The sequence below is a fragment of the Prionailurus viverrinus genome, chromosome A3, assembly GCF_022837055.1.
Source record: "Prionailurus viverrinus isolate Anna chromosome A3, UM_Priviv_1.0, whole genome shotgun sequence".
NCBI lineage: Eukaryota > Metazoa > Chordata > Mammalia > Carnivora > Felidae > Prionailurus > Prionailurus viverrinus.
Window position 1 is genome coordinate 109,510,198 of NC_062563.1, and position 71,395 is coordinate 109,581,592.

At 44.8% G+C, this 71,395-nt stretch overlaps 1 protein-coding gene and 2 long non-coding RNA genes across 4 annotated transcripts; 2 read left to right on the forward strand and 1 right to left on the reverse strand.

Moving 5' to 3' along the window:
• Window positions 1-396: 396 nt before the first annotated feature.
• Window positions 397-53,731, reverse strand: GALM (galactose mutarotase). 2 transcript variants are annotated; one of them, XR_007150648.1, is made up of 8 exons: window positions 53,301-53,731; window positions 44,045-44,199; window positions 39,013-39,219; window positions 33,201-33,282; window positions 3,882-4,023; window positions 2,338-2,512; window positions 1,545-1,734; window positions 397-641 (listed from the first exon to the last, which is right to left on the reverse strand). XR_007150648.1 is itself a non-coding variant. In XM_047851161.1 (7 exons), the coding sequence occupies exons 1-7, from the start codon at window positions 53,488-53,490 to the stop codon at window positions 1,657-1,659; spliced, it is 1,029 nt and encodes a 342-aa protein (XP_047707117.1). In that variant the 5' UTR covers window positions 53,491-53,731; the 3' UTR covers window positions 397-1,656. The 2 variants fall into 2 exon arrangements, 1 of the variants encoding a protein (XP_047707117.1); XM_047851161.1 differs by having other exon boundaries at window positions 397-1,734.
• Window positions 5,390-10,019, forward strand: LOC125161509 (uncharacterized). Its single transcript, XR_007150650.1, has 3 exons — window positions 5,390-5,431; window positions 5,623-5,705; window positions 9,903-10,019. It is a non-coding gene; the product is annotated as an uncharacterized LOC125161509 (long non-coding RNA).
• Window positions 10,287-22,669, forward strand: LOC125161508 (uncharacterized). Its single transcript, XR_007150649.1, has 3 exons — window positions 10,287-10,408; window positions 13,066-13,175; window positions 22,599-22,669. It is a non-coding gene; the product is annotated as an uncharacterized LOC125161508 (long non-coding RNA).
• Window positions 53,732-71,395: the final 17,664 nt, after the last annotated feature.

Consider the following 71,395-nt stretch of genomic DNA (forward strand, 5'->3'; position numbering starts at 1 on the left):
TGTCATGGTGCAATTCTACATCATCTGTTGCTATCCGTCTTGTCTCCTGCAGAGAGACTGATTTCCCTGAGGGAATAAACTACATCTTTTTTTTTTTTTTTTAAACGTTTATTTTTGAGACAGAGAGACAGCATGAACGGGGGAGGGTCAGAGAGAGGGAGACACAGAATCTGAAACAGGCTCCAGGCTCTGAGCTGTCAGCACAGAGCCCGACGCAGGGCTCGAACTCACGGACCGCGAGATCATGACCCAAGCCAAAGTCGGTCACTTAACCGACTGAGCCACCCAGGCGCCCCGGGAATACACTACATCTTAGACATTACTTCTTGAATTCCTTAAGACTCAGCAGAAAACTGTATACACAGTAGGTATCCAGAAAATTCATGCTGAAATGCATTTAAGAAAATAAATGCTTCTTTTGGTTTATTGTTACTAAGGAAGTATGGGAAGCTCAGGAGGCGGCCAGTTAGGTGACTTTCTTCTAGGAAGGTGCTGGGGCTTACACTGGAGCACAGTGGAATCCGGAACATACCCAACACTTGGTCAATTTCCCAAAGGTCCGTGTCTGACAGATTTAAAGATGAGCGAAGGGCCTGAGAGTCTTCCGAAGGTGCAAGTTCTGGTTTTATTTCAACTGGTTGCTAGCATATAATAGAAGATAGATTTCTTTAAAACTCTAAACCAACCACCAACCCCAACCCATCACTGATGATTCAATTGTTCAGGAAATGGGGAAGCTCCAGGCTCAACTATGTAACACCAACGTCTTGTGCCAGGTGCACTCTACAGTCAGTCCTCAGGTAAGGCTCTCTTTCCACACTAACACAGCTCTTGTCTCCAGAGGCTTGCTTTCTTTCCCACCCCTTGCCTGGGCTGGGGCTTTCTCTACCCCAAAGGCAGAGATCAAAATTACAGGTTTCTTCCTGGATATTTTGACCTGGCCCTTTAAGTCATATCCTTAGAGACAGCTAAACTCAGACTCAGACTAATGCTTCCCATAAGCATGAATCTGGGAAGAAAGGCTGGCCCTAACAAAGGTCAGAACCCCCTGTGTCCACCAGCGATCCTGGGAATGCTCTGGCAGACTGAAATGGAAGCAAAGAGGGGGCTTGAATGTGGATACCTGATGTCACATCTTGGCTAAAACTTCTGGTTGTGTGCCTTTATGAGGGTCATTTGCCCTCCCTAAGCCCCAGCTCCTTCACCCTCAATCATCTACCACCTTATCAGAGGTCTGTCGGAGCTCTGAATTGCTGCGCAGGGACGCGGTGGCCTAGGGTAGGGGAGGAGGACAAAGAAATGGAATGAGAGTAGGATCAAAGAAAAGAGGGGCAAAAAGGAGAGAAGAAAGCAGATGGGTGGAGAGATGGGGCCAACACAGCAAGGGACTGGGTGTCCCTTCCAGGTTAGGGTCAGGGCTTAGGCGAGAACCTTGGCGGTTGGATCCCCTAAACCACACAGAGGACAGAGCTGGTCATAGACTGAACCTGTAGCCAGTCACTGGGAAAGGAAATCAAGATCCAGACTAATTATTGTGCAGCTACCCTTTATATGATTTTGATTCACAGGATCACTTGTAAAGCCTCTAAATCTCTCTGGACAGGAGACAGGCTGTTGAAGGGCCCCCAGCCTGGCCCTGGGAGTCTTTACACTTCCTTAAGCGACAGAAAACTTGAACCAAGTGGTGTGGTCATACTCCTCACCAGGCCTCAGCAGCACAGGAGGGAAGTGGGGCTGTGAAGGGAAAAACAATACAGGTTAACACCTTGCCGGCCTGGGTCGTGCCCTCAACCATTCAGGATGGCTTCTGGACTGGTCTCTAGGCCAGCTCTGAGAACCAGTTGCCAATGTAACTGGTTTGCAGTGAGATAAAGAACTTGAGCCAGAATGAAAATCAACTACATTGCTGAGCACATGGTGCTGTAGCAGGACCTTGCTGTGTGGATTCACGTTCTGGGGGAAGACTGCAAGACCGTCTTTTGAGCTGGTGCTTTGAAGAGCACTTTTCTAGGCAGTGGCTAGAAAAAGAAGCTACCAGTAAGCAAATAGGAAGAGAAGACAGAGCCATCTTAAAAGCGTGGTCGCAGAAGATAAGATTGAGAAGAGCAACGTTAAACTGAGTAAAGGCTTTGAAGGCACAAAATAGAGATTAAAAAAAAAAAAAAAGTAAATGCTATGTTAGTAGCTTGGCTCTGGGTTTCCTGTGTTTATCATGACTTGGAGAAGAGAACACATGTGGACTTTTGAGTCAGACAGACCTGACTTGAGGGTTGTGGCCTCTGTCATACAGTGTGACCTTGGACACAACACCACTGAGAAGCTGGCCTGTAGCTTTACCTGATTGACTGCATCAGGCCAGCTCTGGGTCTCCAGGCAGAAGCCGGAGTGCTTGGGATAGACCGCTCCACTCTTGCCCTTCAGCGTGCCATCCAGGAAGTTGCCCGTGTAAAACTGGACCCCGGGCTGGGTGGTGTACACTTCCAGAACCCGCCCGCTTCCAGCATGATGGACCCTGGGGACAAAGCAAATCATAGAGGTACAAGGGTGGAAAAACTAGCAGGGACAGGTAGGAGCTGGGAAGCAGCCTCGAGACAGTAATTAGACCCAGTGACAGAGCAGGGACAAGATACGTGGAGACAAAGATGGGAAGAGCATGATGGGAAATTCTCGCAGTCTCATGGGTGAGGCATGAGCAGGTGGTCCTAAGTAAGGATCTTCCAGTAGCAACTTCTCACTGTGATCTTGGCTCCTCTGAGGAAGGCTCACCCTGGCCAGACGTGTGTGTGTGTGTGTGTGTGTGTGTGTGTGTGTGTGTGTGTGTGTGCGCGCGCGCGCGCGCGCATGCAGGGGGTGGCCAGGCCGCAGAGACACAGTTGTCAGATTACGGAGGAGCTGAGATTCTTTCTCAGGAAGAGCTGATGCTCTCTGCTTGGCCTGGCAAAGCCACCAGCTGTGTCTTTTGAAAGAGAAGAGACGCTTGTCTAAACTGTCGCCCTTCCTTGGGGCTAGAGCAGGCTGGGCTTTTTAGTCAGATCTCCCCCCGAGAACAGAGGTGCTGTCAGTTTCTGCTGGATTCACGGTTTCCTTTTTTTAAAAAACGAGGTAAAACATCCCAACAATGTAGTCAATCAAGAGGTTCTGGGAAGAGGAGGGCCAGGACTTGAATAATGGAGAGTAGGCAAGAGAGTGTCCTCCAGACTAGAGAGAGAAATGGGCCAGAGGAGAAGAGTGGACTCCATCTGGAAGAACACAGGGACTGGGGCTCTAAGAGAGAGAAGGCTTTTGAAGTTTCCATTAGAGTTGGAATCATTTTCTCTGCCTTATTTAAAATTCATTTATTCTACAGACGTGCATTTGCTATTGCCATGCGTGGGGTGAGGTGCTCGGGCAGAGCTGGGGATGCACAGAGGTAGCAGGAGGAGCCGGGAGGTTAGCGGGGAGGAGAGAGTGCACACAAATGCCTGGCAGGCCAGGCTGCTGGCGGTGGGCGCCCTGGGAGAGGTTCAGCCTCTGACTTTCCACGCATCACAAACGGGGCTCTGGAAGGTCAAGGAAAGCAGAGCTGACTTCAGAGGAATTAGGGCTTCTAACAAGAGTGGGCCTGAAAGAACAGGCTCCGATGGGGAGAGAGGGAGCAAAGAGAGACAGGATGCCAGGTGGGAGCACAGGGTGGGTGGGGGAAGAGACATGGCAGTGGTGGGGGAGGGGGAGAGACATTCGGTGGTGCTGCTCTGCGGAACAGGAGCTTTGAAAAGACGGGGATGTGGTTATATGGTCCCTGCAGCATAGTAAATGCTATCGAGGTGGCCAGAGGAAAAACTCCTCACCTAGGAGGTGAGATCTCTTCCTCCCTACATAGGCAGTCAGGGAAAAGCACCTACCGTGCACAAAAGTGCTTGTCTTTAGATCCCTTCAGACAGAAATTGTGGTCAAAGCCGTGGGTACGGAACTCCTGCAGGTGTTTTCCAAGCTCCACCGGCTTCCTCAGGTCAAAGGCAGTTCCTTGTACTGGAGCAACTTCTCCTGGAGGGAAGGGGCAGGCAGAAGGGCAGGGGGCTGGAGTACTCTGGCCAGGCTTTCTTGAAAGAGGACAGGGACTCGGTTTCAGGGCCTCACACCATGATCCAGTTGTTTCTGCATTTACTTAATTTTTTTTTTTTTTACTTGCACAGTTGACACACAATATTGCCTTAGTTTCAGGTGTACAATGTAGCGATTGAACCCCTCAATACATTATACTGCGCTCCCCGTGAGTCTAGCTATCATCTGTCACCATCATACAGAGCTATTACAATACCACTGGCTCGATTCCTTAGGCTGTACCTTTTATTCCCGTGACTTATTCATTCCGTAGCTGGAAGCCCAATTTCCTTTCTCTAAAGGTTTTCTTTTGTCCTAGAGCTGTATCATGTATTTTAAAGGTGAATACAAATGCTCAGTTAGTTAACATAACTCTTTTTTTAGGGGTAGAATTACTTTTTCCTTTCATGTGGTCCGATGGGGAGGTTTTACGAACTTGGTTTCTACACTAGTTTCAGGGGAGAGAGGTAGCATGCAAAGTGGGTCTGAAATCTTAGGACGCTAAGAAAAAATAAGAACTTGTACCTTACCTTAAAAAGATTTAAACAAGTGAAAAGAGAACCAACTTTTAGCCACTCAAAGCATTTAGTTCTGCTTTCGTGTATTGCCAAATACTAAAAGAAACATTAATCTCCTATCTTTGGGTGAAAGTGGGCATCCTTTTTTTTTTTTTTAATGTTTTTTTATTTTGACACAGAGGGTGTGGGGGAAGGGCAAAGAGAGAGGGGGGAGAGACAGAGAGAGAGAGAGAGAGAGAGAGAGAGAGAGAGAGAGAACCCCAAGCAGGCTCCACACTGTCAATGCAGAGCCTGACAAGGGGCTCCATCTCACGACTGTGAGATCATGACCTGCGCCAAAATCAAGAGTTGGCTGCTTAACCGACTGAACCACCCAGTTGCCCCGAGGGCATCCTCTTAAATTCAGAGCTGCTGTTCAGAAACATAGTCTTCCTGGTACATGAGGACTGGAGTCTGTAAGTTCACACAGAGCTGTGAGGATGCCTGGGGTCCAAAACACCCAAGGGGAACACAGAGGCCTGGTCAATGCCATTCTAGCATCTGGTGTCCATTATTCAACTAAGGGAGTTTGGTTGAACAAAAGAATCCTTCTCTCACCAGTCAGTGTTAGGAAAAATTAAGTAGCATTCTTTTTTAAAATTTTTTAATGTTTATTTTTTTGAGAGAGACAGAGCACAAGCAGGGGAGGGGCAGAGAAAGAGAGAGACACAGAATCCGAAGCAGACTCCAGGCTCTGAGCTGTCAGCACAGAACCCGATGTGGGGCTCGAACCCACGAACCTCAAGATCACGGCCTGAGCCGAAATCGGACACTCAACCGACGGAGCCACCCAGGTACCCCAAGTAGCATTCTTTTTGAAGACATCCTTGAAAACCATCTCTTTCCTTTGCCTTGATTCTGCTTATATGAAAAAGAACTTTTGAATGGGGAATATTTGTACATGTAACCAATTTTAAAGGTAATGAAGTTAAAAGGTACAAAATATTATACAATGAAAAAAATCTCTTATCTTTGTTCCCTGAAGATCCGGTTTCCTCCAACAGAAGCAACCACCATTACTTGTTCCTCTCGCACCCTTCCAGAGAGAATACAAGGATATCCAAGCATGTAAGCGCACACCCATGCACACACACAGCAATATAGCCTGTTTCCACCTTAATCTTTCCACTCAATTTGTCTTCAAGGTTGTTACTAAATTTATTCCTGCGTACTTCATTAGACAATTCTATGTGCCAATTCCTATTTCTATTTTTCCTATGATAATCTACTTACTATTTGTTTTCTGGTGTCATAATTGCAAATTTATATTTTTCTAGAAACTTATGCATCCCATCTATATTATTTTCATTTATTGGTAGAGTCAAGGAAGACAGTAACTTATGATCCTTTCAATTTCATCTCTCTGTGGTTAGTTGCTTATGCTCATTTCTTTTCTTTCTTTCTTTTTTTTATTTTTTTAACATTTATTTAATTTTGGGAGACAGAGACAGAGCACGAGTGGAGGAGGGGCAGAGAGAGAGGGAGACACAGAATCCGAAGCAGGCTCCAGGCTCTGAGCTGTCGACACAGAGCCTGATGCGGGGCTCAAACCCACAAGCTGTGAGATCATGACCTGAGCCGAAGTCGGATGCTTAACTGACTGAGCCACCCAGGCACCCTGCTTATGCTCATTTCTAACTTTGTGCATTGAGTAGGTAGGCTGATGCTTTATCTATTTTTGTGGGTTTTTCCCCCTTCCAATGAAAGAGCTCTTGGATTTATGCATTAGTGCTACATTTTTCCTCCTCTTTTCAAAATTAGAATTTCTGCTTTTATTTGTATTAATTTTCATTTTGTTCTCTTGGGTTTATTTTGTTACTCTTTTTTTAATGTTTTATTTATTATTATTTTTTTTAAATTTAATGTTTATTTATTTTTCAGAGAGAAAGAGACAGCACAAGCAGGGGAAGGGAAGGGAGAGAGGGAGACACAGAATCCAAAGCAGGCTCCAGGCTCTGAGGTGTCAGCACAGAGCCTGACGCGAGGCTTGAACCCACAAGCCTTGAATTGTGAGATCATGTGAGATCATGACCTGAGTCAAAGTCAGAAGCTCAACCGACTGAGCCACCCAGGCACTCCTAATATTTTATTTATTTTTGAGAGAGAGAGAGAGAAGGGGAGGGGCAGAAAGAGGGAGACACAGAATCTGAAGCAGGCTCCAGGCTCTGAGCTGTCAGCACACAGCCTGACGCAGGGTTTGAACCCATGAACCATGAGATCATGATCTGAGTTGAAGTTGGACACCTAACTAACTGAGCCACCCAGGTGACCCTATTTTGTTATTCTTTTTCAAATATCTTGCATTAGATGCCTAATTCATTTATTTTCACATTTTTTGGATTAGTCAAAGTATTTAGTGCTTCAATGTTCTTCTGAGCAATAGGCTTGATATCACATGTAGGAGTTTCCGTTATATATAATGATAACACCATATTCCCATTTATTATATATTCTAATATGTATTAAGTAAATATTTCCATTATACTTAATTATGATACATTATTTACTTATTTTCTAGGTATTGCTAGTTTTAGGGTTTGAGTTCCCTTTTGATCCAAGAATTATTAAGAGTTAAAGCATTTCTAGGTCAAGCATTGGCTGTATTACTCGTATTTTGTGAAATTACCTGAGGTTTTCTTTACGGTCTCAGATATCGTGAATTTTTATTGTGAATTTCATCCTTTTTTTTTTTTTTAAGTTTATTTATTTATTTTGAGAGAGAGTGAGAGACAGAGCAGGGGAGGGGCAGAGAGAGAATATCCCAAGCAGGCTCTGCGCTGTCAGCGCACAGCCTGATGTGGAGTTCAAGGTGCAGTTCATGCGAGGTCATGAGTTGAGCCGAAATCAAGAGTCAGAGCCACCCAGGCACCTTGTGAATTCTGTCCTTTATCATTACAAAGTGTCTTGCTTTCTGTCCTGAGATCAGCCTTTACTGATGTTAAGACTGAGACCCCCTGCTTTCATTTGGCTTTTATTTGCTTGGTTTGCTTTTGAAATCTCATGTTTTCAACCTTTCTGTACGACTTGGTTAATACACAGCCTTCCCTTGGGGTTTCCTTTGTGATTCAATCTGAGAGACTATTGTTTAATAGAGGCGTTTTATGGCATTACTATGACATATACATGTTCTAAGTATCCTTAGTCTGTCATTACATTTTATGGTATGCTTTTTGTGTTCATGAATTCTAGTTGTTTACTTTTTGAAATCTTTTTACTATATGGTGTGTATATATGTGTCTTTCTGATAAGTGAGACAGTTTGTAATTTTGTTTTAGTGGTAACATCTTTATAGAAGAAACTTCAATATAATATACGTAACCCTCTGTTTCTTAGAATTTGCTAAGCTTCTTCCTCTCTCTCTCCTCTTTGCTACCTGACTTGGGTTTCTGCATCTTTCAACTAAGAATCCAAGTAAAGTCACTTTGTTTCCCACTAGATGGTGCTAGAGACACAATATAAAGAGCGTGCTTAAACCCTGATCAGTTTTGGGAGAATGAATAGTTGTTTTTTTGGGTCCCTCAGGCCATTAGGCCAAATCCTGGATGGTAGTTACTTACCTGTGTGCTACTGTCTTGTGAAGTTTGGGTGACCAACCACCTCTCACACCGATTTTTTTTTAATTTTTAATTTTTTTAATGTTTATTTTTGAGAAAGAGAGAGAGAAAGAGGGCCAGCAGGGGAGGGGCAGAGAGAGAAGGAGACACAGAATCTGAAACAGGCTCTAGGCTCTGAGCTGTCAGTACAGAGCCCAACAGGGGGCTTGAACCTATGAACTGTGAGACCATGACCTGAGCCAAAGTCGGAGGCCCAACAACTGAGCCATGCAAGTGCCCCTCACACTGATTTTTAAAAAGGCAAAATGTTTCCTTATGAAAAACTTAGTCCGGGAAAAAGCAGCAGCTGTTTTCATGGGCTCAAGAAGACTGTAGTCTTACCAACTCATATTCTGAGTATTAATTTCTGTTATGCTTTCCTCCCTAACTTTATATGGTATTCACAATATTTAGTTCCTTAAAGCCCTACTTGACTCAAAATCTGACCCTTATGACAGTCCCAATGTAATATTGCACAAGTCAGTCAAGATTACTTATTTCTCTTGACTTCAAGGTAAAAATAAAGTCATGGAATGTTCATGAATGAGGGTTCTAGGGTCTATTTCAGGTCTGTTTACCTGATACTGAGCAATCTACAAATCAATGTTAGCTTTTCTCTCTGTAAAATGAAGCTATTATTTGCTGCCTATACATGACATGGAAATACTCAACAAATGAAATACTTGAATGGTTTCAGGACAATGGCATAAATAAACAGGCCAAATTTGCGGATGCATCTATAACACAAAGGAGAGCCTAGAGAGGGGGTAAGACTTCGAGAATGGCAGAGAAGCCCTGACTTAAAACTGAGAAACTTCTAAATGAGATTTTTACTAAATGAGAAGAAACAAAGAGAAAAGGTTCCAATCTCTTTCCAGCCTCACGCCCTGACCTGTGGACCTCATGTATCTACTGATCAGGCACATGGAAAACTTTGGAATTTGTCCCCCAGATTCATGCCTTCTTTGGGACCTTTCTCACAGCTTCAATGTCCTCTGTGTCCCTGCTTCCCCCACATCCTGGCAAAGTTGTTTAAGAATACTTACTCTCCAATGCCACTTCCTCTGAAGGATTGTAGCCTCCACAGCTAGAACTAATCTTTTCTTTTCTTTTCTTCCCCCTTACCCCCCTGATCTCCTTTTCTACTTTGTTCCTATCACATTTTGAACATACTTTCTTCAAAACATTTGTTGTTGTTGTTTTTAAAAAATTTTTTTTTAATGTTTGTTTATTTTTGAGACAGAGAGAGACAGAGCATGAATGGGGGAGGGGCAGAGAGAGAGGGAGACACAGAATCGGAAGCAGGCTCCAGGCTCTGAGCCATCAGCTCAGAGCCTGACGCAGGGCTCGAACTCACGAACCGTGAGATCGTGACCTGAGCTGAAGTCGGACGCTCAACCGACTGAGCCACCCAGGCGCCCCAAACATTTGTTGTTTTAAGACATAACCATAGGATTATATCAAGCTCCAAGAGGGTATGAATTGTGTCCTTTTTATCTTTGTACCTTCTGAGCACGAAGCGAGCCTTCACTTGATTGAAAGATGGATGGATGAATGAAGTAGAGGCAGAAAAAACAGGGCCAACTGTGAATGTCATAGCATCCTGTGACAAAGTCAGAAAGATCTAGAAAAGGCCTTAGGAATTACCTCATCCAGTCCCCTCGCTTTGCAGATGAGAAGACTGGGACCCAGACAGCTAAAGGGACTTGCCCAAGGTGACACATCTCCATAGTGTCAAAGTCTCCAGGCCTCTCACCCCAGAGTGACTTGGTAACAGCCTTTTCCACCCCCAAGCCCTCAAGTGTTCGTGAGTTCTCAAAGAATTTGGAAAATCAATGTGCTGTTATTCTAATTTTGGTCTATCTGCATATGTGACTTTGTGCTTTGGTGCTAAGAATAGAAGACATCAAAATAGTGCTCTCAGCAACGCTGAGTGTACAGAAAATTGAAGCGGAAATGGAAAGGGTGCCCTCAGAGAGGATGTCACATCACCAGACTTTGGTTTTGAAGCCACCAGAAAGCAGGGAGAAGCTGTTTTTTTGAAGAGAATTTCTTCAGCTACTGAAGGTTGGCTGAGTGTGCATTAAGGCCTGAGCAGCAATGCCACATGCCTGGCAGATGATGGGCTCTGACCCAAAGATATGAGGTTACAGCTCTGGGGCAGACGAGCAGCCTGAGGTAGGTAGCATTTCTGCTTCCCCATTTCAAGGAAAGCCTGACTGCAGGCATCAGTGCAGACCCACCCGGGGTTACTGTCATGAATTTAGAGTGAGATCAGTCCCTGTAGGGTGGCAGCTATGGAGGGTGTGGTGGGGGGCAATGATCAGGGTTGGAAAAAAAACACACAAAAAAACAACCAAACAAACAAAAAATAATCAGGGTTGGGTTTGTTAGGAGAACAGACAGAAGAGGGAGACGGTGAGGGAATGGAGGACATATGCAAAGAGGTGATTCCAATGACAGACTTCTGATTTAAGTGGGTGGGGAAAGAGCTCATGAGCAGGTTAGGGGCAGTGAAAGGATGGTAGGATCAAGGGACTGCAGGTTCGTGTGGCATCAAAGAATTGTTGGGGCTGAAATAGACACCTTAGGCAGGGACTATAGACGGCTACAATAAGAGGTGGTGATAAAGTCAAGGGTATCACCCAATGACCATGGAAGTGAGTAACTGAGAAGGTTGGTGGACAAGATCATTGGAACAGAGGATGTCAAGAAGCTGAGAGATCAGAATATCAACAGCTTGGATAATGAAATAATTAGGGACTATGACAAGAGTGTGTTGGAGTGACAGCCAGGAATGAGGTGATGTCTGTAGATGACCTCAACAGATGTGTCACTCTGGCAACCACAGCTGCCCCATCCTTGCAAGAAGACGATGTAGACCTCATAATTGGAAACAGGACTCTCTAACATTCCAGATTTCCGTCACAGGTTGTTAAATCTTCCTCTCCCTATTGGCATTCCTGATAGAATTATAATTACCTGCCTTCTGGCAGCAAAGGAAAAACGCACTGCCTTCATGAACTCCATCTGCCTTGATTCACATCTCTTATCTCACATAAGGGGTTTTTATACATATTCTATTATATAGACTTTGGCCTTTTCCCCATGACTGCTTGTGGCAGGTTGCCCTTTTCAAAGATGGCCACACCAGTATGTATCCCATTCCACAGGCTCTACTTATAATGTGATGCTGACATTCCATCACTGAGAGATGGAGTCTTTGTTCCCTCCCTTAAATTGGGAAGGACCTTTGTAACTGCTGCAATGAATAGGATGTGGCACAAGTGATACGATGTGATTTCAGGGGTCAGGTAATAAATACAAAGTGGTTTTGGCCTGGCCCTTGCTCTCTCAGGATATTTGCCCTTGGAAGTCAACCACCATGTTATAAGGAAGCTCAAGTCACATTGAAAGGCCATCTGTGGGGTGTTTTGGCTGATAGCCCCAGCTAGGCCCCGAGGCAGGAGCCAGTATCAACTGTCAGACATGTGAGTGAATGAGCCCCAGACATCACATCTAGAGACAAGATATGGCCTGTCTAAATTCCTGACCACGGACACAATGAAAGAATATATATTAAGTGTAGAGTAATTTATTATATAGCAATAGACTGGTATACTGCCTTAGGATGTTCTCACCTCTTGGCACTTAACTAGTCTTGACAGAAGGTTAATGAGGCCCCCCCACCCCCGTGCTTTTATTACATAGTCATAAGTGACTTTAATTGGTTCTTCCTTAAGAACACTAGTCCATGTGGGGGCACCTGGATGGGTCAGTTGGTTAAACGTCTGACTCTTGATTTCAGCTCAGGGGATGATCTCACGGTTCGTGTTTTTTTTGTTTTTGTTTTTTTTTTTTTTTTTTTTTTAATTTTTTTTTTCAACGTTTTTTATTTATTTTTGGGACAGAGAGAGACAGAGCATGAACGGGGGAGGGGCAGAGAGAGAGAGAGACACAGAATCGGAAACAGGCTCCAGGCTCTGAGCCATCAGCCCAGAGCCCGACGCGGGGCTCGAACTCCCGGACCGCGAGATCGTGACCTGGCTGAAGTCGGACGCTTAACCGACTGCGCCACCCAGGCGCCCCACGGTTCGTGGTTTTGAGCCCACATCTGCTATCAGCACAGAGCCTGCTTGTGATCCTCTCTCTGCCTCTCTCTCTGCTCCTCCCCTGCTCATGCTCTCTCTCTCTTTCTCTGTCAAAATAAATAAATAAACATAAAAAAAAAACACACTAATCCTTGCAATTGCTTTTGAGTGGGGAAAAAACAAATACAAAGTTGTTAGTTCACGCATTTTTGAGCATCTTTTATGTACAGGCATGAACTTGATCTCAGGGAGCCTAGAATCTGGTGAAGGAGACAGATAAAAAAATTAATACGGACAGGAGAGTATGACAAATGTGATGAGACTGGCATCCAATGGGCACTGGCAGAGCAGGGAAAAGCAGTCCCCAGTGCAGCCATGGGGGGTCTGGAAAAGTTTTCCAAAGGTGGTGACAGGAGCCTAATCATGAAGGATTAAGTTGGGACTGGCCCACTGAACAAGGTGCAGGACAGAACAAGCATGGGAATGAAGTCCTCTCACCTGTGAAGTTAAGATCTAAAGTGTAGGCACAAGATGCATTTATATTACACATATCCTGTAGGCTCCCAGCTCTGACTTAAGAAACAGAGTGTAGAAGGTGAATTAGTCCTTTGAACTCCCGATCGGACAGAGTCCAGTGAAATGGTTTCTGTAACATCTGGGCATGAACACTCTCTCAGTGTCTGAGGAAATTCACCTGGGGTGAATTTTAATTCAATGCTTTCAATTTCTCATCATCACAAATAGCTCTTTTCTCTGCCTGATGGCCCCAGTGCCCAACTCTCTGAGGAAATGAACAGATGGTCACTGCAAGAGTCACTGAATCTCCACATTCATTCATTTTTTGGCGACCTTGGGTAAGTTTCTATGCCTCTGTAAGATTCAATTTCTTTATTTATAAAATGGAGCAAATAGTGGTATATACCTAAGACACGTATTGTGAGGTTAAATTGAGAGAAGGATATGAAGGAAGTCCTATCTCTAGGGCAGAACCTGCACATAGTGCTCTCTGTTATTTACTTGCTCTCTCTCTCCAGAAAGAGAAGAGAGAGAACAATGATTCATTATAGCATAAATCATTGATGCATAAGGAAGGTGCATATCTGCCTCCGGGGAGCATTGCAATTTTCATTAAAAAAGGATTCAGGGTTTTTTTGGTTTAGTTTTGTTTTTTGAAGCTTCCTCTCTCAGTGATTTTTAATCTAGAGTGGTACAGTCTTCAAAATGTTTTTTTTTAAAATTTTTTTAAATGTTTATTTATTTTTGAGAGAGAGAGGGAGAGACAGAGTACGAGCAGGGGAGGGGCAGAGAGAGAGGGAGACACAAAATCGGAAGCAGGCTCCAGGCTCAGCACCAAGCCTGACGCGGGGCTCTAACTCACTGACTGCAAGATCATGACCTGAGCCACAGTCGGACGCTCAACCGACTGAGCCACCCAGGCCCCCCTCAAACTGGTTTTTGAGTCACGTACTCCTTTGAGAATATCGTAAAAGTTATGGGCTCTCTCTCTCTCTAGGAAAATGCATACATACATAAAGAATGTTCTCAGAACCTCTGAAGACCAGTCATTCAGGACTGGTTAAGAATCCCCGATATACAGGCTGGTGAATATATTCTGCCCAGGCCCTACTCATCACCAAGCAAGTTGCCCTCTCATGATCTGATACTGAAATGCACATTTGGAATATCGTAGTCACATAACGTCAGGTGTTGGGTCAAGAAATGTAGTCTGGGAGTCTACTGTCAAACTCCTCCTATAGCAATGTGACAAAGGCTTTGCATAATCCATCGGGACCTCCTTCTGGACTATTTATGATTCCTCCATATTCCTGCAGGATGTGCAATAAACTAACATGTGAAATACACAGGAGCTTGTCTTAATCTGAGCACATCAACAGCTTTCAGAAAGTGCAGGAAAGTGAAGCATCAGAGAAAGTGGAAATTGCCCCTAACGGCAGCTCAGAAAATGGGGCTATAATTAGGCAAATAGTGTCGCCCTGGGTTATATTGGGTATCAGGCTTCACGATCACCAATTACTGTTATCAACCTCCCAGGGGCATCTTGCTCACTTGTTTGGCAGTCAAACTCAATAGATGTTAGAATGGATTTTAAGAGTCAGGCAGCCTGGATTTAACTTCTTTGCTGTAAAAATTTGTGGAGGTTTCTTAGCTTCTCTGAACCTTGCTTTCCTCATCTGTAAAATGGGTATAAGAAGATTCTGACAAACATGGGATTCTGATAAACAAAATAAAAGTGCCCTGCATCCTACCCAGTCTGCAGGAAGTACTCAGTAACATAGCTGTTTTTACGGACAGTGGCCAGCAGTGATAACAGACAGCATAGCCAAGGGAAATTTGGCTCCAAACCCTGAGTTCACCAATAACTTACCTGCTTAACTGTGTGCAGGTCAACTAACCTCTCCAAATGTCTGTTTCCTCAACTGAGGCATAACTGAAGCATTACACACCTATTTCAAAGGGCGGTTAAATGAGTGACGACGTGTACGTGCTTAACTCAGTGGCTGGTACATATTGAACACGCAGAAATGGTGGTGATGGTGATGATAATGCTAATAATAGTGGTTAATCCTTATGGAGCTCTTATGAAATGCCAGGACTTGATGCTCTACACACCTTACATGTATTACTGCATTTAATCTTCACCACCAACGAGGGAGGTCCAATTAGTACCTTTACACATGAAGTCTGCAGAGGCTGAATAAATTGTCTAATGTCACAGAGCTGGATTTAAACCTAAACAGTCAGGGTTTGAGTTCATGCCTTTAACTACTTTGTTTTCCTGATTATAACGTGTCAAAATCTGTCCGTCTGTCTGTTTGTTTGTTTATTTATTTATTTATATTTTTAAGAGCTATTTATTCATTTAAGTAATCTCTACACTCAATGTGGGGCCTGAACTCAGGACCCTGAGAGCAAGAGTTGCATGTTCTACTGACTGAGCCAGCTAGGCACCCCAAAACTGGTCCTTTTAAACAGCACTTGTGTGTTCAATGTCATACCAAGGACTCACTTCATCAAGGTCAGAGGCATTTTCTATTTCTGGCCGAAGCTTCCTCACCTGTACCCATCACTTTTCATGGCATCCGGGGGCGTCCATTGCCCAAGAGCAGGTGCATTGCCCAAGAGCAGGGCTGGATGTTGATCTATGAGAACTAAGGCTACTACCTTCCCCAAATCCTCCTGGATCCACCAGGCTCAGTCTGCCAATGATCCCTAACTCCTCTAGCCTGAGAGGACAGCCCATCTGCCTGACCACACAGAGAGTGTTCGGGGTTTGCTGGCTGATTTCAAAAGGGGAACATGTTGGAGCAGAAGAAGTTTCCTACATGTTGTTTTGCTGCTTCACAGTAGCTTGGGCAGGCCCCAGCGACAGCGGCGTGATTTGGCAGCCCAGGCTCATGGTAGACCCATGGCTTCCTGCTGTCCTCCACGAGCCATGAGGATCCCGCTGTCATGGTTCACAGGAAGCCAAGGAGAGTACCAGGGAAGGTGGCTGGCATCCTGACACCGAAAAAGGTGGCAACTGAAGACAGCCAAATTACGCTAACAGCCCAGGGTCAGAGAATAGAACCAGTAGGGAAGAGAGGAAAGAAATCAGTCCAGCCTTTCTGGTCAACTGGCAGAGTGGGAGGGCTAGGAAATGGCTTTATGTGAGGGATCTAGCCCCTGTGATCTCCATCAGTGCTCCCTTTCTTGCAAATCACTCCAAATAAACCTCCGATTTAAGTTTCAAGGCACGCCCCAATCTCCCTTCTAATGAGACCAGTGCCCCAGGCTCCCCCTGTGCAGAAATATTGACCACCACGACTGCTCAGCTTCCTGTGGTTTAGTCAGGACATAGAAGGCCTGCATTGGTACTAGTGGAGTCAGAAGGAAGGGAGCCTTGAAATGCAGGGCCAGCCTCCTAGGTCTCATTATCTGCAGGACGTGGTCATTATCCTCTCTGGGATGTGTATTCTGCAGACCCTGCATTCGACTGGGTCTGTGCATCTGGCACTGCCTGGAGGGTCAGTTTCATAAACTATCCATTTAGGAGCTGCCCTCTCTCTGTTCTGGGGAGAATCCTGGAATGGAGACCTGGAAGGCAAGATGAGGCATGCTCACTCAGAGCCAAATACAGATATATTCAAATACAAATCACTCCCAGGCTACCCCCTAGGCTTCTCTGACAGGGTTACAAGGCTGGTGGCTTGGGGAGCTTCGGGAGACGGAGACCTGCACTTCAGGGAACAGAAGCTGCAGGGAGTTGTCACGTGGTCTCTGATGTGTAGATGATCTAGATGAAGATATGGAAGGTATTCTCATTAGGACAGACAACACGAAGCTAGGGGGCAGACCCACTTGGGATAACAGAACCGGGAATCCAAAGTAGGGGTAAAGCACGCATTACAAGATGAAATTTGTGAATAACAGCAATAGATAGGGTTCTGCACTTGGGTCCGAAAAACCGAAAAACCAACAAAACAAAACAAAACAAAACACACCAAGAAACAAAAACAAAAACCAACTCTACCCTGGGCACAAAACATAATCTTCTGAGGTTCCATTTCCTTACTTGTAAAACTGGGACAACATAACCTTTATCTCGTGAAGTTGGCATGAGGATTAAAACAATTGCTGTGGGCAGGATGCCTGGATGGCTCAGTCATTAAGCATCTGACATCAGCTCAGATCATGATCACACAGCTCATGAGCTCGAGCCCCGCTTTGGGTAAAACACGAGCCTCACTTCTCTCCCTCTCTCTGCCCCTTGCTCACTTGCACCCTTTCTCTGTGTCTCTCTCTGTGTCTCTCTCTGTCTCTCTGTCTCTCTGTCTCTCTGTCTCTCTCTCTCTCTCTCTCACACACACACACACACACACACACACACACACACACATACCAGTTATTGTGACCAAAGCCCTTAGCACAGGGATGATGATGATACTCATGATGGTGATAACTACCAACGACATGACTCTTCATTAGTGCTTCACACCTAGGCAGTCTGGTTCCAGAGCATGTGTTCTTAGCTATCATATTATACTAACTCTCATAAATGTTAAGTCTGATTACTACAATTATTACTGACTAGGGAGATGCAGCTGAGCCACAACATGTATGCAAATGACTTTGAGGATGTGGTTGGCAATAAGTTCGACAGGAGTCACATAAAGAGTGTAATGAGGTGGTGACAGTTTTTGATTGCTGTTTGCAGTGTGGGCATCACAGGTGGAGAGGCCCTGGACGTGCAGAGGCAGAGGAGAAGGGCCAGAATGGCCAACTCACGGCATAAAAAGAACAGCTGTGCCTGAAGAAGAAATGACTTGGGGGCAACATGATGGCTACCTTCTAAGGCCTTGAGCCTGATCTATAGGAACCCAAGAAGTAGGCAAAGTGGGGTCAGATCTAGGTAGACGGATGCCAGCTCGATTTCAGGAAGGCCTTTCTGATGTGCTGGCGCAGGATGGACAGTGAACACCCTGACCCGGGCGCACCTGAGTGCCCGTGGGTACCACAGTCTGGGATCCAACTACCGGACAGAATGTCTTTTCCAACTGTGACCTTCTGAGGCTGTAGGTCCATTGGCCCATGTGACAACCATAAGGAAGCAGGTTGTTTCCTTTAGGGACACACTGTGATCTCTGGTTATTTCCCTCCTCTTTTATTTTTATTTTTTATTTTTTTTAATTTTTTTAAATGTTTTTATTTATTTTTGGGACAGAGAGAGACAGAGCATGAACGGGGGAGGGGCAGAGAGAGAGGGAGACACAGAATCGGAAACAGGCTCCAGGCTCTGAGCCATCAGCCCAGAGCCCGACGCGGGGCTCGAACTCCCGGACCGCGAGATCGTGACCTGGCTGAAGTCGGACGCTTAACCGACTGCGCCACCCAGGCGCCCCCCCTCCTCTTTTAAATCAAACTGCCAGCTTGTCTCTTCCAGGGAGGCCATTGGCTGAGAGCAGCGCTTTGCAGAATGACCCGTAGAAAGGTCTGGAGGTGGGAGGATAAAGTGGGGAAGGAGGACGGGGAGTGAAGGTAGCTCAGGGGCAGCAGGAGGACAGGAGGGTTGTTGGGGCAGGAGAGGAGAAACGGGGGCCAAAAAAGGAAAAAGTAACTTGAGGCTATACAGATCTCTTTAGAGTCTTTTTTCTTTTAAAGTTCGTTTTATTTATTTTGAGAGAGACAGAGACAGAGACAGTGTGAGTGGAGAGGGACAGAGGGAGAGAGAGAGGGAGAGAGAGAGAAAATCCTAAGCGGGCTCTGCACTGCCAGCACAGAGCCCGATGCATGCCCCAGTCCTACGAACAGTGAGATCATGACCTGAGCCCTAACCAAGAGTCAGACACCTAACGGACTGAGCCACCCAGGTGCCTCTAAAGCCTTTTAAACAGCTATAGAAAGTGGACCCAGGACCATCACGTGGGGCTTGTTAGAAACAGGACCCAGAGGTCCCACCTCAGACCCACTGAGTCAGAATCTGCCTAGCGACAAGCTTCCCAGGAGATCTCTGCATGCATTAAAGGTGAAAGGCGCTGATGTGGAGAGCGTCTAAGGGAGACCTTAGATGTGCTTACATTCATCTCAGTTAAAAAAAAAAAAAAAAGGTGGAGAGGAACTCGGGGGCCATGGGATGAGCGGGAGCCTGGTCTCCATGGGGACGGCCCAGCTGTGCTTGCAGCCCAGCTGCTCCAATTATGTCTGTTTCTTTATCTAGCCAGCCTCGGAACAGTCAGTCAAATCTGCATAAGGAAGCCGGCGGTAATGGGGCTCGTGGGCACAGGTACTCATCTGACACCTAATTAAGCCATCTTGGTATATCATCTCTACAATGCCTGTTATTATTTTAAGAAACAACATAAAGAGAATGATAATTAAAAGTAACACCCCGGGTGGGAATTTTGTCTCCATTCCAGTGGTTGGCAAGTAAAGCACCCTGGGTTTTTTTTTTGTTTTGTTTTTTTTCGGGTTTTTTTTGAGGTAACATTTCTATAAATTTTCACAGAGCACACAACCTCAAAGCTTGTCTCTGCTGCAGTTTCCCCCGATTTCTCTGCCAATGCTTTGGGTTTCTGGCTTCGTTCCACTGCTGTTTCCTTTCTTTTTTTCTTCTTTTCACTGAGCGTTTTCTGATTTTACTTGAACTTGCAATGGGGGAGGGGAGGGTGTATTGCTTCTGGATATTACATGTCATCTGAAGCATAAAATGCTAAACCCAGCTACATGTTGTTTTCAGGTGAGAAGGCAATTTTACACTTCACGGTTGGGCCCACACGAGGCATTTTCATGCAGGGAAATTTTCCATCCTAGACTCACATCAAGATGGCGCCCAGGGATTTGCTACCAGTGGAAGGTTTGCCCACTGTCTGTCTGCAGCCTTCCCGCATGGGCATTCTTGATAGACCTGTTCTCCAGAGTGCCGCTATCTACCCCTGGTCTTCAGGTTCCCCTGACATAGCGTCCATCAGGTCCCTGTGTCCTTTGCTACCTGCCTGGGTCCCATGTCTACCACTTGAGCCACTTTGGTTAGTAACACTCTTACTGACCTGCCATACACCCTGTCCTCTTGTCCCTTGTACCAGACCAAACCCCACCTTTGGATCATCCCACAATCCACCTTCTCTGCTCCTGACGTGAATCTGGAGAAAACTCCCAGTAGCACCAACTGAGGCCACCACCGATTCCTGATCACAATCCTCACCTGGCATCCTTTGACAAACACTTTACTTGCCCTCAATCGTCTCCTTTGCCCCTAAAAACCCTCTTCCTTGACCCTGTATCTCCACCTCATGGAAACACCCCGTCTTCTTCCTTTCACAGATTTCTGAAAGTGTATCCAACACCAGTGGCTCCCATGAGCTCAGTAGGTAGCTTATACAGATTCCCAGGCCCCACACTAACAAATCTCTGAGGTGGGGCCTGAGATTTGTATTCAAGAACGCTGTCTTCATTGGGAACTACTCATCGGCCTATACTCCCTGACTTTCCTTCCTCACTTTCAGTGGCTTCTCCAGCTGCCACAGCCTGGCTTCTACCCTCACCACTCTGTGAAATGAGGTCAGCAGGAACAGCCACGACAGCCTGCACACTCCCAGGTCTCCCCAGAGAGACTACTCTCTGGAGTACTGATGTTCTTGGTCACTCCAAGACTTCCGGCCACCTCCTCTCTTCCTTTGCCTTCTACCTCTGACCATCTCCCTCAGCGCCTTTTGTGTAAGCTTTTCTTGCACCTTAAATACTGGCGGTGTTTTCACAAGTGCATCTCGCACTCCTTGTTGCTAGATCCTCAGAGACACTAAGAAACTTCTCGAAGCTCAAGGTGATCTTGAGAAAGCCTCCTCCTACCGTTGCCTCTTTCACTGTCCTAACTACCTCAGATTCTTCACTGCCTGTGAGCTTCTCAAGGGCAGAGACTGTTCAGTCATCTTTCCATGGTCAGTGCCTCAGGAAGCATGTAGCAATTAGGAGGCACTCCATAAATGTTAGCTGAACTAAGTACAAGTCTGCTCCGAGTACTCGCGTGAATCAGCCTTGGGCCCATGGTGTGAAGCTCAAAGTTACCTCTCAGCCCCTTCAGAATGGGGTGACCTTGGAGGTGTGAATTAGAGCCAGCCCCTGTCCAGACCTGGGGTGGGGAGGGGTGGGTGTTAAACAGCGGTTCTCCAAAGGTGGTAGTCAGAGCTCTAGCAAATAACATCTCTTCTGGCAAATTTACTTGTTGTTAGTCTCAAATGTTCATAGGAATGACATCATGCCTGGCCAAGTGCTAATTTCTAAGCTTTCTTCCTGCCAAATTTCCACCATGCTGGCTCATGCTTGCCAATCTCGTAGCAGTGATGTGTTTTCTAGCAGGGAACACAAGTATTGCTTTGGGAGTTATTCTGGAGCCTCATAAAACTGTTCTTGGGGCCCCTTTATAGGGAAGGATTCCATAATGCACCCGGTTGGAGAGTGTTATTGCTATCAGGAGAGGTCCTTACAGTTTCTGTAGTGAACATCCTTGAATACTGTCTAGGATGGACCTGTCACTGAAGAAACATCTCTAACTAACACCCCATAAGTTCCAATATCATGTTTCGGGTTTTTAGCGTCATTCAAACCCTTTCCTGAATAACACCAGTCTTATTTCTTTGAGCACAGGACCTGTACTATATTCATGGCTGTAGGTTCTCCACACAAGCAGGGCTTGTTCAGGTTCAACACTGCTTCCCTGGGGCTGGCATAGCACCCAGCATATAGCAAGTACTTGGTGTCAGTTGGTGATGGAGAACGGAAAAAGAAGAAACTTGGGGAGCAGACTCACAGCTGGAGGTGCTTGTCTCCAGAACTGTGGAGCTGAAGGTGACAACCAGGACACCATGCTCTGGCTTCCCACTTACAGTGAGGCCCCAGGGTTCCTGCCTGCTCCTACCCTCCATGGACTGATGGCCAGGCCTGGAGTCTTGACGGCACCAAGGGCTGGTGGATATTGAAAGGCAAGTTCATTCATCTGGTCAGGCAGGAACTGGAAAGCTGCCCATCCAACCCTCACCCCTGGCTGCTGTTTCTCCTCCAGACGGAAACTTGGGGAAGTTTCTTTCCTTCTGGGTGTGCCATCTCCTTCCTCTAGCTAATCTTCTAGCTTCCTTCCAAAACTGTATTGGTGATGAATTAGCAAAATAAAAAAATTTAAAGCCACCCTGAAGATTACAAAAAGAAAAACATACTACTGCTAAATCTCTAAAACAATGGCTGTCTTTATATACAATGATACATAGTAGGATAACCATAAACTATCATTACCTTAAGAGAGGAGAGAAGATCAGACCCTCTGTGGACCAAGGTGATGTGATCAACTCACACAGGGTTTTACACAGAATTTCAGGGGCCCGTGAATCCCCTGAAGATCTCTCATCATCTTCCCAGACATACACGTATGGACCCTGGTTATGAATATCTAGGTTAGAGATTCCACGGGGTCAGTAGAAACTGACAGGACCTCAGAGTTCAAGTGATGTGACCCTCATCTGATGAGAGTTAGCAGATTAGGTATGAGGCCCAGAGAGTGTTCCTGGCTGACTCAAAAGAGCTCACAGCTGGTGGACAGCAGAAGGGAGACCTTCACCTAGGTTTTCTGAATCCTGGTCACCCTGCAATATTGTGTTAATATGCTCTGTGGAAAACAAATGTCAAGAAGGGAGAAGAATGGAGAGAGACTGAGTATAGGGAAAGGAAGGAATATCTGTTCCTAGAATGTACAGACTGGCTACTACTGGGTTTCATTTTTGTGTTTGGCAGAGTTTTCCAGCTTCAAGCCAAAGAGACCAAGCCTGAAGCTCCCTTCCAGCCCCCTACTTCAGACCTGTAACTGAATCCTGATAGGTCATCTCAGGCAGACCAGTGAAGGGGAAGATAAGAAAGGTGAGCTCTGGGCATGTGGTCAGCTCTACACCGTGTCTGTCACTGCAAAAACCCTGGAATAAAAAGAAGCTATTGTTTCCAGGAAATGGGGAAAAGATTTCTAAGGAGAAAAGTGTAGCCTTGAGGAAAGAGTAGGGGTTTATGCAGCAGAGAAGGGGGAGTTGGGTGGTCCCTGTGGGTGGGGGGGTATGAGTGAGGCATGCTGGGAGATGGGTCTGGAAAGCAGCTGGCATGTGGTCCTGGAGCCACCTAAAAGGTTTTTAAGCTGTGGAGTATCAAAATAAGATTTGCATTTTAGATAGATAACTTTAGTAACCAGATGGAGGATAGATCTAAAGAGATTCACTCCCCACCCCCCCCCCACCCCCAGTTAGAGAGCTATTTTCCAGATTCATTTGTTCAGTCATCGATCCCAATTTGGTGAAACTCATAATATAAGCCAGGCACTGCTCCAGACAAGAAAAGTCAGTATAGTCAGGATAGTGACAATGGAAATAGAACCATATCATCAACAATACATATTGAAGAGACAGATTCCAGAAATAGATAGAGGAGTTAAAAATCAGCAGGACCTGATGAGTAACAATGTTGGGGGGTAGAGGGGGGAGACTGTAAAGGAAAGAGGAAGCATACTGATGGATGGTTGAAAGCAATATTATGGATTTTTAGGGCAGTGAATACTCTGTGTGCTATCATAATGATGGAGAGATGTCATTATACATTTGTCCAAGAGTGAACCCCACTCTTCAAAGTTCAAACTATGAACTTTGGGTGATGATGATGTGTCAGGGTAGGGTCATCAGTTGTCACAAATGCTCCACTCTAGTGGGGGATGTTGAAAAAGGGGGGGTGCTGTGCATTTGTGGGGGCATGGAGATATATGGGAACTCTCTGTACCTTCTACTCAATTTTTCTGTGAACCTAAAAGTTCTCTAAAAAAACAAAAAGGTTTTATTTTAACAAATCGGCAGCACCCGATGAGTAATGATACTTGGGTGTGGGGAAGTAGCAGGAAAAGAAAGAAGACACATTCTGATTCAGGTTTGAAACTAATATCACGTCCAACATTTTAGAGTCATATCAAATCTAAAGGAATTTTCTGTAAGAAGTCCAGAATGATTAAAACATGTAGATAAAAACAGTCTCCATTTGCACCATCTCTGAACCAGGAGGCTACTTTAGAATTCGTTATTTCTCCAGGGCAGCGGCTTAGCCCCGCCCTAGGGAAGTGATTATAAAATTGGCTGAATTGTCAGTTGAACCCCGAGGGTGAAATAAAACACAAAGGTTTTGCGGGGCCTTTCTCCACAGCCTCATGGTAAGCCTTTCCTACCAGCATTCTAATTTTGTCAAAACGGGGTTGCTTTCATGTAATTTTAGAAGGCGCTTTCAAAAACCGAGAGCTGCAAGAACAGCAAGTGAACACAGATGGGCTGGGGGAGAGAATGGGTTGGGTGAGTTTCTATAAAAATAAAAGGTATCTTCTCGAGAGAAAGAATAAGACAGAATTTTACTAATGTTACTTTAGAGGCAAAAGACCTAGTCAAAGCATTCTTTTTTTTTTTTTTTTTGCTTTCTTAATTCCTTATCTACTACTGCAAATAAAGAACAGCAAAATTAAAAGGGGGGAAAAAAAAAGCTCCGTGCTGCAAATGCCTATACAGACACATGCTTGGTTCTGCACAATGTTGTGTACATGATAATATCTTGCTGGGCAGGCTGTGCCCACACTGCCTCCAAGTCTCACGGTTCTGAAGACAAAAAGAGGCTGTGTAATATTTACAACCCTGGGAGTGAATTAATCCCTTGAGAAACAGAAGGCCTGAATTTTCTCACCTGCTCATATTTAGGGGGCTTAGTACCCAAGCAGGGCTCTGGGGACCAATTTCCTCTTGTCGCCACAGGACAGGACACTAGACTCAGGCCCCAAAGCTAAATGCCTGACGTGGCAGCCCAGAGATCTGGCACTGGAATGTTCTCTCTGTGGACATCGATCATACACTGGTCCTTCCTGGTAAATGTCTTCTAGAATTTCCACTTTTGGGAAACGACAGGGACAGTCCTGATAACAACAAACATAAACATACACTCAGGAGGACCTGGAGATGTCCCAGGAACAGAGTGTGAGCCTATCCTAAGTAGTGCCAAATGCTTTACAGGGTGCAATTTTTAAAAAATTCTTTTTGTAATGTTTATTTATTTTTGAGAGAGAGAGAGACAGAGCATAAGCAGGGTTGGGGCAGAGAGAGAGCAAGACACCGAATCAGACCCCAGGCTCTGGGCTTTCAGCACAGAGCTCGACAGGGGGCTTGAACGCATGAACCGTGAGACTATGACCTGAGCCGAAGTCGGAGGCTCTACCGACTGAGCCACCCAGGCAGGCGCCCCCTTTTTTTTAAGTAGGGAAGAAAAACTGCTCGGAAGAAGCAAAGCTAAATTAACTGCTGACATGCAAACCCGGCCCGACAGCTTAGCTGCAGACTTTGCTCTTGGTCTATAGGTGAACCATCTCTGCAGAAGCCTTTCTGTTGGTGCAGCTGTGGCGTAAGAGAGGCACCTGTGCGGAAGGACGCCGTGCCCCAACCCCCACTGCCGACTCCAAAGTGCCCAGAACTACATCCAGAGCAGTAGCTTCAGAAGTTAGGTGTGGATTCCACTCTTTCATTCAAAATATTTTCTTCTTCTTTTTTTCTCCCCCAGAAGAAAAGCAAAGATGCTGGAGTCTTGCAGCCTAACAACACACGAGGGATATTGTTTGCCTGGAAGCCTCCAGGGATGGCAAAATGGCAGAAATTTTCAGTGGGGAAAATGTGGGGTGGGGGCGTGGGGGTGCTAAATTATTTGAATGGGACCCTTTGAAGGCTTCTGCTACCCCTACACCTGCTGAGGCTTTCCACTGAGCTTTGGGAAAAGGCTAGCTTTTCATAGCAGAGCAGAGAAAGGGGGAGAATGAAGGAGGCACGTAATGCAGGCTGTTGTCTTCTGTGTTTTACTGACTGAAAGGGCTGAAGACATTTTATATGCTCCAAGTTGCCAACAGGAAGAAAGGGAGCTCGAGATTCTCAGAGGTCTGAGGGCCCTGCCTGAGGTAGAGGTCTAAATGGAGGCTATATGTTTAAGACAAGGGGATTTCATGATATGTGCTTGCTTTGGCTCCCTAAAAGTGTATGCCAAGGTATCCCTTTCCTTTCTGTGTGACAACACCAGATCAGTAACAAACAAAATGGAGGATAAGACTCCACCCCTCCCCCAAACACACACAGGGGAAGGTCCCCTTTTACTGAGTACCTCAGCCACAGTATTACAACTGCTGTAAAAGGAGAGGTGCTACTTTCTCATGACAATGGGTTTTCCCTTCACCTGAAAAATTATTTACCGAATATCTATAACCAAGGTGGAAAATCACCTGAAAAGTTTAGACCTACATCAGCATTTCCCTCAAAAGTAGTTTTTATAAAGGGCAAACAAAAAGAAAGAGTTGAAAGACAAACACAAGTATAAATTAATAGTCACAAAAGGAGGGGCTTGGGACTATCAAACACCCTTGTATCACAGAAAGACTCAAGCTTAGAAGCAAACCTGGGGGACTTGGCAGAAAGTCCAGAGGAGGCTGGATAAATGAAGCTCAGAAATTACAATTTGTCAGATGAAGCATTTGGGACAAACCTGCACAGAATTCAAAGAATGATCTGATAAAAAACCTCATGGTTAAAATGTTGCTTCCTGAGCTTCCTCCTAATCCACCACCCTAAATTGGTCATGACAAGATTTTGCAGATGAGAAAACCAAGAACCAGCAGGACAAGAGACGTGTCACCAAACAAGGTACTATGTTGCAACAGAGCAATGACCTCCGAGATTACTGAGGGGCACAGGAAATAATTCTGAGCTTTTTTTTTTTAATTTTTTTAAAATGTTTTATTTATTTTTGAGACAGGGAGAGACAGAGCATGAACAGGGGAGGGTCAGAGAGAGGGAGACACAGAATCTGAGACAGGCTCCTGGCTCTGAGATGTCAGCACAGAGCCCGACGCGGGGCTCGAACTCACAGACCGCGAGATCACGACCTGAGCTGAAGTCGGCCGCTTAACCGACTGAGCCACCCAGGCGCCCCAATAATTCTGAGCTTTAAAATGGACTGTTCCTTTCCTACATTCCCTTCCTGGTCAGTCTAACATGGCCAGGCACTTCTACTCAGGCTCTTTTGTCTCAGGAAAGCCTCTTATGCAGGCATCTTTGTCTTCCCTCTGTCCCCCATTTTTCAATATAATTTGTTTTCTGTTTTCTATGCAGAAAAATCAAAATAAATTTAAGAGAAGGAGAAACAGGGAGGAAAAGAGAGAAGCTGTGAGACTACCTATATGAAAGGTAGACAGGAAATGAGAACACTCAACTGTCAGAACTTCTTTTTTTTTCTTTTTGGCTTACTTCCCATTTCTTGACTACATGGTTATCTTGGCTATCTATATAGTCAAGAAATTACTTTTCTTTCTTTCCTCTCCCCCCACCCCCCAAAACCTTCTTGACATCTAACCACACTGTAGGGTCTGTAGAGTACAGGTCTAGTTATAAGCAGGAATTTCAATACCAGTCTACCTAGGTTTGAATCCCAGCTTTCCACCACTTGTTAACTGCGTGATTCCCAGTTAAGTTACTTAAACTCCTTGTGCCACAGGGTCCATATCTGTTAAATAAAAATTAACAGAACCTACCTTTTAGTATTCTGGCATGGATTATCATTTATAAAGTCTTCTCTGAAATACTAGCTATTATTATCATAAACCTTCACCTCATCTCACAGATAGACAAACAGTATCTTCCCTTTTCTCAATTCAGCACAACCACCATCTCTAGATACTGTATATCAATTACCCAGAACTCGTAACAGAGCATGGCTGGTCTAACGGGTTTCTTGTAGCACGTCTCAAGGAAGTGGCCTTGTGGTTCAAGTCCACTTCTGGCTGAACATCCGGAAGTTTGAGACTGGACTCAGGTACACCTGTGAGTCTGCCCTGCGTGGAGCGGCCTTGAACTCCAGGCCAGCCGAGGGTCATCCAGAGCCACCCCAGGGATTGTAGCTGCACCAGAGCCTGGTGCAGATCCGACATGGCTCCAGCCAACCTCTCCAGGCCCATCGGTTTTCTGCTACCAAACACGTGCCCCGAATGCTCCAGAAGCCCAGTGCTGGCCTGGGGGTATTCCTGCTGTTTCCTGCTCTCCTTATTCTTATTCATCTCTATCCAGAACACCTTTCTTCTGGTTGCCTGGCAAATTTCCACTTGCCCTTTTGGGTTTTATTTAACTCTCATCTCCTCTATCCAGGGGTCCCCAGACAGTGCTTTCCCTCTATAACAAGTGTCCGAGTTCTATCTATCCTGATATTTTCCAGGTTAATGGATACTATTCTGGCTGACTCTCCACTAGGCTGTTGATTCCTGGCAAGCCCAGCAACATAGGGGAGGTACTTCCAAATGACCAGATGACTTTGGACTGGTCTCAGAATGAAGCCACATGCTCATGCACTTTTGGTCCGTGTTAAGAGTCCAATGAAATCTGGGCTCCTGGAGATTTGCTCTTGGCTGAAAGAGGGCCAGACATGTGAATTCTTCCATCGTGGCAGTGCAGAGTGGGAGTTGCCACCCATTTTGGAAGGCAGTTCCTAAGGAAACATATACTTTGCTTATTTCTTATGGCATTTCTGAGGAAGGGGAAGAAGAAACACCCTGTAATTTCAGTCGAAGTGTTTCTGGGAAAACAGACATAACCTATGTTGGGACTGGCTAGTGTATGGATAGGTAAAAGACTTACGGATTTTTTATGTGCTCTGAAGTTGTCGCAACTTACTAACTTTCATGATAGAGTTCTAATGGATTTGAAGGGTGGTAGAACTAGCAGTAAAATGTTATATTGAGAGCCTTGCAGAATCACAGAATGTAAGAGCTACTAGTGACCTTTCAGACTAATCGTTGGTTCTCAATCATGAGTCCATGGTAAAATTTTTACTGGTTCACAGAAAACTGAGACATATTTAGATAATCTACTATCACATTTCTTTTAAAAGCAAGACGAATGTAAAGTGTTGTTCTTTGTTCTGAGATTAAAATCTCCCCCCTTTTGTGGTGTTAAAATATTTTCTTTAATGGGACGCTTAAGTGGCTCAGCAGATTGAGGGTCTGACTCTTGATCTCTGATCTCGGCTCAGGTAATGATCCCAGGGTCGTGGGATCAAGCCCCATGTTGGGTTCCACACTGGAGCATGGAGCCTGCTTAAGATTCTCTCTCTCTCTCTCTCTCTCTCTCTCTCTCTCTCCCTCTCCCTCTCCCTCTCCCTCTCCCTCTCCCTCTCCCTCTCCCTCTCTCTCCCCCCCACCTATCTCCCCTGCTCAAGCTAGTTCTCTCTCCAAAATAAATAATTAAATAGTTAAAGTATTTTTCTTTATGAAAAGATGGTGATTATAAATGGCAACTTGGGTTTTAAAAAAATGAATTCAGTCTATTTATTTTTTTTAAAGTAGGCTCCACACCCAACATGGGGCTCAAACTCATGACCCCAGGATTGAAGAGTCACGTGCTCTACCGACTCAGCCAGCCAGGCTCCCCTAGTCTATTTATTTCTGTTCCTCATTATTACCCTGGTTAGTTTAATTTTTTTTAATTGAAATATAATATACATACATTCCCATTAGTTTTAATAGCCCTATATTTATGATTGCTTTCTAACTTGGCAAAACGAAAAGTTAGGCAACTCTACGTAAGTCTGTCAAATTATTTTCTAAAGAAAATTTACTGGTCCATAAAATTGGATTGAGTTCAATATCCCTCCTATTTGCAGAAAAGGAAATGAGGGTCTAAGGAAGTTAAATGTTAAAATGTTATGCATACATTGAAGGTCACCTAGCTAGTTAACAGCAGATTCAAGACTACAGCCATGGTTTTTGCCTCCCAGAGCCCAGAGGGCCTGCAGCCGACCCAGCTTCACAGGTGTTCAAAATTAGTACAAAGTACAAAATTTGATCCTAAAACCACTCACAGTGCAGAACTGAGATGGACATGAGTTTTACGCGTTTCATTAGATTACACGTTAAGTTCTACTGGGCTTTGCCACAATGATCACTTACAATCACAACAAATAATCTTCCCACAGCATGAATTATGCATTTTTGTGATTTTCATCTGATCAAAACTCAATAGGACAATGTGAGGTTTTATAAATATACACAAATAAATATGCACTTATGTCATCAGCTCCACCTGTAAGCTACTTAACTCATTTTCTTCTTTATCAGTCACAACAGAGTAGCCGCCATTTTCCCCTTACAGTTCACAACACACAGTTCCAATGTAATCAGGCTGCATCTAGGACAAGATGGACCAGTTTACTCAGCCTCACACTGAGTCATGTAAATATCAGAAGATGACACATGTTACCAACACAAACAAAAGAGCCTTTAAAACCAGCCCCAGAGCTAGGAAAACCTTCAAAACTGCAATGCAGAAAAAAAATTTTTAATGCATTTATCTTGATTTCTCATTATTATTCTAATTAATTTTATGGCCCCTGTATTTATGGGTTTCTAATTCCTGCTGTTAACTGAAGTTACCGTTTAGCATGCAGGCTCACATTCTTATTATTTTCCTCATAATAATTTTGAACTAGAGGCCATAAACACAGCCTCATTGTTTTAAAGAGAACAAAATAAAACAAAAGCCCTTACCTGTAAAGTAAGGCAGGTGTCCAGGAAAATTAAAGTCATATCTTACTTGGATCCCTGGACTATTTTTTTTTTTAAACTTTGAAATAATCTTAGACTTCAGCAAGGTCACAAAAATAGTACATCTCTGGGGGTGACTGGCTGGCTTAGTAAGTCAACAGAGTATGCAACTCAATCTCAGGGTTGTGAGTTCAAGCACCACATTGGGCATGGAGACTACTTAAAAAAAAAAGTACATCTCTGTATAACCGTCCTTTCCCTAATGTTAACATCATACACGACCATGGTATAATGATCACAACTAAGAAATTGACATTAGTACAATACTACTAACTGAACTACACATTTCACTAGAATTTCACCAGCGTTCCCACTAATGTCCTTTTTCTGACTCAGGGTCTAGTCTAGGATTCTCACATTGCACTTAGTTGTCCTATCTCCTTGGTCTATTCTGTGGCCAATCTTCAGCCTTGCTTTGTCTTTCATGACCTTGACACTATTGAAGAATACAGATTAATTATTTTGCAGACTGTCCCTCAAGTGGGTTCGTGTGATGCCTTCTGCTGAATGGAATGAGGTTAGGCATTTTTGACAGAATATCACACAATGTACTTTTTCAGTACATAATATGAGGAGGACACAATACATCTTATTACTGGTGATTTAAACTTGATTATTTGGTTAAGATGGTGCCCTTGGCTTCAAACTGCTCATATTCTATCATTCTACGTTATTAGCAGAGATGACAACCAAAATAGTAGCACACTTACATGGGGTGGGAACAGAGAGAAAGGCCTTCCTGACCTTCCACACGGAGCTGCCAGCAGATGGGCTTATGGAGGGCTGGAGCTCTGAACAGACGCTCCAGAGGATGGTACACAGGACGTTAATGCTCTGGCAAAGGGGTCTGAGGCAACACCTCCAAGCTGCCATCAAGCAGGAGACCTTGGCCAGCCCAAGGCCAAGGCGGGCAGGCTTTCTTCCCAGGGGAATAAGGGCTGATGAGCAAGTGTTTGTGTGTTTCTGGATTTCTGCTCTTCTTTTCTTTCATCCTCTACTTTTGTTTTCTTTCTTTCTTTTTAAAAATTTTTACTGTTTGTTTTATTTTTGAGAGAGAGAGAGAGAGACAGAGCACAAGCAAGGAAGGGGCAGAGAGAGAAGGAGACACAGAATCCGAAGCAGGTTCCAGGCTCCGAGCTGTCAGCACAGAGCCCAAGGTGAGGCTCGAACTCACAAACCATGAGATCATGATCTGAGCTGAAGTCGGACGCTTAACCGACTGAGCCACCCAGGCGCCCCACTTTGGTTTTCTTTGACTAAGACTTCTACACTTACCTCATCTCTGATTTTAATGAAATCCCAATAAGAATATTTATCTACTGCTCTGGTGGTTAATTACTTCAAGTGAATTTCCATAAGCTGACATGAATAGCAGCACCCCTGCCGGCCATCTTGCCATCATCCACCTGTCCCCTGGAGGCAGATGGCAGTGCACCTACAGTCTAGTACAAATCCACACCACTTAATCCTGGAGACTCCACAGGAACCAAGGTTCGTTCGTTTTCTTTCTTTCTTTCTTTCTTTCTTTCTTTCTTTCTTTCTTTCCTTTCTTTCTTGTCTTTCTGTCTTTCTGTCTTTCTTTCTGTCTTTCTTGTTTTTAATTGAGATATAATCCACATACCACAAAATTCACCCTTTTCACAAGTGCACAATTCAGTAGTGTTTAGTATATTTACAATATTATCCCACCATCACCACTATCTAATTCCAGAATCTCTTCATCACCCCAAAAAGAAATCTTGTACCCACTGGCACTCCCCATACCCCTCTGTCCCCAGCCCCTGGCAACCCCTAATCTACTTTCTATCTCTATGGATTTGCCTATTTGAACCAAGGCAGTTTTGATCCCAAATAATAATAACCAAGATGATCTCAATCCAGTTAACCTAAGAGATGCACACATACACCCATAAACTTTGATTCTGGCAACACCTCACCTTCCCTTTTGATACTTTAGACTCCCTATGCTACCCCATTCCCCCAACTGTGTCTCAGAGGTGACATATGCATTTGTCTTTCTCGGGGTAGAACATTTCATCCTCCATCAGAAACCACGTTGTGTTCTATCAGTGTCCTGCAGTGGTGAGGTAATGTTTAGGTAAATTTATCTCTGCTAAGGTGCTAAGAAGTACCAGATTTACATTTTAGCGGAGAACTTTTGCTGTCTAAGGCTCAGCCAGGATGGCCATATGACCCAGCTTGTTTAGAACTGTTCCAGGTGAGGGGAGCCTGGGTGGCTCAGTCGGTTAAGCGTCCAACTTCGGCTCAGGTCGTGATCTCACGGTTCGTGAGTTGGAGCCCCGTGTCAGGCTCTGTGCTGACAGCTCAGAGCCTGGAGCCTGCTTCGGATTCTGTGTCTCCCTCTCTCTCTGCCCAGCCCCTGCTTGTGCTCTGTCTCTCTCTCTCTCTCTCTCTCTCACTCAAGAATAAATAAAACACTAAAAAACAACAACAACAACAAAACTTCCGGTTGATACCTGTTGCCCTGGCTTAATGATTAGTAGCATCTCCTTTTCTTCTCAACAGCGTCCTGGTTTGTTTGTTTAATTATATGGTCCCCCAGCCACAACCAACATAAATGTCTAATCATGGTAATTATAGGCAATTTGGCAGGCCAACAGAGAAAATACATTTAGGTAAATGTAGTTTCGATGTTCCTCCAATCACACCCCAGCTCTGCATTCCCATAAAGAAGTTTAAATTCACCAACCTGTAGGAATCAGGGTTTCATCTACCGGCAAAAAGGCATCAGCTTCTATAGTGACTTCATGGTCATAGATGTTTGGGGAACCCTGGGAAGGAAAGGTAGAGAAAGAAAAGAAGATTTAATGCTTAGTCTTATTTTACTTTTTTTTAAAGACAGAGAGAGAGTGAGAGTGTGTGCGCAAGCAGGGGATGGGCAGAGAGAAAGCGAGAGACAATCCTAAACAGACTCCATGCTCAGAGCAGAAGGAGGCCAACGTGGGGCTCAATCCCATGACCCCGGGATCATGACCTGAGCCGAAATCAAGTGTCAGACACTCAACCAACTGAGCCACCCAGGCGTGCCTATATTTTTTGCTTTTTAACTTCTCTTGCAGAACGGTTTGCAGGCATTGACAAGAATTTTAGAAATCCCATTTGACCTATGGTGATCATTAATACGTTCATTTAAGCATCGGCAGATAGGTCCTCAACAGAGCAATGGATACATTTGAAAGAAGTTTTCAAGCGTGACCCGAGCATGCATCTTCTTTTCTAAATGGAATTATGAACGTGAAAAGTCAGAGAGACATCACTGGTTTGAAAGACTTTTGGACTTTGGCTTATTAGCAGAGGGGTTTCTCCCACTCTCCTCACACATGACAGGCAAATAGAAGAGCAAGAGCTGTTGGCCTGGAACACACAAGTACTGGATGGCCTGGTATCACCTCCAGGCTTGCTAGAGGTGGGGTATCTGTCACCCTTCTCTGGCCCAGCTCCCACCCGGAGGACCCATCCTCTACCACATGACAGAAGCCTGGGAGTCAGAACTGGAGTTCCTGCTTTTGAGAGCTTGCCCATCTCTTCCATTAAAGATGCAGCTTGCCCTTGGGGCGCCTGGGTGGCTCAGTCAGTTAAGTGCCCGACTTGGGCTCAGGTGATCTCACGGTTCGTGGGTTCGAGCCCCGTGTCAGGTTCTGCGCTGACAGCTCAGAGCCTGCAGCCTGCTTCAGATTCTGTGTCCCCCTCTCTCTCTGCCCCTCCCCTGCTCTCACTCTGTCTCTTTCAAAAATAAATAAATGTTAAAAAAAAAATTTTTTTTTTAAAGATGCAGCTTGCCCTCTCCAATGGGGTCAAAGATAGAGGGTCAGTAGTCAGAAGGCCTGTGGTCTATCTCCAGCTGTATTGAATGGCCCCAGGTAGAATCTCTCTCTCTCTTTTTCTTTCTTTCTTTCATCCTTCCTTCCTTTTCCTTCTTTCTTTACAGAGCACAAGCAAGGGAGGAACAGAGAGGGAGAGAGAGAGAGAGAGAGAGAGAGAGAATCTCAAGCAGACTCCACACTGTCAGCATAGAGCTCAGTGTGGGGCTCAAACTTACAAACTGTGAGATCCTGACCTGTGCCAGAGTCAAGAGCCAGATGCTTAACCGACTGAGCCACCCAGGTGCTCCTAGAATCGCTTTTCCTTCAGGGTAAAACTGGGCCAGTAATGCCTCCACCTTTTCCAGGATTCTTGTGAAGAAGTTTAGTAAAGCCATGTTGTGCTCCTTGCAAATTGGAAAATACACGTATGTTTCTGCTAAAAAGGATTATATTCTAATAGGAGTAAATTTTCAAGCTTCATAGCAGAAGACATGGAAGGAGAACCAGGAGAGGGCTTTTGCTAAGTGAATGCTCAAAAATAAGCTAACCTAGTGGCTCCCAACTGGGATGATTTTGCCATAGGGCAAAATCTGACGATGTCTGGAGACAGTTTTGATTGTCATAATTGGGGGTGGTAATGCTCCTGGCATCTAGTGGGAAGAGGCCAGCAATTCTGCTAAACACCCTACAATGCCCATCCCTGCAACAAAGAAATTATCTGACCCAACGTGTCCACATGCTCAGGTTGAGAAACCTCGAGCTAAGTCACACTGAAAGCCCTGCTGGGTTCCTGAGAAGCAAGCAGAGGGAGGCGGAGCCCTGGGGGTTAACTGAAACCGATCCTCTAATCAGAAAGACTCAGGCCTCCACAATCAAATGGAGTCATCCTGAGGAGAAATGCCAGGATCTTAGAGACCGTAAGAATCGATGTCTAAACAGGCCAGAAATTGCTTTAATTGCACTCCGAGGAGAATCTGGTTCTGAAGAACTGCCGTGGTCTTGTGTTCTCTCGGTGGGTACAGGCGGGCAGGGGTAGGAGTGGACGGTGGGGGGAGACAAGGCCAGGCCTCTGCCCACAGTCTCTTCCTTAGCCACTTGTTTGGTCCTGTTCTGACCTGAGAAGGCGGGTCCAGAATGGGAAGGGTCTGCACCACCACCTAGAGCAGCTCTGGACTAGAGGGGTCCCTCTCTTGCCCGGCTCCCCCTGCCGCCATCCCCTCACGCCTCGGTGGTACCGCCAGCACCGAAGAGGCCTGGGGGTCTGAGGGGAGCGGAGATGAGGGAAGAGAACTGGGGACTGTTTCCTTGGTTCTATCTGTTCAGTGCTCCAGCGAAGGCTGAGGAATATTCCATTGTACGAATGTATCACAATCTGTTTATCCCTTCTCCTGTTGACAGACTTTTGCTTGTTTCCAGCTTTTTATTATGATGAATAATGCTGCTCAGGACTTTCCTTCTCTTTGTGTTTTTTAGCATTAGGGCAGGAAGCAAATGATTCCATCACATACCAAAATAAATTGCTAAGTCTAAGAGGCTAGGAAGAAGCCTGGCGGGGGGGGGGGGGGGGGAGAAGGAAAGGAACATTTATTAGAGAGCCACTCTCTTAACGGGCACTGGGTCACAAAGCGGCACCTACATTCCTTTATTAAAGCAAAGCATGCTTCATTTTATGATTCTTCTGACCTGGAATAATGCAATGACCCACTTCAGTGGAATATTACTGCTGGATTCATTTCCTTTCCAGGCTGATGAAAACCTGGCAAGAAATGCTGATCCACCAACAGATCCTGAGGCCCATCTTTGGGTTCAGTGTTGTTTTGGTTAACTTTGCTCAGCTGCTGCTAGCTCAGAACATTAACCATTTATAGAGCTCATTATGGCCTGCAGGGTTTTCTTTTTTTTTCGTGCATTACCACTACCACTGCCTTAATTCAGCTGTCATCACCTTTAGCAGGATATCCTGGACACTATCATACCACCCAAAAGTCATAGCAGCTCCTTTATGGACGCCCTCCTTTTTCTCTGGCAGAACCCTGCCTTGTTGATTCATCCTATGGTAGGCTGTATACTCAGGGAAAGGGCTCCCTCCCCAATCCCACCGGGTGAATATTGATTGGCCTAAGCCAATCATGGTGGCCTAATTCCCTTGCTGGTGATTAGGTTAGGCAGGACATGGGACACACTTCTGGCCCATGAAATGTGAAGGAAAGTCTGCTGGGGAGCTTCTGGGGGAAGTTTTTTGTCTATTCTTTAAAATGGAACATTAGAGATATGAAGAAAGGAAAAGGTCCTTTTTTGTCTCTGGTTGTGACTATATGTAGAGGTGATTCTTGGGGCTATGGCAGCCATCTTGTGACCATAAAAGGATATGCCTGAAGGCAAAAGCCAAAAACACTGAAGGAACAGAGTGGAAAGGCGGAAGGTCCTTGCTGACATACCTACCCAGTCATACTGGAACCACCACTATTCTCATCTCAAATTCCCCGAGGCTGCTTTCATACCTCTTTGGGTAAAGTTTCAATTAAAAAAAAAAAAAAAAAACCAAAAAACAAAACAAAAAACATGTTTGCTCAGTTTTGGGTTAGATAAGGAAGGAACAACAACAACAACAAAAGCCCAACCAACCTGCAACCTATATACCTTTTCCACTCTTCAAGAACCAGTTCTCTCTTGCCTCCAGGTCTCCAACACTCAAACTTAGAAGTGATGAGTCAAAATTTGGCCCCAAGTAGCACAAACATACTGCTTATTAAATAACAAATAAACAAAACAAAAAGAAAATATATAAGATGAGCTGACCACTTTAAATGATCAAGTTTTGAGCTATTTCCCTGGGGACAGTTTAAGACATACAGTAGTGCTGGGGTGCCTGGGTGGCTCTGTCCATTGAGCGTCTGACTTCAGCTCAGGTCATGATCTCACGGTTCATGGGTTCTAGCTGACAGCTCTGAACCTGGAGCCTGCTTTAGATTTTGTGTGTGTCTCTCTCTCTGTTCCTTCCCCACTTGTGCTCTCTCTCTCTCAAAAATAAATTAAAAAATGCTTTCCTGGGTAGGGTAAGAGATGATTTGAAGATGCAGAAGCCCTTTGACCCCAGGCCTCGTAAACAACTACCCACTCTTGTTGTGATGCTTCCCAAAAGGCTGATGGCTCCCTCCTATCCTCAACCCTGAAGTTAGTGGCTATGGGTTCGAGCTGCACTAAGACAGTATACAGAAGGGGACTAACACTGAACACCCTTTTGGGTGGGGTCTGTGATCTCTGAGAGTCCTCCTGCCAAGTAAATGGAAAGAGTTTTAGTGAATGTTACATTCCCATTTTGTCTCCTTGATTGGAATACATTGGCAGGTGTAATATTTCATGCATAATTTCTTTCCTATCTATGAATCTCTTTCTTTAGGCCACCTCCCACCCATTACAGAATAGGATGTTCTCAGTATACAAAAATGTGGAAAAGAGTAAAAAATCACCATGATCTACTACCTATACAAACCCACTAATATTTTATTCTATTTCTGCCAGGTTCCTTTTGAGCTTATTATAAAAAGTTGGGTGTATAAGGGGCGCCTGGGTGGCTCGGTTGGTTAAGAGTCTGACTCCTGATCTCAGCTCAGGTCTTGATCTCAGGGTCATGAGTTCAAGCCTCAAATTGGCCTATTTAAAAAAAAAAAAAATTAGGGTCTTTATGCACATGATTACAGAGGCGCATGGCTGGGCAGCTTTGGTTTTTGGTTTGTTTTTAAGATCTCAAGGAGCATGGCAGAAGTTTCTGAGGGTAAGGGATAGACAAGTTTATAATCCTCTTTATTTTTCAAGGGAGAACTTTGGAAATTACATAAGAACCAATTAATTTGTGCTATTTGAAAAGATCCTAGAAAAAAAAAAATCAGCACATCGTGCTATTTGAAAAGATCCTAGAAAAAAAAAAATCAGCACATTGTCAGCAGACTCCTAAAAGAGTGTAAAAATGCTAGATATTACTAGTTGGCTGTGAACATCATCTTGTGGTAGGAAATCATGCCAAAGTGATTCAAGTAGAGTAGACAACAATGAGTTTTTCAGATGAAGAGGAAGCAATAGATATAGTCTACAGAGTTTAGCTAAACTTTTCCCTCTGCCTCATGTAACAGCCTCCTCAACAAACTAAAATACTACCATTAGTTGGGAATAAGGTAGTGCAGAGGGGATTACCTAAGAGGGGTGAGAGCGTCTCTATACCCCTCTTAGGGTGGGAAGTACAGCAGAGACATACGAATGTTGGTGGCATACCTAAAGGGGCTGAGCCAGGCACATTTTTAAAGTTCCAAGGGTGGAAAGTGGAACTTAACTGGAAGTAATTTTTGGGGAGTAGGAGTGGAATGAGGAAGCAAATGTAAACTCATGTTACAGTTAGAAGAGAGGGAGTTCTTGAAATAGCTGGGTGCTTGTCTGAACCTGTGGGAAAGAGAGAGTTCTCTTAGTAACACAATGTACTCATTCCATCTTTCTCTGTAACTTCCATTTATTGAGCACCTACTACGAGTCAGCTGTTTTGCTAGGCATTTTTCCTCATCACCAGGTGACTCCATTGCCAGGCTAAGTCCATTCTGGGTGGGTCTATCCAGCTACTCCCCAGGTCATTCCACAAAGCACATGGCAGGAGAGGAGAGGTAAGTCACATTTTATACTAAGCAGGAGAGCAGAGGTAAGTTCTCTTACCTGGCCTGCCAGGTTGAAATAAGAATGGTTGGTCAGATTGACCGGTGTGGTCTGACTGGCCTGAGCTCGGTAGTTGACCATAAGCTCCCCACCATCCAGTGTGTATGTCACCCAGACTTTCAACTCTCCAGGGTAACCTTCCTCACCATCTGGACTGATCCTCGAGAACTGGACACCATTTGACAGCACCTGAGGGGTCCAGACGACCTAGAAAAAAGTGTTTTCAAAGCTGTTAAGTCATTGCAATCTCCAGCTAAACACCACATTTCAATATTTAAAGACAGTGATTCTAGGAAGAGAAATGGTTATATGATCTTTAAGATATTGGAATAATAGCTTGGATTCTATTTTATTTTATTTTATTTTATTTTATTTTATTTTATTTTATTTTATTTTATTTATTTAGCTTGGATTTTAGTTGTTCTAAAATTCTGTTTTATACAGAAAAGTAGATTTTGAAAGAAAAAATTTTTTCTTTCTCTTTACCTACTCCCCTTCCCCATTCTCTTCCTCCTTAAATTGATATGTATGTGCCTATGTTTTCTTCTTCCCCTTCTTTAAAAAGTTTTTTTTTTTAATTTTTTTTTTTAACGTTTATTTATTTTTGAGACAGAGAGAGACAGAGCATGAACGGGGGAGGGGCAGAGAGAGGGAGACACAGAATCTGAAACAGGCTCCAGGCTCTGAGCTGTCAGCACAGAGCCCGACGCGGGGCTCGAACTCACAGACTGCAAGATCATGACTTGAGCCGAAGTCGGACGCTTAACCGACTGAGCCACCCAGGTGCCCCTAAAAGGTTATTTTTTATCTTGGTGACCCATTCTGATAAATGTCATATAGCAATATCTGCTAATAGTATTAAAAAATGACCTAAATAAGTCAGCTCCTCTGTCCCAGGGAAGTACTGTTTATGAATATTTATTAAAAAAAAAAAAAGGGGGGTGCACCTGGGTGGCTCAGTTGGGTGAGTGTCCAACTTCAGCTCAGGTCATGATCCCACAGTTCATGGGTTTGAGCCCCATGTTGGGCTCTGTGCTGACAGCTCGGAGCCTGGGGCCTGCTTTGGATTCCGTGTCTCCCTCTCTCTCTGCCCCTCCCCTGCTTGCGCGCTCTCTCTCTCTCTCTCTCTCAAAAATAAATAAACATTAAAAAAAAAAAGAAAAATATGAAGAAAAGTTTTCCAGGAGTTTTTTGCTTTCGGAAATAGAAATCTGGCATTGACACAGTGATTCCCCTCTCCCTTGCCCTAGAAGCCTCAATATTACCTTTATGGAGGAGGGACAACCAGGATTTACTGAGTGCCCATGATGGGCCAAGACATTTTGCTAGAAACTTCACAGACACTATCTTATCCGTCTCAGAGCTGACTTAGGGTAGGCACCATGATCCTCACTTAGACTGAGAGAGCTGGGACTCAGAATACACTGCTTTCCCTAGCTTCTTTCGGCTAGGAAGACAGTGGATTTGAACTAAGTGGTCTGATCCTGAGCTTATTTCCTTATTCTCTATTATCCAAGGACACAGTGTGCAGAGACCCCAGTCCCTTCATGGAGCCCTGGGTCACTAGCCAAAAGGCCTTTTGCTGACGTGAGATCTCCCTTTGTTCGGTGCTCACCAGCCACTGGTGCTTACACAAATCATTTTGTTTTGTTTTAAATTTTATTTACTTAGAGAGAGAGAGAGAGAGAGAGGGAATTCCAAGCAGGCTCCTGAACTCATGAATCACGAGATCACGACCTGAGCTGAAACCCAGAGTCGGACGCTCAACTGACTGAGCCACCCAGGCGCCCCTACATAAAGCATTGTGTAAGGTGAGGATTTGGTTGAATCAAACGAAATGACTGTCTTTGTAGGTCAAAACAGTTGAATACTGGCAATTTCAAATGGCTCCAACTGATACTATGACCCCATTTTACAGATGAGCAAATTGAGTTCAGTGGCGTTACCTTGTCCACTCCTACCTCCCACATTCCAGGAGAGTTGAGTAGAATCCTTTCATACTTCATGTCCATTGTTTAGAGGGGGGATAAAAAAACCACCTTGTTTAAAGTCATATGTGTCATTAGTGACATGACTAGGATTCTAACTCAGGCTTGGCAGTCTACCCCATTCCACATCTTCATTTCAAAGTTTTGTTTGAATCTCCTTTTTTCAACAGAAGAGTTGAGGCCAAACACTGTCATTCCAAATAGACCTGAAAGATAATAATTCCTGAGGGCCACAGGAATGGCTCTGCCCACCCCCTCCTGGTGTGGCCGGCATTGCTCACTGCCGTTGAGTGAACCCACATTTACCAGGAAGGGGAGTCCAGCAGGAGTGGAGGTCTCTGCCTTCACCTACGGTGAAAGCAGCTGGGATCTGAAACAAATTCACTGACCTTAGTAAAAAATAAATGTTACACCCTAGTTATCTCCCAGAAATGTTGAACTTTCAAGACACTTATAATATAAAGCTGGTTATATGCATGATTCAAAAAAGAAAAAAGAATCCCCCAAATGGAAAATTGTAGGAATAAAATATTTGAAATAAAATGTTCTTAATTTGCTACCTAGTTTTTGTCCTTCAGAGAAAGAACGCAGTGGAAAGTTTTTTTCGTGGAAACCAGTATTATCAGATGAGTATAATTCTGTGGAAAATAAAATTCCTATTCATGGGAGAATATCCCAGAGCCTGAGGTTTCCACATTTCCTGAAAACTTCCATGTTTGCATATTTAGGCCTACTTATATACCATTTCTAATCCTGTTAGGTTATTCAAATTTCATCTTTTTTTAAAAAAATGTTTATTCATTTTTGAAAGAGAGAGAGAGAGCGAGCATGAGTGGGAGAGGGGCAGAGAGAGAGGAGGACAGAGGATCCGAAGCAGGCTCTGCACTGACAGCAAGGAGCCCTATGTGGGGCTCGAACATATGAACCATGACCTGAGCCAAGTTGGACACTCGACTGACTGAGCCACCCAGGCAGTTGTCAAATTTCACCTTTAAAAAAAGTGTTGGGGCACCGGGGTGGCTCAGTCAGTTAAGCGTCCGACTTCAGCTCAGGTCATGATCTCGCGGTTTGTGAGTTCGAGCCCCGCGTTGGGCTCTGTGCTGACAGCTCAGAGCCTGGAGCCTGCTTCAGATTCTGTGTCTCTCCATCTCTCAGCCCCTCCCCTGCTCATGCTCTGTGTGTCTGTCTCTTAATAATAAATAAATGTTAAAAAAAATTTAAAAATAAGTAAAAAATTTAAAAAATGTGTTGAAATAAGTACAAGAAGGCTTACCTATAAGCCAACAACTATTCAGTAATTGCTGAGATGAACTACAACCTGAAACAAAGCTCCCCTCATATTGTTCATGTTACTGTATGGAAGCTTACAGCTCAATGGCTTTCAGCATCTCCACGATAACATTCCAAGTCTTTCCCTACCTCTGTCTGGGCTTCGGCATCAACACAGCCATTATCTCCAGTATCTACTTACCAAACGAAATGCTATTCTTTCTTCAAGGGTGATTCAAATCCTGCCTCCCCAGTTACTATGTGTTTGTCCACACCCAGATCCTTTAGCGCACCACTGGCATCCATATTATGGGGCTTGTTGCCTGTAACAGCTATTCATGTAAGGGTCTGGCTCCCTCACTCTACTGGAGACTCAGGAACGCCCACCATATTATGTTCCCCACTTCACCGAAGGGGCTCAGTAGGCCCAGTGCACTGAAGGCTATGTATACTCACTATCTTGCTATGTTCTCATGGGGCACACATGTTAAACAACCCCACAGAAAATACTACAGTGAAATAGAAGGGACAGGAACAAGCTAGAACAGGTGCTGTTCTGAGGCTCCTCTGAAGATCCCTGTTAGAACAGAGCTGGGCCCAACTTCCTCTGGAGGAAGCTCCATATGCCTTGTACCTGGCACATTCCAGAGACCCTCTGCCCTAGTATTGCAGGACAGAGGCTCTCTCTTGCCTTCATGCCTTCCTGGTGTGAGTGGTTCAATCATGGAGGAAAGGGGAACAGATGAGGCAATGTGGTTCTAGGCCACAAACAGGAAATTGGTGAAACAGGGGAAAGACAGTAACCAACTTCCTTCAGTGGGACAGGTGGCAGTAAGAGGCAGAAAAGGAGAAACTGTGACCTTTAACTGCCGTACACGTTCCTGTGTTTTCTGGCTCTTCCCTGGGAAATAAACTGGGTGGTATAATTTAAAGGAGAGTTAGCTACCAAAATTACCTCCCTGAAATTAGACTAGTTAGAGAGTCACTGGGGGGTAATCAGCAGACTCCCACACAGCTAGGAAGCAGGCCAGGCATTTCTACCTCAGGGAGAAGGTGTTTGACCAATTTGCTTTCCCAGCCTTATTTTTCCAGGGGTTCACTTAGGGAATAAGACTCTTAGTGTGGAAAGAGGTAACTGGGGAGAATCTGAGGTAATTTTGAGGCATGAGGCACTTTGGTGGAAGGGTAGGCCTGGATGTGGTGCCATGCTGCCCAGGGAGGGGGTTGAGCGACAGTCTCAGGGGTGTGTGTGGGCCTGGGGGCACCTACAGCAGCTGTGGAGGACACCAGCGGGTTTGGTCTGGAAATGAGGGCTTCGGGTCAGGCAGCCCAACTCAGGAGTTCTATGGCCTTTCATAGCCTCAGATTTCTCATTTGGTGAGAATACAGGGTTCTAGAAAGCATGGGAGAGAATAGGTGCAAAATGCCTTGTACAGTAAATGGTAGGTATTATGTTTAAGCCACTTTTCTGTTGTGCCTAATGTCAATGGACTTCCTGATCCAGACGCTGTGAGAAAGTCATTCTCCCTTTTTCCCAGGTCAAGGGCTGCCGCCCTTTCACTCGGGGACCCCTGCCCGTTACGGTCAGATGAGCTACAGAAGGACGGGTCCTGGAACAGGGCCAGTGCCTTGACTGCCCTCGATCACTGGACCAGCCTCTTTCCCGTATCACCCATTTGCTGTAGGGCCGAGGGTCGAGCCTGGCAAATAGAAGGTATGTTTGAAGGGGCTTGTGAAGTTGCCAGGTGAGGACTGCGTCCATGCCCCTGACTCACCTTATCAAAGCCCCTGACTCCTCCATGCAGACTGTTGGGCCCATTGTTAACGGCCAGCTTATACTCCTTCCCGTCCACTGTGAATGTTCCTTTGGCAATTCGGTTGGCCACCCTGCCAACCACTGCTCCAAAGTAGGGCTGCTTTTGGAGGTACCCTGCAGGGACATGGGATGAGGGACATGGGATGAAAGTGTTTTTTAAAACTTCAAACCAAAGGTGAGGCTCACGGTGCTGCCCACCACTCTATTCATTTTCTTTCTTTCTTTCTCTTTCCTCCTTCCTTCCTTCCTTCCTTCCTTCCTTCCTTCCTTCCTTCCTTCTTTCTTTCTTTTCTTTTCTTTTCATTTCTTTTCTTTTCTTTTTTCTTTTCTTTTCTTTTCTTTCCTTCCTTCCTTCCTTCCTTCCTTCCTTCCTTCCTTCCTTCCTTCCGTGAGCACACAAGTAAGCAAGGGGCAGACAGAAAAAGAGAATCCCAGGAGAGGCAGAGAGAGAGAAGTAGGGCTTGATCCAAGCAGGGCTCATGCTCACCCGATGTGGGACTTGAACTCATGAACCGTGAGATCATGACCTGAGCAGAGGTCAGATGCCTAACGACTGAGCCACCCAGGTACTCCCCCCACCCCTCACTTTCTTCTGAGAGAACCTGAAAGTGTAATAATTTAGGCATATCCAAGCCCTCAGGGAAACACAGAAAAATGGCTGGCTTTACACACAAACTGTCCCCTTCCAAAAGTAATGCATGCTCCTTACAAACATTTTGAAAGAACTTTATAAAGCACAAAGAAATTAAAAAAAATTTTTTTAATGTTTATTTATTTATTTTGAGAGAGAGAGAGACAGTGCAAGGAGGAGTGGGACAGAGAGAGATTATCTCAGGCTGGTTCCATGCTGACAGCACAGAGCCTGATGCAAGGCCTGAACCCACAGCCTGTGAGATCATGACCTGAGCTGAAGTCAAAAGTTAGACACTTGACCAACTGAGCCACCCAGGCACCCCAAAACACAAAGAAATTTAAATCATCCCAGTCTCATCACTAGAGAGTACTACTGTTAATATTCTTATGTATGTATCGCCATCTTTTATGGATATATGTGCTTTTCTTCTTCTCTTTATAAAAATGGAGTCTTAGTATACATGCTGCTTTGTAATCTGCTCTTTTCTAGGCCAACTTTTTAAAAAAGTTTAAAGAAAGCAAAAAAACCTCCCATTTGTTTTTCACTCAGAATTCACCCTCGGAATTCTATCCCCCTTTCTTATGGTTCTTTGCATCCATCCCATCTGTGTTGATAGAAGAATATGCAATTCGAGCCTATGAACTATTTCTACCATGCCTGGAAGGGCTCTCAGGATATAGACTCTTAAGCATTCACCCAGGCTCCCGTTACTCAACTGGCTGGGCATGAGTGAAATATTAATCATTCTCTTCCAGGTCTTTCCTGGTTCACTCCCTTGCTAACCTGTAGGTCCTCAGAGTCCTACCCATGGACTATCAAAACATCTCACACCACGTTCTTCCTAAGACTCAGCCACTTTCTAACTACATCTAACTCATTTCATCTTCAGGATACTTCTATGAGGTAGACACTATTATTACCCTCATTTTACAGATGTGGAAACTGAGGACAGAAAAGTTGAGAAACTTGCCCCAAACACACAGATCGTTATCAAAAGAACCTGGATTTGAACATAGTCTGGCTCCTAAGTTTTTGTTCTTAATATTTATTTACCTTTGAGAGAGAGACAGAGAGACAGAGAGACAGAGAGAGAGAGAGAGAGTGAGAGAAGAGCAGAGAGAGAGGGAGACACAGAATCCAAAGCAGGCTCCAGGCTCTGAGCTGCCAGCACAGAGCCTGACGCAGGGCTCGAACTCATGGACTCTGAGATCATGACCTGAGCCAAAAGTTGGGCGCTTAACCAACTGAGTCACCTGGCGCCCCAAGGCAGGGTTTTATGTGTGTGTGCGTGCGTGTGTGTGTGTGTGTGTGTGTGTGTGTGTGTAATTAGACAAGATGATTCTAACCTTGCTGTGAAAAAGCAAAGGGCCAACATAGTTATACAATTTTGAAGAAAACAAGATGAGTGACTTGCCTTATAAGATCCTAAGACTCACTAAGTTAAGGCAGTGTGGTGCTGGCCCAGAAAGACGAACAGACCAATGGAACAAAAGAGACAACCCCAGACATGTCCTGTACCTATGAAGACCGATATGTGACAGAAGTGACACACAGATCCGTGGAGAAAAAATGAAACCAAGAGTCAGACTCTTAACCGACTGAGCCACCCAGGCGCCCTGTGGGTTCTTGTTCTTAAGCATCACCTTATTTGAAAAGCACAAGGCTTTCTGGTGAATTGAGCTTACTACCATCTCTTAGAATAGGCCAGACTGACCTCTCTACCTGCTTCCCCCTCCCTCCCCTCCCTCCTCTCTTTCTGAAGCTACAGCTTTAAAACTCCTTATACCAGGTAACCAAAAGGAGTTCCAAAGGGCCAAACAACCTTCTTTGGTTTTGCTTCATCTACTTTTATTTTTATTTTTTAAAGATTTTATTTTTAAGTAATCTCTACACCTAACAGGGGTCTTGAACTTACAACCCCGAGATCAAGAGTCACACGCTTTACCAGCTGAGCCAACCAGGAGCCTCTTGTTTCATTTTTAGTAGACTTTATTTTTTAGATCAGTTTTAGGTTTACAGTAAAATTAAGCAGAAGGTACAGATTTCCCAGATACCCTCTATCCTAATACGTGCATAGCCTCTCCCATTATCAATACCACCCCCCATCTGAGAGACACATTTCTTTTTTTTTTTTTTTAATTTTTTTTTCAACGTTTATTTATTTTTGGGAGAGAGACAGAGCATGAACGGGGGAGGGGCAGAGAGAGAGGGAGACACAGAATCGGAAACAGGCTCCAGGCTCTGAGCCATCAGCCCAGAGCCTGACGCGGGGCTCGAACTCACGGACCACGAGATCGTGACCTGGCTGAAGTCGGACGCTTAACCGACTGTGCCACCCAGGCGCCCCGAGAGACACATTTCTTTAAAAAAATTTTTTTTTGGTAATGTTTATTTATTTTGGGGAGACAGAGACAGAGAATGAGCAGGGAAGGCACAGAGAGAGGCAGAGACACAGAATCCGAGGCAGGCTCCAGGCTCTGAGCTGTCAGCACAGAGCCCGACATGGGGCTTGAACCCACGAACCATAAGATCATGACCTGCTCAGTCAGTCGCTCAACTGACTGAGCCACCCAGGCGCCCCGAGACACATTTCTAATAACTGATGAACTCACATTGACATATCATTATCACCGAAAGTCCACAGTTCAACAGGAAGGTTCACTCTTAGTGCACATTCTGAAGGTTTGGACAAATGAATAATGATATGTATCCATCATTATAATATCATTTTTTTACTGCCCTAAAAATCTTCTCTGCTCTGCCTATTCATCCCTCCCATCCCCTCAGCCCCTGGCAACCACAGATCTTTTTAGTGTCCCCATAAATGTGGCTTTTTCAGAATGTCATAGTCGGCATTGTATACTTTGTAGCCCTTTCCGATGGGCTTTCTTCACTGAGTAGTATGCATTTTAGGTTCCTCCCTGTCTTTTCATGGCTTGATGGCTCATTTCTTTTTAGCACTGAGTAATATTCCATTGCCTGGAGGAACCACAGTTCATTTGTCCTTTCCCCTACCAAAGGACAACTTGGTTGGTTGTTTTAGTAATTATGAACAAAGCTGTGAGAAACACCTGTGTGCAGGTTTTTGTGTGGACATAAGTTTTTAACTCCTTTGAGTAACTACCAAGAAGCATGACCACTTGATCATATGGTCAGAATATGTTTGGTTTTGTAAGAAGCAATCAAACTGTCTCCCAAAGTGGCGGCACCATCTTGCACTCCCGCCAGCAGTGAATGAGAGTTCCTGTTGCTCCGCTTCCTCATCAGCATTTGGTGATGTCAGTGTCCTGGATTTTGGCCATTCTGATAGGGCCTCACTATTGTTTTAATTTGTATTTCCTCGATGAGGTACAGTGTGGACCATTCATCTGCTTTTCAGGAGCTAAAACATGTGAAGAAAAGCAGAAATTTTTGTTCAAAAATTATTTGGTTGTATCTACTTTTGATTCCTACTCTGATCCATTCAACAAATGTACACGGAGTCCCCACTCTGCCAGCCACATGCTCGGCACTGGAGACAGTGACAACTCCAACAGCAAAGCTGCTGGTTCCTGGGCTTGCAAGAATTCCCTCAGAAGAGACGGCTTTCTGGCAAAAGTAAACAGCCCACGGAGAGAAGCAGTACTTGCCAGTCTTTGGTTTAGATGAAGAGTTTTTAACACCAGAAACCGCTGCTCTCAACTGTCTCTGAAAAATGCTTCGGAACAAATGCGTGTTATTTGTTACAAAGATACTGGTATCTTCATAAGTTACTAAGCTTTCATATCAAATCAGAATTACAAAAAGTGACATTCCCCAAATTCTGAATAGGACATGAGTAAAACGCTTGTTTTCAAATGCAGAAAATACTGTTTTCCATTAAAAAGGGAAAAGTTTCTAGGTCGAACCATGAATGATGATTTTTTTTTTTCAATTGCTGATGGGGGACATAGGGTAGAGGAAAAGTCTGTCCCTTTTCCTGAGCAAAGGACTGGCCAGAGTACATTAATAAATCCTTAACCAGCGTTATGGACTTTTCCACTCCTCTAACGTCCCACGGACCCCAGCTATGCTATCCACCTCGTACCGCCCAAACTTCAGCCAGAGTGCCCTAAAAGCGTGAAATGAAAGTACCTACTATTTCCAATCTAAGCTTCTACAACCTGTTTTCGGAGGAAAGCAAACATTACTTTAATTGACAAGAACTTTAATTGCCCCCAATATTAAAAAAAAATTTCTTTTAAATATTTATTTTTGAGAGAGAGAGAGAGAGAGAGAGCGCGAGCGAGCAGGGGAGGAGCAGAGAGAGAGGGAGACACAGAATCCGAAGCAGGCTCCAGGCTCTGAGCTGTCAGCATAGAGCCCAACGCGGGGCTTGAACCCACGAACCGTGAGATCGTGACCTGAGCCCAAGTGGGCTGCTTAACCGAATGAACACTCCCCTTTAAAAAAAATTTTTTTTTTAATTTGTCCCCAATATTTTAAATATTTTCAAATAGCTGCTGGCTGTCCACATGGATCTTGATGCCCTTTTTTGCAGTATTAATCAAGTGAGGTAAAACGCTCAAGTAGTGTGAAGGAAGACATTTGGGGGCAAGGGAAAGAAAGGAGATAAAAATGACTGATTGCTCGCTACAGTCAGACACTATCACAGGCGGTAGCACATTTAGTCTCATTATACATTAGTTAAGGTGAAGAAACATGTCTGGAAAGTTAAATAACTTTAAGGGACAAAGCAGAGATTGAAGCCAGGAATCCCCAGTACTCCTACAAGGGCACTCAGGCATCTGCAAGCCTACACCGCAGTCTCTGAACCGGTCCCTTTTCCTCCACCCGCTATTGGCCGGGGTTTTCTAAAAGCACTAGGTCTATTTTTTCTATTTTTTCCATAGTGACTCCCATGGCCGTAAGAGCCGGGTGTTTTGTGGTAACTGGAGGGAAGATGAAGGGCAAGAGTGCACTGGTTGTGTGGGTAGGTTGTTTAAACCTGTGGCTTATAGGCAAATAGTCTCGTCACAGATTTTGAGAGAAGTTATAATGACTGTAGGTGAGGCATGAAGAGGAAAGGCATTTTTAAATATTTTAGGTACAAAAAATGGCAGAACAATTCATAGGAGGCATTAGTGACTTTTCTAGGCTGTAACTAAAAGATCGTATGATTTACCTCTTTAGAATTCTACAGAAGAGAGCTCTCATTTTCCCAGGGAAAAACTGAACCAGTCTGACCTCCGGTCATGGCCATGATCCAAGCAGTTTATATAATCTATCTGGGAAACTGGAGATTGTTCACATCTAACCTGGCAGTTAAAAAGGACCATGTTTCATGGAATTATACATGCTTAGCTCCTCCCTGTGGTTTAAAATATTCTGGGGCATAGTAATGTCAAGATAACCCCTTATTCTGTCATGTCTTGTAGCTTTAAATGATTCACCTCAGTTTTGTTTACATAATACTTACACATTCAGATATTTGAAAAGAATAGACAGTGAAAATAAAGTCTCCTTCTTACCCCTGCACCCTGGCTATGCAGAGCCTCTCTTGAAAGCAATCGCTGCTGTCAATCCCTTTTTTTTTTTTTTTAAGATTTTATTTTTTTAAAAGTAATTTCTACACTCAACATGGGGTTCAAACAACCCCAAGATCAAGAGTCACACACTCCCCCAAGTGAGTCAACCGGGCGCCCCAATGTCGCCAATTTCTTAACGTGGGTTTTAATACACAAGAACTGATCAAAACCGTAGCAGAGCCCCATTTCACACTATTCTGACTGAGACAAGAATGCTCCCCGTTATGACATACATGAGGTCTTCTTTTATCTTTAGCAATATCTATCTTTGTAGAAAGAATCTACGAAAAAACTGAAAGACAGGAGCGTAAAAAAGGAACAAAGGAGCCGCTTCCAGTAGCCATGATGATGGCTGCACATATTAGAAAGTGTTACTTGATATTCCAAGGGCTTTTTTCCAACTTCTCCTCTTCTGAAAATCACTCACTTTCCTTCTAGAATAAATAATTCAATCATCTAAATTATAGCCTAGGAATGAGCACCTAGAATATTTTGGATGCTTTGATTCAACCTGGCATTATGTGAAGTCTGTGATGTATGCTAATAAGAAAATGCTATTTAACATTCTCAAGAGATGTTATGAAGATGGAGGGCAATAAAGCACACGCTAGATCACTATAATCCAAGGAGATCGATTTCTTTTTCTCCCTTTTAAGAACATTGGGGGATAGTACTTTCCTCATCCAGACTGCCCCAAGAGGCACAGACTTATAGAGACAACTCCACCGTATTAATGCCCTCACAAAATCAACACTTCCATGCCTAATAAGACACCAGTGCTATGGCACTATTAGGTATTTACCCAAAGGATACAGAAATACAGATTTGAAGGGGCACATGCACCCCAATGTTTATAGCAGCACTGTCAACAATAGCCAAACTATGGAAAGCCCCAATGTCCATCTGATGAGTGGATGAAGATGTGGTCTATACACACAGTGGAACATTATTACCCAGCCATCAAAAAAATGAAATCTTGCCATTTGCGACAACATGGATGGAACTAGAGTGTATTATGCTAAGTGAAGTAAGTCAGAGAAAGACAAATACCATACGGTTTCACTCAAGTGGATTTAAGAAACAAAACAGATGACACATGGGAAGGGGGAGAAGAGAAGAGAGGGAAACAAACCATAAGAGACTTTTAAGGATTGAGAATAAACTGAGGGTTGATAGAGGGGAGGTGGGTGGGGAATGGGCTAGATGGGTGATGGGTACTAAGGAGGGCACTTGTGATGAGCAGTAGAGGTTGTATATAAGTGATGAATCGCTGAATTCTGCTCCGAAACCAATATTGTACTGGATGTTAACTAACTAAAAAGAAAAAAAGAAAAAAGAAAAGAAAAGACACTGGTGCTTCCCAGCGGTCATGCCGTCAGGGCACACACATTTCATAAGAATTCCACAAAGACACTTTGCATTTTAAACTCTATGTGACCCTTACATCTAAATGAACACTGATAAGGAGCTAAGGAGCGAGAGCAGTCATTGTGTGTGTGTGTAGAGGTGCAGAGGGAGGGCCATATGATAAGGCAGAGATGGAAGTGAGGCGATAAAAGCAGAGGCTGACAGCTTAGCGTCTCCAAAGCTTTGCTGGCTCTGATATTCTAGGACGTGGGTCCAATTCTTCGACTCCACTGGGCAATTTTGCACCAGCCAAGTAATCTCTTTGTGATTCTGTGTCAGCCTGGAAAATAGTTATGGTACTCACAGAGAGAGAGGTGACTCAGCAAAATCATTCTAAAGAATCCTCTTTTGTCACTTGTCAACTCTTGCCTTCTGACTGAAGATCTGAACCCCCACCAAAGAAAACCAATACTCAGTTTTCTGTTAACTTCTAACCATGAGCCATGTTATGTATCTAAAGAACCAAACAGATAGAAACACACACCTAAAGGAAAACCTCAAACCTCTTCTCTAGCAGGCTATGCCCACGCCCCTACCACGGAGCAAAGCGTACTCATTTTCAAGCAGTTTCCTTTTGCCACCTTTATTTCAGACCTCACCTCCTGTCTAGCTACACAGTAGGGCCAGGATGGCACTGCAGACCCTTTCCTTTGCTGAGATCAAACTGTAACTGTAATTTTTTTTTTAATGCGACTATCTGGCTAATGTCTAACCCCCCAGCTAAAGTGCAAGCTCCATGAGGGTGAGGACCTTGTCTGTCTCGCTGAATGAGGTGACTGAATGAACAGCTTGTGAATGCATGGATTAATTCATGATCCTAATTGCCCATGGAACCTCATAAAATAAAAGTTGGTCCTACTTGGGAGACCTCACTGCTAGACCATGAGTTGGTCTTCTGCTTGGTTGGTTCCCGAGCTGCCAGCCCGCGCTGGGCGCTGTAACACCAGACTGGGTGGCTAAGCCGTCTGTACCCACTGAGCCATGTCGAGGAGAATTTCTCAGACAACCAGGGCTCAAGGAGAATCTGATGAAGGAGAGAGGAAGTAGAGGAGACAGGTCTTAGATTGTCCTACAGAAAGAACACAAGGCAAGACCTGGAGCCACACCCCCTCTAAGCCAGCTTTTACCTCTCCTGCCCTGCATACCTGGCAGTTCAAAGATCGCTCCAGGGTTGCTGGGGTTTTATCTTACCCTGAACTATTTTTTTTAATGTTTATTTATTTTAGACAGAGGCAGAGAGAGAGAGAGAGAGAGAGAGAGAGAGAGAGAATCCGAAACAGGCTCCAGGCTCTGAGCTATGAACTCACGAAACTCTACATCATGACCTGAGCCAAAGTCAGAGGCTTAACCGACTGAGCCACCCGGGAGCCCCAGACCCTTAACTATTCTAAATTAAGGCAATGCCTGAATGGACAACCAGAGACCAAGTCCTACAGCTGTTTCCATTCATGTGTCTTTTTCCGAACACAGGATGGAAACACAGTGGGTCTGCCGGTTGCAAGCACTCCTCGCGGTGATGAGGGTGACGAGCTCGGGTACTCGCCCTGGATCCTGGCCACCTCGGGGGCATATGCGGGAGGGCTGGGGGCCCGGGGCCCGCCCGCAGCCCGGGACAGCATTCAACCCACCTTCCAACTCTGCAAAGCCGAGCACCACATCTGACGCCCTGCCCTGCCTGTCTTTGACCTCCAGGGCCGTAATGGTGCAGCCCCAGGAGATGATGTCCACTTTCAGCAGGTCTGACTGCAGCTGGAACTTCTCCACTGTCCCTGCCCCTGAGGGCAGGTCTCCGAACACGGTTCTAGTCACCGAAACCATGGGGAAAGCGTGGGGGCGTGCAGCTACTCCCAGCCCTTCCGACTCTGCCTCCAAACCTGGAGCCGGAGAAGTTTACTGGAGAAGGGCGGGACACGGCCCAGACTCCTCCCCTTCCTTGCCGGGATTTGGGGAGTGACCGCTCCTGCAAAAAAATACCTTCTGGCGACTTTCTAAACCTTTCCTTTGCCTGAGGGCCACAGGAAGGCAAAATTTCCAGACGGGGTTTTCCTTTGCTAACTCTGGCTGCATTGCATGTTGGGAGTGGTAGTCTTTGGAAGGTGAAATTGCATTTTGGGGCCTGTAGTTTTCCTAAACCCAAATTCTGAAGCTGCAGGATTGCGGGGGCGGGCGGGGTGTGGGGGTTTCTCCGGCTCCCGGTTCTCAACAGGCAGTGAGCTAGCAGTTCGTTAACTTTGGTGGCTGACTTTCAGATAAAATGCTGGAAGATGCAGAAAGCAGAGTTAGAGAAAGATGAATGTTGGGGGGAGATTCTGGTTTTAAGTTAACTCTGATCCAGAGGAGAAAGAAATACAGAGATAATTTAGAGAAAGGCGTCTCTGCACACTGGATTCATTATATTTGTCCCACACAGTGAAAATTCTAGACATGTTTGTGCTGGAGCCACTGCCCAGAGGCTTTCCTGGCTGGTGGCCTGGAGTAGCAGCCTGGACAGGGTCAGGTGTAGTTACACGGAGGTGCTCAGAGGCAGCCTCTGACTTTCTTTTCCTCAGGGGACTGGGGAAGGGTCTTGAGGACATACCCCCATCTCGTTCCTGAAGTCCAGAGTTCCTTTAAAAAGGGATGGGGGGGGGGGGTTTGCCTGGGTGGCTCAGTCGGTTAAGTGTCCAACCAGCTCAGGTCATGATCTCACTGTTGGTGGGTTCCAGTCCTGGTTTGGGCTCTGTGCTGACAGCTCAGAGCCTGGAGCCTGCTTTGGATTCTGTGTCTCCCTCTCTCTCTGCCCCTCCCCACTCACGCTCTGTCTCTCCCTCTCTCTCAAAAATACATAAACATAATTTTTTTAAAAAAAAGGGATTAAGGGAGTATTTATTGAGGTCCCCCTAAATGTCACGTACTATACTTTTATTATTTCCTTTCCACAAACAGAAAAAGGTTATAAGTAGGTACCGATGGGAGAGGAAAAGGCAAGCAGACCATTAAATAACTGTCATCCTTTCGAGTGCCTCAGAATGGTGTGAGATTTTTCAAGAATATATATTTCCAGGCCCATCCCTGGAATTTCAGATTCTGTGAGTCTAGGGCAAGACTCAGGAATCTGTCTTTTTCACAGGTTTCCTGGGTGATTCTAATGCAGATTACCTGGGACCAGACTTTGAGAAGTACTGCTCAACAGTTGGGTGACTAATCTTAGATTTTGTTTCCTCCAAATAGACTCTGATGGCATAAGACTAAGATAGAGCTCCTAAAGGCCTTAATAGTATTGCCAGATGAAATATAGGAGCCTGTGTACTTCTTTGCGAAATGTGTCAACTCTAGACAGTACTGGGCCCAGGAAGAGAGAGGATGCTGGAAGCCGGAAGTGTTTTACTTGATGGCCTTCATACTCCTCTGGGCTTGACACTGCTTTTGGTTCGGTTTCTAGGTACTTCAGAGGGGTTCCAACTGGACTGTGGTGGATGCCAAAATGCATCTCTGATTAGGAAATTAGGAGAACTGGGGTTGTGTTCCTGGAATCAGATGCGAATAAAACATAACTGCCTCTCAGCCCTTTCTGTCTGTCGTTTGAAGGAATACTTAGCATTCTTGCCACAAGCCTCAATTCTCATTCATGAAGCAGGGGAACTGTGGTAGCAAAGGAAAAAGAGAGCTTGCAACAAACAGGCTTTAGTGAGGCGTCACACATGATAATAAAAAGACCCAAACAAGTCAAATTACAGCCTGCGCCACACTCACACAATAACCGATAGCACTCTTGCGTGCTGCTTCATCAGAAATTCTCATAAACTCTGCAATCCTCATCAACCCACCTAACATTTGCGGCTGATTCATATACAAGCCCTTTCGGCAATGCTGTGTTAGCACGGATGTCTCAGAACCTCTTCTTCTGTGGGCAGGAAGACGGCATTTTCTTTTCTCAGCCTCCAGTTCTCAATGTTCTGCCAAGCTCATGTTGTCACAGAAAGAGATGAATGCATTTGAACGGCCAAAGCCAAGTGTCACTAGGGGAGATGTTGTACCTAGGCTTGGTGGAAAATGAAACATACCATGATGTCTCTCAAAGATGTAAGGAGTACATTTCATTTCATTTTCCTTTCACTTTTAAGGGCTGAACATATTGTCATAAATAGGATTACCTTGTGCTAGGTCAGCCGTCAGGCTTGAACCTTTACTTTTCTTACCAAAATATCCTATTCTCCGAGTCCCACAGTGATGCTCTAAAGGAATATTTGTGCACTTGGGGCACCTGGCTGGCTCTGTCAGTAGAGCATGCAGCTCTTGATGTCAGGGTTGTGAGTTCAAGCCCCACGTTGGGTGTGGAGCCTACTTAAAAAAATAAGGTAATATATATAAAGGAATATTTGTGTGCTTAAAAAGAACGGAGGAAGAAGCACCCTTAAGGGAAGGAAATATTCTCCATCTCCAAGGTTGGATTGGGTCAGAAGCCAGATAGTGCCTTTGAAAATGAAAGATCCTCAAATTTGAGGAAGTATTTCTTTTTATTTTGGGGATGAGAACTGGGGGTGAGGTCATGAGGTAAAGAGAGAAGGAATTGTGACATTGATGTCAAGAGACGTTACTTAAAGCGGCGCCTGGGTGGCTCAGCTGCTTAAGTGTCTGACTCTTCCGCGAGGGTCATGATCTCACAGTCTTGTGGCTCTGCTCGGCGCTGACAGCAGGGATATGGCTTGGGATTCTCCCCCTCTCTCTGCACCTTCCCTGCTCACACTCTCTCTGTCTCTCTCCAAATAAATAAACAAAACAAAACCAAAACCAACAAACCAAAAAGAGAAGTTGCTTAAAGTGGGTACCTTTTCTTTCAACCTGAGGACTCAGGGTAGACAGGTAAAAAATGAGGTCAGTTTCTCTTCTCTACTGGAAGTTAGTCCCCAAAGCTGAGTGTGTGGGGAGCCAGGAATGAGGAGATCTGAGCCCTTAGACCCTGGACTCCACCTTCTCATTCTACAAAGACACTGCATGTGTACTATTCCTGGGATCTGTCAGATCTGGGGCCCATGGAGACGGCTCCAAAGCTTTAAGCTGTTGACAAGATGCCTAACTCTCTGAGCTGTAATAATAAAACCAACTCATGATATCTCACAGTTTGTCTATAAGGAGACCCAGAATAGATTCTCTTCTGTTGATAAGTTACCATCTTCCTGTTCTCTTTCTCATTGCTCTGAACTCGAATGGCATTTATTGTCAATTTGCTTCATTGGGTGCTCAACTATGCAATATCTTAGATGGTTCATTATCTGCCCAGGAGCACATTTTGTTGTTATTGTTTACTCAACGTTTGGCTCCCAAACTCCATATTTTGACTCACAAATTTTTTGTGACGGAAACAACACTAGGTTTCAGAAGAAATCTGGGAGCCAGGGAAACCTGGAAGAACCTCTTCAAGTTGACAAGAGGCAGAATTCTTCATAGTTCAGTTCAACTCGATTTCATCAATAATTTTGGAGCAGCTGCTGGGGAAGGCATTATGGGTGCAGGTGAGAAGCTGTTGAGAAAGATGGATTAAATTTTGCTGTATGACGTGCTCATTTGTCAAATATTCGAGGATTATGTGCCAGGCACTGTGCTAAGTGCTGGCTGTACATTGATAAGTAAAACATGATCCTTGCCTTCCAGGAGCTTACAGCTTAATATGATATAATGCTCATCTCTGTCTTCCATAAAACCTTCAATAAAATCTCCAGAGTTCATTACCAGTCAATGCTGGGTGAAACAAAGCACTGGGATCAGCCTCGAAGTAGTTGTAATTTAAGGGTTGCCCAGAGATGTTCAGTCATACTGGGATTATTTTAGAATTTCCTAGAAGCAAGCACAGGAACTGGCAATTTTAGATGCTCAGTAAATAACTGTTGAATGAATACATGATACATTCATATTTACAATGCTGTAGTGGAGAATTGGCTCTGATATCAGAAAAACTGGGTCCGAAAGTCATCAGAACTTACTGGTCAGGCAATTTGTTCAACCACTCTGAGCTTCAGTTTCCTCAACTATAAAATGGGAATAATATCACATGAATGGCCCATCCAATTATTATTAATTATTACTAGTAAATATAAAGTGCTAAGAATGAACTGGGCACCATGATAAGCACTCCTATGAGTCAGGCACCATTATCTGGTACAGAAACTGAGACTTACCAAGGTTAAGCAACTTGTTCAAGGTCACATGGTTAGTAAGTCAGGAAATCAAGATTTGATCCTGGGCAGTTTGACTGCAGAGATAGGAGCATTTAACCACTTCCTTATATGCTGCCTGGTATTGTGGTCAATGGGGAACCTGGAGTCCAAAGCAGCCTGCAAATTTGAACACATTACGCCAGGGCAAAATGCTCATCTCCTAATTTTTATGGTAATTACAAGTTTAAAAAATTAGTTTCTGGAATTAGGTCACAATGGGCTCAAGACGGCATTGTGTTCACTTACTGTAAGTACAGAAGGGTCCAAGGAGAAGAGCTAATCCTTGGGAGCCATACACTCTGGAAACGAGGCACCCATCACCTCCAGATCTATTATGTTGTCATTTGTTGATTTGTTATTATGTCTTCTGCCAAGAAAATGGAAGCTCCACGAGAGTGAGAACTTTCACTGCTATATCCTAGTAGCTAGAACAGAGCAGTGGATTGCTAAAAAATATCTGTTGATTGAGTGTTTGAATGCTGGAAAGGATGGGAAGCATCTCTCATACACAGCTGGTAGAAGTCTCAATTGATAAAAACCACTTTGAAGGACAACTTGTCAATATGTAATCAAGTCTGTTTGCACAAAACTCAGAAACAGCCCATGACCCAGGAACTCCATTTCTTGGAATATACCCTGGATGATGTTTTGCATATGGACGTAAGAATATTTATAGCAGTATTATGTGGAAGAATCAAAATTTGGAATCAACCTAAAGTCCATCAATTGAAACATGGATAAAACAATTTTGGTATACGCATGTAATGCAATGTGATGTAACAGGAAAATAAATGCACTAGATACTCCATAGGTCCTCAGGCATGAATGTCATAATTATAATGTTAAGGAAGAAAAAAGCAGTGCAGAAGGATGTAAATATGTCATTTACATCAAATAATAAACCTTGCAAAGTAAACTAGATCTCCCTGAATTTAAGTCATTAGTCCAGGGTCATTTAGCCTGGGGGGTTATAGAGCTAGGATTTTAATCCACAGCACTTTCCACTATATCATCCTGCCTCAGGTAAGCATTGATAGCCAGATATGTATTAGACCCCCATAGCGCTCTGGAAACCCTATTGACTGATCTTTCCTTAGTTTGAGTGAATGTCATTGTCAAGGGAGTGGCTTGGGGGGGGGGGATCTCTTTTCTCTGCCCTTCCCCCCATTTTGATATGAATAATAGATGTTTAATCAATTTCATGTAAAGCAGCTTCAAAACAAGTCCCTCATACATTCCCTTTGACTTGATTGTGGCACCTATTTATAGAAATTCTAAAGCCACAACTGGCCTGAGCACATTCCTTAGTTTTATATAGACTGGATAAACACTTCTAGTTGTCCCTTGTGACAACAATACTTTCAAGAGTCAGAACTCTTTTAATTCCACAAGTTATAAATCAGCTCAAATTTGCCTTAGGCAAAAAAGGGAAATTATTGGCTAACATAGTGAAAAGTCTGTGGACGAATCTCCCTTCAGGCATGGCTGGATCTGGGCTAAAACTACATCAACAGAACTTGGTTTTTCTCTTCCTCTTGTTCGGTTTTCCACTGTGTTTGCCCTATTTTCAGACTGTTCTTTCTACCTATGATTTCTAGCACCTCCAGACTTACATTATCTTACAATAGCAGTCTCAAGACAAAGCAAGCTTCACATTCCCCACAGTATCAACAAAAGTCCCAGTGTTGAGTCTCACCCGGTCCTGTGCCCTTCTGAACCAATTGCCTGGTGCTTGGTGTGGTTGAGTCAGCCTCACGCAACACCGTGGACTGGGCGTGGGGAGGGGTGATTATCCAAGGGACAATCTAGATGCTATTCCCAAAGCGAGAATGGATGCTGACCAGGCTAAAACAAGATTTGCCCACCAAAAAGAGTAATGGGTAATTTCATTAGAGAATTGTGAATGTGTTAGAAATCAAAAATAAGAAATAAATGCACTGGGAATTCTTGTAGAGAGTTCAAGCATTTAGAATATTTGACACATCAAAGTACCTGGGTCTCACAAAGAGCTTTCAGCATTCTGTCAGTCGCTCGGTAGCAGGTGTTGCCACATCCTTGCTTCTATTCTTGTTTTATCTTTGTCGGCCTTGGTCTCCTAACTAATGTGGTAGTGACGCAAGCTTGCTTGAAGCTTTCTCAACATCTTCAATTACCCTGCTGTTTTTCAAAGGACAAGAGCTGCCAACATTCGAGAAAGAATGTTAACTCGAATTCAGCCTAGCCTGAAGCAGATTCACCCCTGCCTTGTCTGAGAACAAGGCGGATCAGGGAACTGCTCTCCGAGTTCATCTGGACTCCATTCCTCATAATATGGAATCTTACATAAAAAAAGCATGGCCGAATATAATTCTTGGCAGAAAGTAACATTCAAGCACCTAAAACATCTACAAATTATCTTGCTCGAATAAATGTGGAGAATTTGCTCTTGTGAATTTGCCAACCTGATTAAGTAACCTTTGATTCACTGCCTTCAGTATCTGCTAACCAGTCATAGTGTGATCTTCATTCTTCTATGACACTTGTTTGAGAGGTCCCAAGTAACATATACTTCTTATTTTTATAATTTCTTGCTTTTCAATGATCACATTTGGCTCAGCTTGAAAGATAAATTTCTCCAAAGATGTAATAAGCACTTTTTTTGTTTTGCCAAATTAGAACTTTGAAAAGTTACTCTTTGATTTGTTAGAATTAGGTTTGGCTGCCTATAACAGAGATCCAAAATAACAGTGGCTCAAGAGAGATACAAGTTGATTTTTTCCCCTAAAAACAGTCCAGAGGTAGGGATGTCAGGATCTGGGATCGTACCCTACTTGCAAATTGATAAATTACTGTTTCGTGGAGGCTGACAGAAGACACAGATTCCTGGGTCTGAGACAAAGGATTTCATTACTCACCGCATAGCAAGCAGCATGTGTATCCTGCTGGTGCTGGTTCCCTATGCCCTCCAAGACCCATGGAGGTTACAAGGAGGAACCAAGCTGGGCATGACACATACAGTGGGTTTGCATTACAACTGGGCTCTACCACTTTTATAGTGAGTGGTAAGCAAGCCTGCGCTTTGTCTGGGAGAAGATGAATCTGCTCACTGGAAACTCAACCCCAAGAAATGGTTGCCTAAAGAGTGGTCAGGGCCTTGCATTCTTAGCATCCTCAAAAAGGGTGTTCAGGGATGCTCAAGGCCTTGGTGGATTGCTTCTCTCAACAGGTGGTCCAGGGTTAGTATGGCAGTTCTGCTCAACGTGGTCATCTGGCACATAAGTTCCCTACAGCTTGTTGCTTCACTATCTGAAAGGTGTGGCCTGAAGTCCGCTTAGCCAAGGAGGTATGCCACCGTGTCCACATTTAGAGCAACAGGATGGAGGAGAGGAGGTGAGGACAGGGAATGTTGGAGAAGAGGCAGGCCTCTTGTATCCCCTTTGAGGATACATCCTGAAATTTCCATACGTTACTTCCCCTTATATCACATTGGCCAGGAGTTATTCACTTAATCATATCAGACTTCAGGGTAAGTTGGGAAATGTATAATCTTGTTTTCTAAGGGTTCTGTTAATGTTGTATAAAGGAGAAGATATTGGAGCAGTCTAGCACATTCTTTACTAAAAGTTGATAATATTTCAATAAATATTTTCCAGGGACCTTGTAGGGTTGCTAAAGGTCACTTTGTGCCTCCCATTCTTTGTACACAGTGAAAATCTTGAGCCTGTGGTTTGGACGTGTGTTAGCCAGACAGCTGTGAGAACACACGGAGGATGGGACTACAGGTGTCAGGTACACTTCAGGCACTGCCCAAGGTGAGAACACAAAGGAGTCGGAGGATTTCCAGGGATCTGGAAGAAGACAGGGATATTAGTCCAGATGATGGTGCCTTTGTGAGCGTGGAGCTAAAATTCCAAGGATCAAAGTGACGAGGTCTGAAATAACTCTGCGTGGAGAGGTTCGTGTCCAGAGGGTGGGTGGTGCAGGGTGTGATCTGTTGTGATGGTGATGAGTTTTTCAATGGAGGAAGAGCTCAAGCCACATAGGATTTCCCCTAGCCCTCCCAGAACTGGCTCCCCTGGAAGACGTGGAGAAGTCAAAGTTACAGTCAGCCACAGTACATGGGCTCTTTGTATCTTGAAACAGGACTCTGAGCCAAAGTTGGAGGGAGGGTTTTCAGGAGTCAGTGTTGACCCAGTGTAGTCACAGGAAGAATTTCCTGGGAGCAAGTGACTGGGGCACTACACCAAGTAGAACCCAGCTGAGGTCCCTGGGGATGACCTTGAAGCTGGCAGGTACTCTCCACTAGTTAATGGGCTGTGGTATAGCCCCCTAGTTCCTGGGGAGCTCTCTTTCATGGAAGACTTGAGCCTCTGCTCCAAGTAGAAGCACTTAGCTAGTTCATTCCACTTGGACTTTAGCACATAGGGCCTCTGTCATGTCCCTCAATTTTGTGCCACCTTTTACCAAAATGACCATGACTCCCTCCCTGCATGTGGGCAAGGCAATCATTGACCAGGTAACTTTGTCCTAACAGGGTCTTAGTAGAAGAAGTCTCGTCAAAATTTACCACATAATGGGGCGCCTGGGTGGCTCAGTCAGTTAAGCAGCCGACTTCGGCTCAGGTCATGATCTCGCGGTCCGTGAGTTCGAGCCCCGCGTCAGGCTCTGTGCTGACAGCTCAGAGCCTGGAGCCTGTTTCAGATTCTGTGTCTCCCTCTCTCTGACCCTCCCCCGTTCATGCTCTGTCTCTCTCTGTCTCAAAAATAAATAAACGTTAAAAAAAAAAATTAAAAAAAAAATTTACCACATATTAAAAAAAAAAAAAGATGAAGAATGAGGGCCCTCTGAATGGTTTCAGGTATGTCTAGGAGGTACACCAAGATGGGTGGCATTGACTGATAAAAGAGTTAGGCTTCTCTAGGAGGAGAGGGAAGACAAGGCAAGGAAGGGAGGAGAAAGATCCTAATGGCAAATGCTGGAACAGCAGTGCAGCTGAGACCTCACACATGAGGCCAGGATAGGAAAGCTTATCAGCAAAGCCTTCACCTGGACTCCTGGGGGCATATTCTGGTGGAAATGGCTGAGAGAGTTGATTGTTGAAATTTGGGGGCATAAGGAAAGGCTTGATGACTGATAAATAGCCAAGAGGAACTAGGGCAAAGAATCTAGCTAGATGGGAGGGGTCTGGCAGACATGTGAACCTGGCTCAAAAGGTCAAGGGGCACATCAAAGTGGTGTCCAGCCAGAATCAAGGTGCTCAGTGAGTACATAAAATGATTCCAGAAAATGGACTCGCACCCTGTTCTAGAGTGAGACTTTTCTTCCCTGGCCTGTTGGAAATTGTCCACTGTCTGTGTTGTGGATTACAATCCACAGGTCGGAAGCCTGGAGGGAAATTCGGCCCTCCTTAGAGTAGGTGTGAACAGGGAAAATTTAAGCCTCCCTTCTACTCGCCTTCAAAAGGCTCACGCTGAATTTAGGTCAGAGAATTGCAACAGAATTGGCCATTTTTTCTGGGCTTAACCACATTCTATAAAGAAGTGTGGTTGTACAAGGGCCAGGTGAAGTCAGAAGATGAAATGTGACAGGGCCCCTGTGTGGTTTTTTCTGACACTTAATGTGTCATGTTTTTACATATACCAACCAATTCTATGACACCAATTGGGTGCCCAATGATTCAACTCAATTCTGACACCATTCACTTAGAGTTTGGGTCAGATCTCATGAGTCAAAGGGCTCAGACCCACAGGACTGCCTCCATGTCACACACCAGTCGCAAATGTGTACCCAGGCTACCCATACTTCTTCAAGCCTGACTACAAATGTGGGAGTTTTTGTGAGCTCCCTTCAGATTTGATAATGTACTAGAATGACCCACAGAATTCAGGAAAACACTTTACTTAGGTTTACCAGTTCATTCTAAAGTTCCTTATAATTCAGGAACAACCAAGCAGAGGAAATGCATAGGACAAATTCTAGGGGGTAGGGGTGGGGGCTGGGGGTTGGCACAGAACTTCCATGTTCTTTTCTGCTGTGCCATCAGCCAAGTCCATGGATGTGTTCACCAACCTGGGGGCTCAATGAACCTCCCCTTTAGGGTTTTTATCATGGTTTCAGTAGGTAGGTATGGTTGATTAAATCTCTGGCCATTGATGATTGAACTCAATTTCTACCTTTCTCCCCTCCCAGGAGGTCGATGGGTGGGGCTGACAATTCTAACCCTCTAATTACTTGGTTGGTTTTTCTTGTGACCAGTTCTCGCCCTGAAGCTTTCTAGCCTCCTACCACAAGGGATTGTCTTATCAGCATAAAACACTCATCACTTAAGACACTCTTCTCACTTAAGAGAGAGTCCAAGGGCTTAGGGAGCTTTGTGCCAGGAACTGGAGACAAAGACCAAGTCTTTTTTTTTTTTCAAGTCTTTTGTATTATCCCACAGCCCCCAAGTGGGCCCTACCACCCACTCTGTCTTCAGGGAGTAACCAGGTCAAGGAGGAGGAAACTTTGGTACACATTAGCATATTCGGGGGACCTTATTAAAAATATAGAGTCCTGGGTCTGACTCTCAGTAGCTCAGTGACTCTCAGTCACTGAGGAAGGGACCTCCTGGGTATCTGTATTTTTAATAAACTCCCTAAATAATTCTATGCTCACTGGAATTTGAGAATCATGGAGCGAGGGTTTCCTTGAGTCGTCTCCCTCTCCTCCAATCATGCTGAAGGAAGAGCCCCAAGTCTGCCCTCAGGTTACGACTAAGGACAAGGAAGAATTACAGCTGAGTACAGAGGACCCCTAGGTGAGGCCAATCTTCAGGAGAGGCCAATCTTCAGGATCCCGGAGATTCCGCCTCAGGTTAGAATCAGAAATTCAGAAAAAGGAATCAGAATTAACACTGGGCAGTGTCTGCTGTGTGTCAGGCGGATATGCATGCGAGTCTATCTGCTGGGGAGGTAATAATCGTTGTTATTCTCACGGTTGAGAAAACGGAGCCTCGGGGAAGACTATGGCTGAGGAGGCATGGTGGGTATTCAAATAAGGCCTGCCTAGCTCCACCCTCTAGGTCAAAATGGTGAGTAATGAAAAGGGAACGTGTGGAGCTGGGGTGGCTTGGTTGCGAGCTAGAGTCATGGCAGTACAGTACATGGTGTCAGTCACCCCACAATTACTGTTGTGGAAAGGGCAGCGCTGATAGGGCGGCTCTGCCCCACCATGTGGGAAAGCTTCAGCCCATACTTGCGACTTACTGAAGCAGCTACTTTCTCAGAGCCTTCCTGGGCAATCACCATTCCTGCCGAATGTTTCCTGGGGTTTTACTGTTTTGTTTGTTGTGTTTGTTTCTTTGTGTGCTGGACTTGAATCCTTAGGGCAGAACCCAGCCAACGGTTCTAGAAAATACCGGAGTCTCTCTGACATGAAGAGTGTGCCCTGGACGGTTCCATGGGTGGAAGGCTGCATGAGGCCTGCTGGGAAAGCAGCTCTTCTCTACAGGGTTGGTGTAGAGGCAGACAGGCTAAATATGAAAGGTATCACCCTAGGCTTTAGGAGTTGGCTAAGGTCAAATCCAATAGGAACAGGGGGGGAAACAAATAGGAGAAGGAATATAAAAATCGGCAGCCAGAGGGGCGCCTGGGTGGCTCGGTCGGTTAAGCGTCCAACTTCAGCTAAGGTCATGATCTCATAGTTTGTGGGTTCGAGCCCCACGTCGGGCTCTGTGCTACAGCTCAGAGCCTGGATGGAGTCTGCTTTGAATTCTGTGTCTCCTCTCTCTCTGCCCCTCCCCCACTCATGCTCTGTCTCTCTCTCGTGCTCTGTCTCTCTCTCTCAAAAATAAATAAATATTAATTTTTTTTTTTTTTAAACAGCAGCCAGAACTTTAAGAGCAGGTCAGAGGGAAGTGCACCAGGTGATGGGAAGAGGGTCAGGGATGAATCATCGAGTGAACGGCTTGGCCAATATCCCTGCAGTGTGTTGTGGGGCCGGCATGGGAGCTTGGAGGAAATACATGCACCCCGCTGGACTGTGTGCTCCGTCCACATAGGTGCATCCCAAGCAGGCTCTGCACTGTCAGTGCAGAGTCCAATGCAGGGCTCGAACCCACAAACCATGACATCATGACCTGAGCTGAAATCAAGACTGAGCCACCCAGGCGCCCTAAGCCCATTCTATTTCTTTAAGGCAGGAGGGGTTTCCTTTTCCAGGACCAGTCTCTAGTATTAAAGAACTGATGACAATGAATTAATAATCGAGGGCCATTTGATGAGCACAGATGAGGGCAAAGAGCTGGGGCAAAGAGTTACCTCTGGTGACTAGATTGCTGATGTCCCCCAGATTCCGTGCCACCCATGGATAGCCCTGGATATAATCTGCCAACGCGGGTATGTCTGACTCTGCTTTCTTGGTGCTTCTGTACCAGAGCTGCATAATTTAACTTGTGTTACTACTGCGTTTTGCATAGAAGATGGATTTTCTGATTATTTTGTCCATAATTGATCCGGGTTTCTCTGGAGCTCCTACCTACGTGGTTAGTTGTTGGTGGTGGTGGTGGTGATTAGCTAAATGTCTAATTTGATTTAAAGCATGGTGGGGTACCTGGGTGGCTCAGTCACTTAAGCATCCAATTTCAGCATAGGTCATGATCTCGCGTTTCCTTGGTTTGAGCCCCGTGTCAGGCTCTGTGCTGGTAGAGCAGAGCCTGGAGCCTGCTTCAGATTCTGTGTCTCCCTCTCTCTGTCCCTCCCTAGCTCGCACTCTGTGTCTGTCTCTCGCAAAAATAAACATTAAAAAAATTTTTTTTAAAAAAGCATGCTGATGCTGATAATTGGGTGGCTTTGGGTGGACTAGAAGATAGACTTGAGGCATATTAAAAATTTCAAGAGCTTATTTGAGTAAAAATCTACTCGGATGGGCAGCCCCAAACTGGAGGCGGTTAGGAGCAAGACTTTCCCAGAGAACAGGTGGAAGCGAAGTAGGGAAATTATTGATTGGCTATAGTCGAAAGCCAGTTGGCTGTGATTGGCCATCCTTATGTTTCAGTTTCCTAACCTGGAGACATTTATAGGCTTAGATTTTGGTTCACTTACAGAGGCTGCCATTCAATTAGGGCCACCTCAGTGGTCTCCTTGCTTAACTAATTTAATAGGTATGTTAATATTGTAACATACCTATTACTACTGTAACTTCAGATAACTTCCCCCTTTGCTGGCTTCTTTTCCTAATATGGTAAGCAGGTGTAAGGAGAAGAGGGAGGGGTGTGGTTTAGGAGTCTGTCACAGCAGGAAAAGCCACCATCTCAGACTGGGGGCCCTTTGCCTCTTCTGCTGCCTTGTCCACCTGTTTGCTACGTGCTGTGCTGGTTCCTAAGCTGCAGCCTCCAGCCATTGACAGGTGGCCCTTTACACCCTTAGCAATGCCTCCTGGGAACAGTGACCCTCTCCCTTCCCGACTTTGCCTCCCCTCAGCTACCCCTGTGGACCCTTAGCCTCTGCTTTTTCCTCCATTGGATCCCTGCCCTGGGGGTCCACCGCAGACTCTTCAGGGGGTCTTTTCCTAATCCTTTCTGAAGTAGTCTCCAGGTAGCCTCCCTACCTACGGCCCCCAATCTCTTTTTCTTTCTAAAACACCCACATGATCCTATCACTCCCTGCCTTCAAAACCTCTAAGACCTTCTATATTCTGCAGGATAAAGTTGAAGAGACGTAGTCTGGTACACAGGGCTCTAAAGGATTTGGTCTCAATCTGCTTGGTAACATCATCTCCCCTTCTCCAGCCTCACACACCCATCTAGCACACCATGATCTTTCATGCCTCTGAGTGTGTGTATTCTGTCAGACTGGAACTTTCTTTTCTCTTCATTCTTTAGGGCCTCGCTGAAATGCTTCTCTGTGAAATGTTCTTTTCTTCATCTGTGCACAGATCTCTAGTATGGCACGTACCTTATTAGAACTATAAGGAAGGTAAAATATTTTATTTTATTATTTTTTAAATTTTTATTTATTTTTGAAAGAGAGAGACAGACAGACACAGAGTGGGAGTAGGGGAGGGGCGGAGAGAGAGGGGGACACAGAATCTGAAGCAGTCTCCAGGCTCTGAGCTGTCAGCATAGAGCCTGATACGAGGCCTGAGCTCATGAACTGAGATCATGACCTGAGCCAAAGTTGGATGCTTAACTGACTGAGCTACCCAGGTGCCCCAGAAGACAAAATATTTTAAATTAAACCTTAAGGTTTAAGCAAAACGTGATTCTTCAATAAATTATAAAATAATTTGTACCCCAATTAATTATAAATGTTTTTTTCTGTGTATAAGAAGTATCACCTGGCCATTAAAAGAAAACCACTTCAGGGCGCCTGGGCGGCTCAGTCAGTTAAGCATCCGACTTCGGCTCAGGTCATGATCTCACAGTCCGTGAATTCAAGCCCCACATCGGGCTCTCAGCTGTCAGCACAGAGCCCACTTCAGATTCTCTGTCTCCTTCTTTCTTTGCCCCTCTCCTGTGCACTCTCTCTCTCTCTCTCAAAAATAAACATTTAAAGAAAAAACCACGTTGACACTGGCATATTTACATAATTTTTAAATAGGAAAGTCTCACAATTGGCTGGTCAGAAGTGCTTTTGGTTGCAAGTCACACGATACCTGTTTGCAATAGCAAGCAACAGTAGGTTAGCACAAGAGGGTTTCATTTTTCTCATAAAATGAGAAGTCCCAAACTGAGCAGTCCAGCACTGGTACAAGAGAATTGCTGACAAGGACCAAGGCTCTTTCAGTCTTTCCACCCCACCTGCCTTGGCTTATGGGCTTTTATCCTCATGCTTGTCACTCCGTGTCCCCAACTGGCTGTTCCATCTCCAGGCCTCCTGTTTGCTTTCTAGGCAGGAAGAAGAGGGAAAGGCCACAGGGATGAAAGGAGCTCCACCAGTTGAATCTGGAAAGGGAAACGTTCCTGGAAACCTTAGGTAAGAGAGTTCTATCTGCATTGCATTGGCCAGAACTGAACCATCTGTCTGCTCCTTACAGCAAAAATGCAAAATCGGGTATTTTGCTTTCTAGCGTCTTGTAGTAGGAAAAGGCAAGCGAAGAGGACCCTGTGAATGGCTTTGGGGCTAATTCTAGCATCTGGCACGGGGCTACAGTATTCATGAGATAAATTGTAAGGAAGGATCATGTTGGGAAGTGGAGGGAGAGCGGGGTGGAAGGTTAGGATATATTGGACCCCAAATCTCTGGTGTGTATGGTGTATATTCACCTGTGCAGCCACCGCCCGAATCTAAGGTTGGAACGTTTTCATTATCCCCAACCCCCGCCCCCTAGCACTCACTCTTACCCCTACCCCCAACCCCCCAGGACTAGGCAAGCATTATTTCACTCTCTGAGAACAAGTGTTTAAAAGGATGATTTTCTGGGGGTGCCTGGGTGACTTAGTTGGTTAAGCGTCCGACTTGCGCTCGAGTCATGATCTTGGAGTTCGTGAGTTCGAACTCCACATCGCGTTCTCTGCTGTCTGCGTAGACCCCACTTAGGATCCTCTGCCCCCTCTCTCTCTGCCCCTCCCCTGACTGACTCTCTCAAAAATAAATTAACGATTAAAAAAATAAAAGGGTGATTTTCTGCTAGAAAGTCAGTAGAAAGCATTGTAAAAATGAGCTTCTGGGTAGTTACATAGGCTTAAACATATCATGAAAGGCAATTCATCTGTGGTGGTAGAGTTTTTTGTGAAGGAAATGATTCAGTATCTCACTCGGTGAAAGCAGAATTTCTAAGCCCCTCATCTCTTTCCTCATTTTGTATGATAGATCATGCTTTTTGCTAAATCTTGTCTGTTTTATATTCCAAACTTTCTTACAGTAAGTGAGATTTTTAAAGACATAGAGTAGATATAAAGTTACAAACTCAAGGGGCGCCTGGGTGGCGCAGTCGGTTAAGCGTCCGACTTCAGCCAGGTCATGATCTCGCGGTCCGTGAGTTCGAGCCCCGCGTCGGGCTCTGGGCTGATGGCTCAGAGCCTGGAGCCTGGTTCCGATTCTGTGTCTCCCTCTCTCTCTGCCCCTCCCCCGTTCATGCTCTGTCTCTCTCTGTCCCAAAAATAAATTAAAAACGTTGAAAAAAAAATTAAAAAAAAAAAAAAAAGAAAAAAAAAAGTTACAAACTCAAAATTCAAATTCAAAATCTCACTAGTGGGAAGGCTTTAATTAAAGAATACAGGGGTGGGGCGCCTGGATGGCTCAGTCGGTTAACCGTCTGACTCTTGGTTTTGGTTCAGGTCATGATCTCACGGTTCGTGAGTTTGAGCCCCACATCTGGCTCTCTGCTGTCAGCACAGAGCCCACTTTGGATCCTCTGTCCCCTCTTCTCTCTGCCCCTCCCCCACTTGTGCTCTCTATCTCTCTCAAAATAAATAAACTTTAAAAAAAATGCAGGGGTGCCTGGGTGGCTCAGTTGGTTGAGCGACCAACCCTTGATTTTGACCCAGGTCATGATCCCAGGGTTGTGGGACTGAGCTCTGAGGGCTTTGTGCTGAGTGTGTGGCTGCTTGAGATTCATTCTCTCTCTCTCTCTCTCTCTCTCTCTCTCTCTCTCTCTCTCTCCCTCCCTTTGCTCCTCCCCCACTCACCCTCACTCTCCCGGACATAAAAAAAAAAAAAAAAAAAACCCAACCCTCCCCCTCCCCCAAGGCCTGAAGAAGTCCAACAAGCTGCTAATTGATTGTGATAACTGGAGGCAGGTGCCGTTTCTTCTCTCCTGGAATGGGTGCAGCCTGGCCCACTTTAAATGCAAGAGATGATATCGTTTATCTACTGAAATGAAAACAAGCAAATGCACCTAAGACTCAAGAGTGATTGCTTTCATTCTTGTGTGCAGCATTCCCTCTAACCGTCTCGTATCTTGCTCTGCTTGGTACCTGTTGTATCTAGATGTGAGAGAAAACAGGAAATGAGGCAGGTAGTTAGCACAGGCAAACCACCATCACCTAGGGGTTCCAGGGTCAGGGCTTTCTTTTTTTCTTTCTTTTAAATTTTTAAAAATGTTTATTTATTTTTGAGAGAGAGAGAGAGAGCAAGCACCCATGCATGCAAGTGGGGGAGGGACGGAGAGAGAATCCCAAGCAGGATCCACACTGTCAGCATGGAGCCTGATGAGAGGCTTGATCCCATGAACTGTGAGCTCATGACCTGAGCCGAAATCAAGAGTTGGATGCTTAACCCACCAAACCACCCAGTACCCCCCCTTTTTTTTTTTTAAATTTTTAATGTTTATTTATTTTGGAAAGAGAGAGAAAGAGACAGAGTGAGAGTCGGGGAGGAGCAGAGAGAGAGGGAGACACAGAATCTGAAGCAGGCTCCAGGCTCTGAGCTGTCAGCACAGAGCCCGACATGGGTCTTGAACTCAAAAAATGGTGAGATCATGACCTGAGCTGAAGTCGGATGCCAAAACAACTGAGCCACCCAGGCACTTCCTGGGGTCAGGGCTTTCTGATCAGAGGTTTGAGGAGCTGTGGAGAAAACCAGAAAATTTGTGCCAGGTAATACTGAAAAGAGAAAATCTGTGCAACAGAA

What these genes read in the sequence shown, in the direction of transcription:
- GALM (XM_047851161.1), bottom strand. Translation starts at nt 53,490, where the DNA reads ATGGTTTCGGTGACTAGAACCGTGTTCGGAGACCTGCCCTCAGGGGCA. An exon ending in GAGTCAGGGGCTTTGATAAG is followed by an intron (nt 39,220 to 44,044) that starts GTGAGTCAGGGG and finishes ACTTTTTTCTAG; the next exon opens with GTCGTCTGGACCCCTCAGGT. An exon ending in ATTTCAACCTGGCAGGCCAG is followed by an intron (nt 33,283 to 39,012) that starts GTAAGAGAACTT and finishes TTTCCTTCCCAG; the next exon opens with GGTTCCCCAAACATCTATGA.